This window comes from Aulostomus chinensis, chromosome 15, assembly GCF_037954235.1.
Source record: "Aulostomus chinensis isolate RoL2024-O1b breed Wild chromosome 15, RoL_Achi_v1.0, whole genome shotgun sequence".
Classification (NCBI taxonomy): Eukaryota; Metazoa; Chordata; class Actinopteri; order Syngnathiformes; family Aulostomidae; genus Aulostomus; species Aulostomus chinensis.
The window spans coordinates 17,794,270-17,865,076 of NC_141334.1; the positions used below are offsets into that span (position 1 = coordinate 17,794,270).

Sequence of the window (70,807 nt, forward strand, 5' to 3'; positions counted from 1 at the left end):
CCCATATTAAATAAAGAAAACCACGTCTGAACGTGTGAGAGGAAGGCATTCTCCCTGTTGCATGTAAATTCACTCAGGGGAATATGTACGTTCAAAACTGTTAGCATGGACAAAGACAAAGAGTGAGTAAATTAGTAGTGTATGGAACATGTAATGGGCTGCACGGTGGTGCAGTGGTCAGCACTGTCGCCTCACAGCAAGAGGGTTCCAGGTTCGAGTCCTGGCTCCATCAGGGATCTTCCTGTGTGAGTCTGCATGTTCCCCCTGTTCCTGTGTGGGTTCTCTCTGGTACTCCAGCTTCCTCCCACAGTCCAAAGACATCAAGAGAGGACGAGGCTGATTGATACTCTAAATTGACCGTAGGTGTGACTGTGAGAGTGAATGGTTGTCTGTCTCTATGTGCTGGCCCTGTGATGGACTGGTGACCTGTCCAGGGGGAACCCTGCCTCTCATCTGAAGGCTGCTGGTATAGGCTCCACCCCCCCACGACCCTTACTATAGTAAGGGATAAGCGGAAGACGATGAATGAATGAATGAATGCCAAAAAGGCGCATTTCAGAACAGGTCCAGGTCGAGAACCGGATTTTTCTATCACCCGTCTCTCCATCTTGTTTGGGAGAAACATGTATAGTTCTTCCTTCTCACTTCAAAACAAAAGTAGAAATGTATGTTTCTCTCTTGAGAAACATTCAACACATCTTCACACAGTGGTCATTTGGAGATGTACCTCCCAACATTAGGATGCGCCCTCACCTTTGCTCCATCGGCCCACGTTCCACCGCTCCCACAGCTTCCGACACTGTCATTTTTCTCACCTCTTGTGGAGCCTTGACTGTTGCCTGTGTTACAACCCCTTTAGCTGTGAGTGTGCTTGGTTTTCATTGGAACAATATGAGGACATGTACAGGGAACCTTTTCTGTCAGTACTCATCAAACTCATGAATCTTTGATGAGTGATCAGTTTGTTGGTTTTCCTAACATCTGCCGTTATTTCAGACCCTGCTCTCCTTTTCCGAGCCACCAGTTGTCCTGTGTTCCCTCCTTTGCTCGCCACCTGACCTCCTGCCTTCCTGCAGACATGATCTTGATTCTACCCCACGATCAAGAGTTTACAATGTAGACCTGCAAGTCATGAGTAACACACTGCACTGTGTCACCTAGACATACTTTACAAAAAGGAAATTAATTCAGATGTTTGATAGCTTTACTCTTCATTTAGAAAGGTGTGTTACAAGTACATCAATAGCATAACAGCATAATGTTATGTATTATAATGTGAGGCTGCTGCCCCTTGGTTCTGCCCCTCTGTCACAAAGATTGTTCAATAGTTTTTTGAAGAGCTTCCTGCCTGCTTGGACCTTTTAGCCGTTCCGTTTGTTGGTGTCTTGTACAATTCCTTCGAACAAAGTCAACTAAGTTCCTAATACTTAATTTTCATGAGTCTGTGATTCTGCTTTTATGTTGAAGGCAACATTTATAGATAGATAGAAAAATGTTGTTTTTTTACAAGAACTCACATCTTGTGGGTTTTTGGGGGCGTAACTTGTCAAGTGTACTGTTCCCTGGACGTTGACATTTACAGGTATATCACCTTCTGTATCGTCAGGGTCTTCTTCTATGGACAGGAAGTAAGTTGTACAACCAGAAAACTTGCAGACAGCCTTACCCCTCCAACAGACACTTTCAGTTTTTGGACTTGGACTGCATTTTATTTATTAGTCTTGAAGGACAGGACACCAAACTTGTTTACAGAGCCTATTTTGTGGCTCATAACATCAGCCTGCCTTCCTTCAAGGTTCTGTGTCCTCCTCTGTCAGCTGGCTGAATTGCTGCCCACTCCGTTCTTGTCAGGCTTACACTGAACTCTTGGGGGCAAGAGGGCAATTCTTTTCCAAAAGATAACCGTCTCTTCACCTGGTCCTTATCTCCAAACTCTGAGGTTTGGGTATCTGTGGTACATGAAGGACAGTGCCATGGGGATATGGCAGCAATGTCTTGAATACTTTGGAAGCCAACACAAACAGGGTGACACCAGTCTTTGCAGGCTCCATTGGGCAGACGGCTCATTAGGATCATTTGGCCGTCACTTTCTGTTCATACCAACTGCTTGTGCTCCCTTGTATCACACTGATCATTTTCATAGTATTGAGAAGTACATGTATTCCTTTCTTTCTGCCTCAACAACACCCTTGTTCTAATGAACCTTCCGTCACTGTGCCATACAGTGTACAGCCATTTCTTTTTTTTTAAATGATTGTCCTTGAATATTTTTCCTGCCCACATTTCCCACTTGGGGTGATTCCAATGTATCTTTTGAGTAAGATTTTCAAAAGCTGACAGTTCAGTGAGGATTTGGTCCTGTCCTCCTGACTCTGTCCATAAATCTGGAAGGCCGTGTCTCTGACCTCTTCTTAATTTCTTCATTTTGAAGCCTTAGTAATGAAAGAAACATGTATTTATAATGGTAACTTGGAGTAGAAAACAGTGCTCACATGCAAACTTTTTTTTGCAGGGAGGGGCTGATCAGTATTTATCTGAGTGCTGTCAGTATTTATCAAATATTGAATTTTTCTGTGCCCCCCCCCTTCATTACCATATATATGCCATGTATATGTGTGAATGCACACACATATATATACATATATACTGTGTATATATATATATATATATATATATATATATATATAGTAAAAAAGCAGCTTTAAGACAAGGCACTTCCTGAACTCCTGTGCAAACATGAATCAGTAATTACACTTACACTACCGTAACAACAGGCACCCAGCAATAAAAATATTCAGTTAAACACAGTAACCACTTATTACTTTGAAACTTTATTTCAAGTAGTAAAGTCAAGTGCAACATTTCTTAACAAAACAGAAGCTTAGCAGCTTTATGAAAATGGAAATTATATACCTGAGATGAGAATCCTATCTGGCAATCACATCAGTTGCATACAACAAAATATCAAGATGTGAAATGCCTTGTAAAGTAAACCAAAAATTGATTGAGTAGGCTTAGCCTACTAACAAATTTGTTCAAATAACTTCTTCTAAGTACATCATCAACAATCTGTTTCAGAGTGAGAAAATCTATAGTTTGACCTGAGCCTGCATCCAAACTTCTCAGAGTTCAGCATTTGGGAATTTCAAGGTTCTTGTGTAAGAACACAAGCTGATCAACATGGTCCGGTTTGAGAGTGCTTCTTTTTGCAGTGATAACATCTCCTGCAGTGGAGAACACTCTCTCTGCTGACACACTTGTCCCTGGGACGCACAAGTATATCTTTGCCAACCTAGAGAGGAGAGGAAATGTGCCCATATGGCGATGCCACCACTCCAAGGGATCCTCAGAGAGAGGCACAGATGGGGATCTACAGTACAAGTCCATTTCCTCCTCAGCACTGGCATCGACAGTCTTACTTTGTACTGCAGGTTCACCGATGTCATTGAATGCAGGTTCACCGATGTCATTGAAAGCAGGTCCCAGCAAACTCAAAAGCAGCGATGAGGCCCTTCTTCTGGGAGCAGAGGGGCCTGCTGAGTCGGACACATCATCCACAGACAGCAACTCTTCCTTGATTCCTGAACTTTCTGTTTCACGAGCCGCTTCATCTACTTCTGTCTTATGTCTCTTCTCATACTGTGTTTGAACAAATAAATAAGAGCAAAAAACAGCAGTTAGCAGCACTTTCTCAGCCAATGCTAACATCACAACAGATAACTATTTTTCTCAGTCTTAACATTTTGCTGACTATGTAGCTTCTTATTGAACATTTATTATTACAATTGAATTGAAATTTATTATGTGAGTTTTACAAGAAGAATATAAATTACCTCCAGGGATGCAGCTTCTGAAGTCACTCCTGCGTAGACATCCAACCTCTCCTCCTCTGTCAGGAAAGGTAACCCCTTAAAGCGAGGATCAAGGGCAGAGGATGTGTGAAGAATTTTCTTCTCTGCCCCACTGTTGTACCTCTTAAGGAGATCTGTTTTGATGGCATTCTTCACATCGCGGATCAGTGGTTGGTCTCCAATAGTGTCTGACATGCTCTGGAGGAGTTGGGCATACACTGGTGCAATGAGGCTGACTGTAGGACTGCTCTCCTCTGACATAAAAACAGTGGCATCCTTCAATGTTTTAATGTCTTCACTGCTTCCTCCACGTTAGCCAGATCTGCTCTGCTGAGAGTCACGATGTCACTTTCTTCTACACTGAGGGCAGGTGACAGCAGGGTGGCATGCACTGCAGCTTGCAGTTGCAAAAACCTCTCCATCATATCATGAGCACTATTCCACCTTGTGGTGACATCGGTTATCAGTTTAAGAGGTCGTGTCAGTTTAAGAACGATTCGCTGGTTTACTTCAAATAGGTGCTTTGCCTTTGTGCTGCGGTGGAAGTATGCCGAGATACGTTGGACTCTCCCCAGAAGCCTGGAGACCGTCGGCAATTTAAGCGCCCGCTGTGCAGCGAGGTTCAACGTGTGCGCGAAGCACTTAACATGAGGGAACTTCCCAATTTCAGCAGCACTTATCATATTAGCGGCGTTGTCCGTCACCAGCACAACACTTTTATCTGTTAGCTGCCATTCCTCCACAACATCCAAGAGTAGACTCGCCATATGAGCACTAGTGTGGCTCTCGTAAACTGCTCTTGTCTGGAACACGTGTGATACAATCTGCCAATCTTCGCTAACATAATGTGCAGTAATGGTTCCATGGGAATCTGTTGCTACTGAAGTCCAGGCATCAGTTGTAACTGCTACACGACTGGCTTTAGACATGGATTCCATTACCTTTTCTTTGGTTTCTTTGTACAATGCGGGAAGCACAGAATCGGTGAAGGTAGCTCTTGTCGGTAGCTTATACCGGGGCTCAATTGTTTTAAGCATGTGGCGAAAACCCGCATTTTCCACAACAGAATAGGGTCGTAGATCCTTCGCTATGAAGCGCGCCACCGATCGTGTGATCCTCTTGGCTCTCTCGGAGTTGTGTGGCAATGTTGACACCAGTGACTCGTCACTTCTTGGCTGGGATGTGTCGACTTTATGTGTTGTTGTTGAAGCCAACTCAGGATGCCAACCATCAACATGGTTCGTGAAGTTAGTTGTATTTCCAACGTGCTTAATCTTCATGTGGCAGGTTTTACACACCGCATAAGTCTTGTCTAGTTTCCCATCAACTTCATAGAATCCGAAGTGTGCCCATATGTCCGCTTTCCAAACTTTGGGTGCGTTTTTAATCACCTGCCTTTCGCGGTCATCTCTCCGCGCTTCAGCCATGCTTACAGTGCTGCTGTTGCGCTAGCTAGCGCCGCCGCTGAGCATGTGGCTACATCGCGACGTTGCTCCGGAAATGCCACCAGAAGTAATTGAAACTTGACAACTTTATTGTTCTCTCGAGGCCCGAAAACAAATAGCGACATAATCGATTCAGGCACATTGCCGCATCGATGCTGAATCGGCCATGCCCCGCATTACGATGCATCGCCGAATCGATTATTGTTGACACCACTAATATATATATATATATATATATATATATATATATATATATATATATATATATATATATATATATATATATATATATAGGCGACCATAGCATATACACGCATATATACGCGACCATAGCACCCAGGATTCTGCCGAGGGGCTGCACCCACACATATTTAATCCCCCCCCCCCCCCCCAATAATCCAAGTGCTAATTAAATTGTTTGTCCAAGTTATTTAATGTCTTAAAAAAGAAAAGAAAAAGAAGTACGGGTCATTATGGATCGCCCCAAAAAGTTTTATTCTTCAAAATGTTTAGTGCACTGTTAACTTAAAGAGGACACTTAGGAGTCTGGAAGCCTGTGATGTCATGCAGCCAAAACCAAGGTAACTGTAACTACGTATCAAATGAAGAAGCAGAAGCAAACAGAAAAAACACTGTAACAACCCTCAAATCAAAGGCTCGGGTCGTTGGCTCCTGCTGCGGGATGCTTCAACGTGTTCATATTATCAGAACATGATCTGTGGAGATGAGTCATTCTCTAAATTGTACGGGTAAGAGACGCAACCCTACCAGATGAAAGAAAAAGCAGTGAAATGTGATTTTGCATTTTCACAAATCAAATAAAGGTTTCACGAATCAGAGACTGTCTTTTTATGAGTCTGCCACCTCTGCAGGATAATCCAGTCCAAATTTGACAAGTCTAGGTGCAGTGGTTTTTCATCTGGACCTGGTCTAATGTGGACTAGATGAGGAAAAAAAGCAGTAAAATGTGGATTTATTGCATTTTCAAAAATCAAATACAGGTTTCACAAATCAGAAACTGTCTTTATATTTGTCTACCACCTCTGCAGGATAATCCAGTCCTGATTTGAAAAGTCTAGGTGCAGTGGTTTTTCATCTGGACCTGGTCTAACGGAGACTAGATGAGGAAAAAAAGCAGTGAAATGTGACTTTCTTGCATTTTCACAAATAAAGGTTTCACGAATCAGAGACTGTCTTTTTATGAGTCTGCCACCTCTGCAGGATAATCCAGTCCAGATTTGACAAGTCTAGGTGCAGTGGTTTTCATCTGGACGTGGTCTAATGTGGACCAGATGAGGAAAAAAGCAGTAAAATGTGGATTTATTGCAATCTCATAAATCAAATAAAGGTTTCACAAATCATAGACTTTCTTTTTATGAGTCTGCCACCTCTGCAGGATAATCCAGTCCAGATTTGACAAGTCTGGGTTCAGTGGTTTTTCATCTAGATCTGGTCTAATGTGGTCTATATGCCTAAAAAAAGCAGTGAAATGTGATTTTATTGCATTTTCACACATCAAATAAAGGTTTCACGAATCAGAGACTGTCTTTTAATGAGTCTGCCACCTCTGCAGGATAATCCAGTCCAGATTTGACAAGTCTAGGTGCAGTGGTTTTTCATCTGGACCTGGTTTTATGAGGTCTAGGAATACAACAGAAATGGAGGAATATCCCCTTTGGCATTTTCACAAATAGAATAAAAGTTTCACAAATACATTCGTGGGTGTCAGGCAAAGTTCATGTTTTACCCAAAAGGTCTAAAATGTTTTCACATCAAAAAGTGTCCAAAAAAAAAGACATCAGTGCAGAAACAGTCGCCGTCCACGTTCCGTTCACATCCCCTTGAAAGTGCTTGGTTTTCTTTGCATTGGTTTCACAAATATTAAAATGTTGGATGCATGGATTGGTTTTAATCCATGCAGGTCCCCTGTTCAAGAGTTTTCTATTCTTAAGAAACAACTGAACTGATATCAGTACTTCATGAGTACGATTGATGTCATGTATGTTTTGAGGCTCAGATCAAACAAGTGATTTCTACTAAATCACATTTCTTCAGTGGAAAAAAAAAATCTGAGGATCTTTTGGAGTGGAGAAGCTGATCTAATAAATACTGACTCTGGATCAGCACGAACCACTCAGAGCTGTGTTGAGAATATAGACCCCCATCAACAAACACAACCACTTCCATATGTTTGAAGGTAGAAAACAGGAATTACATCATGACTCCTTTATAATTAAACAATCCAATACAAAATGATGAATATCAGGGTTGTTTTTTTTTAATAAATAACAATTTACAAAATTTCACATACATTCACAAACACTGAACTATTAATGGACATCGGACACCAAATGAAAAGTTCCATGTTGTCCTTCTGGTCAAAGATGAAGAAAATGGGGCCCTGACTTTGTCCCCTCCCCTTCGTTCCCCTCATATGTGGCCACGTCAGGCCAGGTGTTGTCTGGCTCCATCTTTGGTATCCTGGGTTGGACTGTGAGCCCCAGGAAGAGGTGTCTGCTGGGCTCAGCTCCACAAAGGCCTGGTGAAAGTCCTCCATCACTGGTGCTTCCTTTTTTAGAAATGAAATACAATGGAAATTCATGAAGACAACCTTCTAATAATGATAATAGACTGGATCTGTTCTGGTTGTCACATACACATCTCAGCAGTCCAGTCCAAAAGGGGGAAATTAGGTAGATTATTCATTCAGACATATTCAAACTTTCACAGGTCCAGCCCTAAAATCTCTTACCTGGTCCTTTTAGTGAAGAGGTTTTCCATGTCCGTCTCTCTGAGCTGCCTCCCAGACCAGGACCCTTGAGCCTGCTGCAGGTGTTGATCCAAAGCTCTCACAGCTAAAACAGGGTCCTGGGTTTCCTGAGACTTGGGACATGGCTGGAACTTTTCAGAAGCTCGATCTCCTTCTTCAGGTCGAGCAACTGTTTCCTGTGAGCAGAGGGTTTCACCTTCATCCTCTCTTGCTCTTGTCGAGCCTGGATTTGTGCCAGCCTCAACGCAGATGCTGCCTCAGCACGTTCGGCTTCCTTCAGCCGCGCTTCTCCATGCTGATACATTTCAGCAGCCTCCTGGCTAAGTTTCTCCCCCTCCTTGGCTTTTGTCATGACTGCCAGGGCCATGTTTGTCACGCTCTCTTTCTGTCTGTCCAGCTCCTCTCTCTGTTGCTTCAGAGTCTCTCTCTCCTGTGCCACAACCATCTCCTTCTCTCTCAGCTCTTCAGCACGACGCCTCAGTCCCTCTTGTTCCTGTGCCACTCTGCTGGCCTCTTGTTCAGCCTTCTGACGTCTTTCCTTTTCCTTGGCATGGAAGTTCTTCCAGTCTTCTGCCAGCTTCCTCTTCTCCTCTGCCCAGTCTTGCATCACTGTCCTGTACTCTGCTGTCACTTCTCCAAGCTGCTGCTCACTTTCACACAGCTGAGCTTTCACTTTTTCCAACTGGGCGGAGACATCGTTGCAGGTCTCACGCAGTTGTGTGTTGCTCTGGGCTGCCGACTCCTCAAGACACTTCACATTAGCCTTGTGTGTCATTTCCAAGACTTCTACGTCCTTTCTATGCTGCTGCTGGACACTCTGGAGCAACGTCTGGCTCTGGTCTCGCTCCAGTTGCAGAGCTTTTACCAGTTCCTCCAGCTGGAGGATACGAGCCTGATCCACTTGTCGCTGTTCAGTCAGTTCCGTGAGCTTTGACTGCATCAGCTGCTGTTGTTCTAACAGCTGCTGCAGATTTAAACAGCTTTGTCCTGGAACTGCTCCCTGGGTGTTCTTTCCTGTGGCAGGAGAGGCGTGATTGGTTGGGCTGTGTTGTTGGTGGTTGTTGAGGAACGGAAGAGTGTTGTCCTCTCTCTTGGACGGCGTATTTTTCGGTCCAAATATTCTTGCTGTCTATTTGTCCTCTCTCTCCTCATGACCCTTGAGGCCTGGTCTGTCAGCTCCAAACAGCTTGTCTTCTCCGTCCTCTGTCACTTGTCCTCTGGAGACCTCTGGCTTTGATTGTTTGGCCGTGTGTGTGGAGGTCTCCTGGAGGAACTGTCTGGCATCGCTGGCAAGGAATTCCTCCAGCCGGTCTCTTGTATTGCGGGATCGAGTAGGGGTGTTGGGTCTTGGTGTTTTCTCTTGGCCGAACACACTGTCATTATCCATCTTAAATCTGACAGTCTTCCTGCGGGGAACGATCCCCGCAGGGGTAGCAGGGGACTGACCAGGTCCATTTGTGGGGTTGTCGTTTGACAGAGTCTTCTCTGAGCCACCCTGACTCCATTTTCCTGGCAGTTTTTCCATCATCCTTAAATAAACCATGAATGAACTCATCTGAAGCTGACAGACTTTCAGATCCTTTCTGGTCGTTCATAGCAGGCTTGTTGTGGAATTCTCATTCTCAGGTCGAGTGGAAGATTTGGATTTTGAACCTGAAACACGAAACAGCCTATCTAGTAATTCTTTATTGGGACCTCCAGGTCCTCTCTTCTTGTCGCCTTTGGACATTTAAATTCAAATTTACCACACATTTATGTGTATATTCAACAGCTACTTAATAAAATTGGGTAAAAATTATCTCTTAATTGCTCGTAGGTAAGACCTGATAATTACCAATAAAAGTTAATATCAATAACTCGTACTGATTCAGATAAGGAAAGATTTACCCCCATCAACGTAGGCCAACAGGACCCCATGCGCATTTTTCCACTCTTTAAGCACTCTAGCCGAATACTCTTGTAAGTGAATATGCTTTTTTAACACTGGCCATTGTCTCTGAGAGCCCTGTGGCAAAAACTCAGGTAGAAAGAGGAAGTGGAGTCTTGCCTGAAGCATATGGAGTTTATTTATCTCCAAAACCACTCCATCGGTGTCGTATTTGAACGACATGTCGTGACTGTCATCCAGATAGGCAGGACGGACAGCCACATGGATGTCATCCATCCTAAAAAATGCCTCTGTGTCCCCATTGGCGTTCATCAAAGCCATCCAAGATTGCCAATGTGTTTTCTGGAGCAATAAACATCAATGACATGGTTGTGGAATGAGTGTGTATGAAATGTGTGAAGAGATGTTGTTAATGAATAAAATCGAATGAAATAAAGTTGTTTTTAAGTTTTTTTAGGGTTTGGGTTAGTTACAGTTAGTACGGGCAGTGGAGTATGGACTCAAGAACCCCCCTTCAATGAGGCCCTTCTGAGACATGCTGGATTTGTTGATGTCCAGCAGAGGAATGAGTGTGGGGAGGAAGATGCCTCTACTTTGTAGACAGGCAAGGGTCTCCACATTTTCCAGGATTTCACATATTTAATACGTTAAGTATTCAGTTCAATTTTTATCATGGTCACAAAAAAAATTCATTCATTCTTCACACATGGTGATTTATTTTTTTCTTTTAAATTTCTGGAACTACTTCCGTTCCATGGGCCACAGGAACAGGATAAAGTGAGCGAGGAGTTCCTGGACGACCAGCTCATGGACATCCCCATGCCCAAAGAACCTGCCACCATCAGTGTTGAGGAGTTGTGGGGGAGTACTTCCTCAACAAAGAGCAAGGGGAGAAATATTATGCAACACCATGTGTATAATCAATAAAACATAAGAAAAGCTAAGCATTGGAGCAATAGACACTCTTGGTTAGTTTTTTTTAAAGGTGAGCGGTTTGAGGCAGTATGGAAGGCTTTCAAAGATAGCCACATCTGTGCTTGTCCTCCCACATTAAAATGCTGATGCTGGGAGGGTGTTCTCCATGGTTGGTCTAAACAAGACCAAGAAATGGTTGGTTTAGAGCCAGTGTTACAAGCAGGAGCAACCAACCCCTGACCTAAAGGCCTCAAAGCAAGCCACAAACTCTTACAATTAACACACACACACACACACTGAATTAACACACATACACAAGCAGCAAAATGCTCATGTGAAATGTAACGCCGTTTTCACACCAAATGCGAATGTGAATTTCGCATCGCGTCATTCACGCAAATACGCTAATTTGCTCTCCTGCCCAAGTAACAAGTATTTCCTGCAACGTTTCTTTCCGTCATTTCACCATGAATATTCACAGAACTGTTGCGTTGTACCTGCCGTGGAAGGCAGAAATACGTCGGAAAACTAAACGCCGTGGTATCTGGGTTATCAACACCATGTAGAGGCGAGCTCAGCTCGGTGAACTTCACCGCTCAGTGAACCGAGCTCCTCCAGGGGCTCCGTGTGGATAACCGCCGCTTCAAGCGGTATTTTTGGATGACGACTGGCCAGTTTGACAACCTGCCAGCTAGGATCGGTGACAGAATTTCACGAATGGACACCAATTTATTCAACTGGTTCTTGTCATTTTGATACGTAGTGTCATATAGCACCTGGTTTTCCACACATTGCCACAATCAGCTTGTCCGCCATCTTGTCAGTCACAGTCAGCAGACATTGGGACATCCTCGAAGCTGATTGGCTGTCTTGACGCGAATTTTTCGCCAAAGTTCAATATTTTCAACTTGCGCAAATGGCTAATATTTCGCCTCGTGAATTCGCAACCTCATTCGCACCTGCTCGACTGAAAATTCGCATCATTCGCGCATTTGCATAGACTTTGAATGGAAACTGTTCGTGCGAATTCGCGTTAGGTGTGAACACACAGTAAAAAGTCAATAAATATTTTTGTTTGAATGAATTTATGCGTCGTTTGTCAGACATCCATCCCCACCTCAACAAAATCCCCGTCGTGGCCGGTAAAATCTCACAAAACTTGAGAGCCCTGAGTTATGTTTGTTTCTCCAAGCAGCGACTTGTCCGGGCAAACCATCCATGGTGCCGCCAGGGACGGATTCAAACGTTCGCTTCAAGTCATGGCACGTAACACAGACGCACGCCGAACACAAGTGAAGAGGCATATTTCATCATTTCATGATGTACCACTTGCATTCACGCTATCCACAGCAATAGCCGTATGGAAATAGCTACCTTCACTTCTGCAGCTCGACAGCAGCGGGAGCAACAGGAAGGTATCAGTCAGGTCTCTGTCCTGCTCGCTGAAAAAAACGCAGTCCGACATATGCGCAATTTGGAGCACAGCACTCGTGACTTTGGGGGATATTTTCCCCTATTTTTCCACGAACAATTGTTAATATTCGTGAAGAGGTCAAATTTACCCATAACTTTGTAATTCCTTGGCTGACTACAATAATCGAGTTAATTTTATACAGTTTGCATAGATTATATTTACCACTCTCATAAATCACTTCATTCACTGCAGGCACAGGGAAGATACACAGACTCCAGTTGTTAAAGGTGTTAAAGAAAATTATTGTCACATATTATTCACACATATAATTACACTGGGGACGGCTTGTTCAATGTCAGATTTATGTGTTCACATGTGGTCCAGCAACATTAAAGCTTGAGATAAACTGGGATGATGGTGTCACACAGTTGGGACAGGGAAAAATGAATGAGCCTGGATCTGCACTCCAGGGTCGAGGACGTCAGAGACCGAAGAGAAACTTTACTGGCGTTTATCAAAACCATCAGAGGACCAAGAGAGAGAAAAAGGGACAACCAAAAGTAAATCAGTTGCTGCTTAAACACCGTTATTTAAAACGCTGCATTACTTCACCAAAACGGTGAGACATCTGTGTCAGAATTTGCTGACTCATCACTGGCAGTGATTTGTCAGTGAAGAAAAATGACAGACAACATCACAGACTGACTTGGCAGGTGACAGCAAAACCTCTGATGTTGTGATGTCATGTATGAGACAACGGATCCAGAAATGCAGGATCAACAGTTCCTCACACAACTTTGAAGGCAACTGATTCAAAGTTTCAACATGTCCAAAGGCAGCAAGAAGAGAGGACCTGGAGGTCCCAATAAAGAATTACTTGATAGGCTGTTTCGTGTTTCAGGTTCAAAAGCCAACACTTCCACTCGACCTGAGAATGAGAATTCCACAAGGTCCACAAAACCTGAGAGCCACGTGAAACAGAAGGTCTTCAAAAGCCTTAAGAAACAGCCTCAGGAAGACAAGTCAGCCAGCGCTGACAGGCCAGGCCTCAAGGACAAGGCTCAAGGCCTGGGAGAACATGTGGGTCCATTAAGCCACACCCACCAGCAACCCACCCCTGACAGAGGGAAGAAAACCGAAGAGGTTTTTGCTGGACAACAGCAGACAATTAAGCCTCAGCTGAAGAATCTGACAGTGAAGCAGTGCCCGGTAATTACTGACCCACACACACACACACACACACACACACACACACACACACACACACACAAAGAATACAGTTCTTTTTATGTTATTACTGTTAACTTACATTATTTAATTCATTTCAGGATACTGTATTAAATGGCTTCCAGCTGAGCAGCAACAAGCCTGCTATGAAGGACAAGAACAAAGGATCTGAAAGTCTATCATCCTTAGATGAGTTTGTTCATAATTTGTTTAAGGATGATGAAAAAATAGCAGAACCAGGAAACGGAAAATGGAGTCAGGGTGGCTCAGAGAAGACCCTGACAAACGACAACCCCACAACTGGACCTGGTCAGTCCCCTGCAACCCCTGCAGGGACCCTTCCCCGCCGGAAGACTGTCAGATTTAAGATGGATGATGACAGTGTGTTCGGCCAAGACAAAGAACCAAGACCCAACACCTCCACTCGATCCCTCAACAAAAGAGACCGACTGGAAGAATTCCTTGCCAGCGATGCCAGAGAGTTCCTCCAGGAGACCTCCACACACACGGCCAAACAAACAAAGCCAGAGGTCTCCAGAGGACAAGTGAGAGAGGACGGAGAAGACAAGCTGAATCTGCCAGGGCAGCTGCGCCCGGTAATTCTGACCCATTTAAACCCCCATGTTAGCAGACAGACAAAGATACCTGGAGAAAAAGCAACATTCTATTTGTTCTCACTAACATCTCGTTTATTGAAGTGTACTTTAAGTGAAATATACTCGTTACAAATAATATTTATGCAGTCTGTTCAAGCAGTGAGTGTTTATTGTCCTTCTTTAACTTATTTTCAGAATACTGGACGAAGTGGCTTCCAGTTGAGCCCCAACAAGCCTGCTACGAACAACCAGAAGGGATCTGAAAGTCTGACAGCTTCAGATGAGTTCATTCATAGTTTATTTAAGGATGAAGAAAAACTGCCAGGAAAATGGAGTCAGGGTGGCTCAGAGAAGACTCTGTCAAATGACAACCCTACAAGTGGACCTGGTCAGTCCCCTGCAACACCTGCAGGGATCGTTCCCCGCCGGAAGACTGTCGGCCAAGACAAAGCACCAAGACACAACACCTCGACTCGATCTCGCAATACAAGACACCAGCTGGAAGAATTCCTTGCCAGCGATGCCGGAGAGTTCCTCCAGGAGACCTCCACACACACGGCCAAACAATCAAAGCCTCTTCCGTTCCTCAACAACCACCAACAACCCAGCCCAACCAATCACGCCTCTCCTGCCACAGGAAAGAACGCCCAGGGAGCAGTTCCAGGACAAAGCTGTTTAAATCTGCAGCAGCTGTTAGAACAACAGCAGCTGATGCAGTCAAAGCTCACGGAACTGACTGAACAGCGACAAGTGGATCAGGCTCGTATCCTCCAGCTGGAGGAACTGGTAAAAGCTCTGCAACTGGAGCGAGACCAGAGCCAGACGTTGCTCCAGAGTGTCCAGCAGCAGCATAGAAAGGACGTAGAAGTCTTGGAAATGACACACAAGGCTAATGTGAAGTGTCTTGAGGAGTCGGCAGCCCAGAGCAACACACAACTGCGTGAGACCTGCAACGATGTCTCCGCCCAGTTGGAAAAAGTGAAAGCTCAGCTGTGTGAAAGTGAGCAGCAGCTTGGAGAAGTGACAGCAGAGTACAGGACAGTGATGCAAGACTGGGCAGAGGAGAAGAGGAAGCTGGCAGAAGACTGGAAGAACTTCCATGCCAAAGAAAAGGAAAGACGTCAGAAGGCTGAACAAGAGGCCAGCAGAGTGGCACAGGAACAAGAGGGACTGAGGCGTCGTGCTGAAGAGCTGAGAGAGAAGGAGATGGTTGTGGCACAGGAGAGAGAGACTCTGAAGCAACAGAGAGAGGAGCTGGACAGAGAGAAAGAGAGCGTGACAAACATGGCCCTGGAGGTCATGAAAAAAGCCAAGGAGGGGGAGAAACTAAGCCAGGAGGCTGCTGAAATGTATCAGCACGGAGAAGCGCGGCTGAAGGAAGCCGAACGTGCTGAGGCAGCATCTGCGTTGAGGCTGGCACAAATCCAGGCTCGACAAGAGCAAGAGAGGATGAAGGTGAAACCTTCTGCTCACAGGAAACAGTTGCTCGACCTGAAGAAGGAGATCGAGCTTCTGAAAACTTCCAGCCATGTCCCAAGTCTCAGGAAACCCAGGACCCTGTTTTAGCTGTGAGAGCTTTGGCTCAACACCTGCAGCAGGCTCAAGGGTCCTGGTCTGGGAGGCAGCTCAGAGAGACGGACATGGAAAACCTCTTCACTAAAAGGACCAGGTAAGAGATTTTAGGGCTGGACCTGTGAAAGTTTGAATATGTCTGAATGAATAATCTACCTAATTTCCCCCTTTTGGACTGGACTGCTGAGATGTGTATGTGACAACCAGAACAGATCCGGTCTATTATCATTATTAGAAGGTTGTCTTCATGAATTTCCATTGTATTTCATTTCTAAAAAAGGAAGCACCAGTGATGGAGGACTTTCACCAGGCCTTTGTGGAGCTGAGCCCAGCAGACACCTCTTCCTGGGGCTCACAGTCCAACCCAGGATACCAAAGATGGAAGGAGACAACACCTGGCCTGACCTAGCCACATATGAGGGGAACGAAGGGGAGGGGACAAAGTCAGGGCCCCATTTTCTTCATCTTTGACCAGAAGGACAACATGGAACTTTTCATTTGGTGTCCGATGTCCATTAATAGTTCAGTGTTTGTGAATGTATGTGAATTTTGTAAATAGTTATTTATAAAAAAAAAACCTGATATTCATCATTTTGTATTGGATTGTTTAATTATAAAGGAGTCATGATGTAATTCCTGTTTTCTACCTTCAAACATATGGAAGTGGGTGGTGTTTGTTGCTCTGTGCCCCCCAACTGAGGACTCCATTGTCCTAGTGGGGGACTTCAATGCTGACGTGGCCAATGACGGAGTGACCTGGAGAGGCATAATTAAGAGGAACATCAGGCCTGACCTAAACCAAGTGGTGTTAAGTTGTTGTACTTCTGTGCGAGTCACAGTTTGTTCAACACCATGTTCGAACACAAGGATCTCCATTGGTGTGTCCACTCTGGCCCTGGGGTGATTAGTTCACACTGATGGGGTTGATTGGTTGGCAGGTACCACGGTGGAACACTCTGGAGCAACGACTCTGGAGGTTTAACTAGGCTTGCCTGTATGATGAGTCAGAAATTAAGGAGAATTTCATCGAATTTAGATACAGCAAAGCTGCATAAATGTCAGATGGAAAAAAATTCTATGACGAAATGAAATTAGAATTTTGTTAAATTGAAATGTTGTAATTCACACTGTTAATAGCTCTCTGTTTTCTAATCATGAACAGGTAAGTGGTTCGGTAGGTTGTTTTTTCCAGCGCAAAAATGGGAATCTACAAATACTCGCTTTGTCCCCAGATCTTAAAATCTAATAGCTGTCTCCCAGTGTTAATGGAAACAAAAAAATGGCCCTCATAAAAACTGTCTAATTTTGCTAAAATATTTCTCCAATTGACCGACAAAGAGCAAAACAAGGGTCAGGGTGTTGGTTCAGCATTTCTAAGGTGGTCCAAGCAGGTTGAGAAGCCATGTTGATCACCATTTTTCTACTGGACAGCTAAGCTAACGTTCTCTAACTTCGCTAGCTAAAGTTAGAATCTTTAGCCTCTGACAGGTTTCTGATGCTATTGTTAGTGTGAAAACATTATGGAATATTTTCCAATGAGTAGGACCACATGAATTATCTCTAATTACTGCTATTCCAACTCTGACCCTATGTGGTTTGTTGTGTTGTAGAGTAGCAAATGTCAGCAAAACACCGACTGACTAGAATGTATAGATGTTGTCATTTGAATCCTCAAAAAAAGGTCAAACTAGGCAACTGGACTCGTGAAGACGTTTTGCCCCTGGTGGGAAGTATCAGGTATAAAACCACCCCAGGAGGAGTGGTGGCAATTGAGCTTTTAATTTCTGTTTTTAAAGATTTATTATGATGTTCCCCCATTTCAAAAAATAATGTATTTGTGAGGACTTGAGGGTCTACACACTGGTCAGAGAACTATAAGATATGGCAAAAATATCATGGCGAAGACATGGGGGGCGGGACATTCAGCATAGTATCGCGATATTTTACGTGACAACGCTGTGTCGATACAGGTAAGTATGGATCTTTTATCATTATTGTTAAAAAAACGTTTCAATGCTGGACATAACATCAATTATTCAGTCAACTACATGCTGCTGCTGTCTTCATATGGGAAGGGGGGGGGGGTTGAAGTCGAAGGGCGGAAGGGGAGAAGAAAACATTCATGCCTTAAATTGTTGTGGAAAACGAAGGCTTCGGCTACATGCTAAAGACGCTAGAGCCCTGCTCTGTGACTCCGTCCCAGCGCGATGTCACCGTAGGCCGTGTGGCCATTTCCACAACACCAAAAAGGAGGACACTTTGCGGCATTTAGTGAGAAAAGAAAAATCGCAACATACAACTCTAGTGTACTACCCACTACAATATAATTTACAATACCACAGTGATTCTGAGGTACGCTGTTCATCACAAGACAATTTTATCTATCATATATCATGATGTATGTCTATGTGTAAGTGAAAGGTGAAAGGTCTTTGTTCACACTATTTGAATTTATTCAATACATTCATCATTCAAAGTGCAGTGCCAGAACAGCAGAACATGTATGGTCTGAAATGTGCAAATAATAAATTTACATAAAAATAAATAAATGTTAAAAAAATACATTCCAGTTCTTAAATAAGTAAAAATCCTCAAGTGCACATGTTTTGAAAGCATATTTGGCATTAAATTGACATAAGAAATAAATTAATTAATGCAAAAAATACACATCCCAGGTCTTAACAACCATAAAGAACATTTGTTTTATGTAAACAACAAAAGACTGAGAAAAAACACCATGTAACAGGTGAATATCGACCTGAAAAATGTGTAAAAAATGTAACATATTTGTGTTTATGTATGTGTGAGTGCAGCAGTCCACCTGTATTTTAACTGATTTGTCCTCAGTATCCTGTTCTCAGTTTCCTGTTCTTCATTATGGCCTCAGCCCTCAGCAAAATCCACCTTCAGCTGCTGCAGCAGCTCAGGAGACAACAGCACCTTCAGGTTCATCATAGCCAAGCCTGCACTGCAACTAAAACCATAGCAAAAATACTGTTATCAACCTTCAAAAATCTGTATTGTTTTAAATCTAGTACATATTCATTTCATAAAGCCCATGCAGAAGTTCCTTTCTTAACTATAAAGCCCATGCATAGAATCAAAATGTTGCATTACAAGTGTTAAGTGTATATTTGTTTAATTAAATATAGTACACAAGTAACAAACAAAAGATGATAATATTGTACTCACCAAATAATTGATCCTCTATCTGAAATACTTCTGGCCTTTTCTGGCAGCATCCAAGAGTTTTTTGTTTCCAAGGAACTTCTGGTACATGCTTGTGCAGGGAAAGGTGAAGTTGACACAAACTTGGAGCTCTGCTTTAACGCTGTCCACATCCAGACGATTCCTCTCGTTTCTCCATGCAGATGCCATCATTGAGAAGACTCGTTCTGTGTGTGCGTTGCTGCATGGGATGGAGAAAATGTAGGAGCTGACCTTCCTGAGATTCACAAGTGGTCCATCTGCTTTGGAAAACAGTTTCAGATACCGCTCCAGCACGTGTGCTGACGTCCACATCGCAGCGACACATCAGATCGTCTTTGCTACTTTTGCTTATGAATGTAAGCTCCTTTGACCATTCCGCGTTGAATGAGGTCCGTCTTTTCGGCATGCTAACATTTAGAAACAAGACGACATAGCGGCTAACACATGGGAACAGGGGGCGGCTTGTTTACATTTTCAACCAATGAGAAATCAGGGAATTGAGTGACACCGCTTTTAGCCAATCATATTTTAAACCAATCACTGAAAGTCTTACATCATTGGATGATTTGCAGCGTTTCCTTCAAGTGCAACTCCAAAAAGGAGGACAAATAAGCGTCCGGCTTGAGGCTGCACAGGACGCCGGACAAGGCATTTAAATTCCGGACTGTCCGGCCTAAATCCGGACGTATGGCCACCCTATGTCACCGACACACCGCTTCCCAAACTGCACAGAGAAGTTAAGATTGAGGTTCAGGAGACTTCACGAACAGCACAAAGAGTTGCATGAACGTGTGATGCGTGGACGTCGCGGGCAGTTGATTCACACGTGACTGTAACCGCACATCTTATCACGGAGGATTGCAGAAACGAGCCGCACATAAAAGTCACACTGGCGCAAACATCGTAAACCTGCTTCCAAAAGCGGCACACAAGTGGGGGATTGCGGAAAAAACTTTGTAGTTGAGGCAGACAACGGGTCCAACATGATCGTTGTCATGCAGTCAGCAGGATACCTGCATGTGAAGTTCTTCGCTCACTCCTTCACCTTGGCCTCTCAAGGGGCGTCAAACCTGTCAGCCGCAGCCGGGCTTCCAGGGAGACTGCGTCGCAGCACTGGCTCTTCTCGACAGACGCACGGTGGCAAACCACTCTGGAGAGAATCAGAAAAAGAAGTGGGAAGTGCCTGTAGATGAGCTCAAGACTGATGGCAGCACGCGATGGAACAGAGCTGATGAAAGGCTCCAGCGGTTCCTCGACCAACAGCCCGTCATACGTGCAGCAGCCATCCCCCAATGTGAGGAACAACAGCACGGATCAATTTGCCCTGAATGACACGGACATTGGGAATGCCGGGCCTTGAAGTCCATGGAAGTGGCCGACCGTTCCTGTCCACAGAGGAAATCTGGTTGCTGAGGCTGGAACCCTTCAGGCAAACAAACGTTTAAAAAAATCCTTGAATGTTTTCCATCCTGGAAAAAAAAAACACCTCTCCTCTGTAGTCTAATAGTAATGAAGATTTAAGGAAATAGAAATGAACTGTCAATGTATTACGATGAGATAAAAGTACCACTGTCTAGCTCATTTATGTCTTCAAACTTGTTTGCTGCATATATTAAGATATGTATTGTGTGATTTACAGGAACAAAAGAGGCAGCAGACCATCAGAAACAAGAAGCCCAGGAACATCAGGAGGAACCTGATGGTCCCAGACCCTCTGCCATACCAGCCAAGATGAGGAAGGCATCCTGTGGGCTGGTAGACTTGCTTGGTCAGACTTATGGAGCTGTTGGAGGAGCCACACTCAAAAATGATCTGCCATAGCTGTAGAGGAGGTGAAGAGACACCAGGGGGTCACACCGCTGGGGCGTGGAGGAGACCCACTGAACTGGTGGAAAGTAAAGGAGCACGTCTATCCTTTACTGGCCATGCTGGCAAAGGAAACCTCCATATCCGAGGTCCTAGCGTCCCGGCAGAAAGAGTCCTCTCAACTGCTGGAGACACTGGCACAGCACAAAGGAGCGCTCTGACATCAGGACATGTTGATCAGCTCCTCCTTCTGAGCAAGAATGCAGACGTTCGTTCAGTGGCCAAATGCCTTTGAACTTTGAGCTCCACGGCTGGCAGCAAACAGCAGCACAGTTTATTTACTGTATTTTAATGTAAAAGTGCATGTTTTATTTTATTTTTCAATTTAACAGTAATTTACAGCTGCTGAAGCAGCTTCTTCTTTTTTTTTTTTTGGTCAAGTTGCATTGTTGAGAGTACTTGTGATCCTACAGACGCGGTCCGGCTCAGTCCAGTTCATCATTTGTCACAGCACAGAGGACCACTCTGACATCAGGTTATGTTGAGCAGGAATTCTGACAATCAGACATTCAGTGTCCTTGAACCTGGTCGGCCCCAAGGCCAGCAGCAAACAGCCTCACATTGTACTTTGAGAGGATGCCAATGTTTGATTTTATTTTTTGTCAATTTAACAGTGATTCACTTCACAAAATTCCCCATCTGGTGAAGGAGCTGCATTTTGTTTGGTTCAAGTTGTATTGTTCAAAATGCTTGTGATAGCTGATAATACGGCCCAGGCCTCCCACATTTGTATTCATTGAAGTTGGACTGTAAAAACACTGTCAAGTCAGCTAAATAAAATGATGAAGTTCAATTTGTTCATCTCACTTCAATTTCTTTTACATTATAAAACAGATGAATTCAGATAGTTTTCCTTTAGATATAATTTCAAGTTGAAAAAGGGTAATAAATCACATCATGCTGCAAGATATCGTATCACAATACTCTCATCGCAAAATATTGAAAATGGCAGTAATGTAGTGGCTTGGGTATCGTGGTGTTGTATCAAGGACCTCTGGTGATTCCCACCTCTAACAAGTCAGTGTAGAAAGGTGCATAAACTAATTGGTACCTCAACCTGAATAAAACTTTGAAATAATGCTAGTTATGACATTTAGTTTTTAAAGTTTGATCATGATTGCCCCTCAATAATAAATGGGTTCTATTATAAATTAATTGGTAATTCATCTCAACCTGAACAAAAGTTTGAAATGTTTAAAATATGATTGTATATCCTAGGACCTGGTCGGTCATCGAATCGGTGTCAGTTCAGTCTGTCAGGTCGGTTGCCTGCAGGGATGTGTAAAGTCCAGCAGGTGTCAGTATTCAGTGACACAGTTTCAACACAGTGCGTCAATGTGTCGAACCGCTTCATGACGCCTCATCGACCCATCACTACGTGGAGGGAGACACCATGAGACTGAGACCGCTGACAGCAACAACGATCCAACACAGACAAACAGAAACAGAGGTTAAATAGGTTGGAGGAAAGGAGACACAGGTGGTGCAATCAACACAGGTGAGACAGGTGAGGTCATCACAGGGAGGAGCACAGGAGGACAGGACACGACCACGGAGTACAACAGGAACAGGAGACAGGGGTCGTGACAGCTGTGGTTGTTTCCTCTGTTACTGCTGTAAAAGGGAGGTGTCCTTTGTTCTTTGGCAGCCTTTCACTCACAAGTTAAAGAGCCAAGAAGTTCTGATGAAACTTTCCAACTTCTGTTTCCTCATTCAGTCGTGAATTTCATGTTTTAACCTGATAACTGTTAGATTGTCATGATGATGAAGAAAATGTCACATGGTGGAGGATGACATGGACACTCTGTATTCCATGATAAACAGTTGTGGTGAGCAGCTGATGGGTCGACTGTCCAAGGCGACTCAGGTTCACCAGCTGGACTTTAAAATATTAGATGTTATGTAGAGATTTAAAAGCTAAATCAGTTGGTGCTTCAACTGTGACGGTCCAGTAGAAGTGGTAGAGGAGTGTCAGGGAGCAGAAATGATGCTGGACATATGTTTGATAGAGGTTTTTATCATTTATTATTGTTATTATCTATTTTTACCAAGTGTGGAAATGATTGTGTGGAGAGTCCTCAGAAGAATGGGAGCGCCTCTGCTCTTTGAAAGACGAACATCTGGTTGTATTTCCACAGAACTCAGAACTTTTATCTGACCACCGAAATAATTGACCACATTTCACCAAGGAAAAATGTAGTTTCCAGATGTCTGATCACGCCGTCGCTTTAGGGAAGCGATTCTATTGGTGCTAAATTCATTGTCATGTTCCATCCTAACAGTGGACCGTGTTGTGGACCTTCGTCCCTCCCAAAGTGATCCTTTTATTGACAGAGCAACAGGCATCCTTGGAACAACTTTGGACTCTCCTTCCCCATTAAAAAAGAAGACTATGAATCCAAGGAAACAAGCACCTTGGAACAATTCTGAAACCACGCAGCTTAAAATAAAAAAACCTCAAAAACTAGAGAGGATATGGCGCTCCTCCGAACTCCGTAGACGCTGGGATAGGCTCCAGCCCCCCGCAACTCTGAACCCAAACAGACTCAGGGACAGCTTCTTCCCCAAAGCTGTCACCATGCTGACCTCCAGTTTGCTCTGATGTAAACTGCACTGACCACTGCACCACCTGACATCAGCTACCGCTATCATTTAATGCTCTCTCAGTCGCCCTTTTGGACTCAAATCTGTGCTCATAATGTTCTGTTTTTCTGTTTGTGTCTTTTACTGTGTTTTTATATTTATACTGTACAGTATTTTATATTGTGCCAATTATGTGTACACCTTAATGGAGATGCTCATCAAATCTCATTGTCCTGTTTATAATGACAATAAAGGGTTTCTACTCTGTTCTGTCTGCTCTACTTGTCAGAGTCTTGAGAGAACTTTTGCTGTGATTTGACGCGACACAGACAAAACTGACTTGACTGTTTAAAGATCCTGTGACACAATTTGCCCAATATCTTTGGCGTGCGTGTGAGATTTGAGAGACGAGTCAGCTTCCTTTCATACTGACGAGAGTTATCTAGTGGGTGTAAGGATGCGTCCCTCCTGCTATGATGGAGGTCAAAGAAAAAACTGGAAAACACTTGTGTAGTGATCTACAATTCCTTTTTTTTCAACCTTTTTTAGGTTAATTACAGTTAAACTGTACTTTGATAGAGTTGTAGTGTACAACGCAGCCCTCTTGTGGCTAAATAGGGCAATTACATTCCTAAAGTTGGGAGGGGGGTTTAAATATGATATCCAAAATCGGTAGAACCAGGGGTGAAAGTGAGCCGGAACGCAGTTCCGGTAAAATATTCACGGCCGGAACGGAGTTCCATTAAAAAAAGGAGGAGAAGGGAGCTGTAAAATCCCATATTAAATCAAGAAAACAACGTCTGAAGGCGGTTTCACTCTGTACGCGGCAGACGCGGCGCGCTGCCCGGGGTGGGGCGCAAGCACGCGCAGCGCTATCAAGTTGCTGGGCTTGGTTTGCGCTCATGTGACGTCACAGCGCGCCCACATTCACAGTGAATGGACTTCCCCCGCGCAGCCTGCGTCTTTCGCGTTCAGCTTGAAACCGCCTTGACACGGAGTCGTGCCCATGAGCGCATCTCCACATGCGAGGCGTTTCTGGTTGGCTGACAGACGACACGTGGGTCACGTTACCAGCATTGTTAGTTTTGATTGGTTAAAACCACACGCGTTCTGCTTTCACGGAACGAAAAAAAGAGAAAGAAAACAAAACAGAGGGCAAAATCAAAGACCTACTGTAGGCTGCTGGCGACCTGCTTTGGCACAATGCAACGTAGAATAAGTGACATGTTTAAGCGAAAATGTGACAGAGTTGAAGAAGCAAGAGAAAAAGTTAGCAAAATTGGACCCACGGACTGTGGCGGTGGGTCAGGGGTGACACAGGGTGGCACCCGCCCCCCCATAATATTATTGGCCACCCCGTGTGCTACCCTATTTCCATTGGCTCTGGTTGTCGTCAATCATCCTCTGTAGCGCTCCAAGTGGTGTTGCCAAATCTACTTTATTTAAGCGGCTCTGCGCTCATGTTGTCGATTGGGCAGGTTTCCGTACCTGGTTGCAGGTTTCTCTCTCTTAATCTGGCAACACCGTTTCATTTTCTCAGAGCAGAACCATCAAGTAGAAGCGATGTTGAGGGGGAAGAAAACAGCTGTGGTTGTCACGGAGAGTTGTCCCCATTCTCAATACAAGTCCATGTAGAAGAGCCGCCATAAGCGACCCCATGAAATGAACGGAGTTGTCATACACTACAACTCCGTTCATTTCACTCTCTCAACAGAGAAGAAGGTACAGTAAGGTCACTACGTTAGTTTTCAAAATCAAAACCTTGTTAACTCATGACTCAATGAGTTAACAAGGTTTTGATTGTCAACTTATGACTCATTGAGTTATAAGTTAACAAGGTTTTGATTCTGAAAACTAACGTAGTGACCTTACTGTACCAATTCATTCAGTGTCTGTTTTTACCAGTAGCAGTAGCCTAGCCAAGTAGCCACTATTAGTATTTTCTTGGCCAGGTGACTGGTCCCTCTGACACTCTGTCTTGGGGCCACGATGAAAAGAAAACAAGGAGACATTATAAGTTTTTTCAAGAGGAGGGGGACTGAGACGCCACAGCTTGAAAACGGGGACAGCACCGATGGACCTCCAGGTGAAAATGACGTGAAATCTTGTCATACTTACCCCATATTACTCTTTGTTATTCTGAATTATTTTACTGTTAAATTACTTACTTTTAATTACTAAATAAAACTGATGTGTGCACTGTATTCTTTTTAATTGCATGCCTTTGTTTAACATCTGCACTTTATACTATAGTGCAAGTGTAGAAAATACAACTTAAATATCAATTTAATAAAATAGTAGGACTGTTTGTCAATCAATACTTCCAGATGCACCAAGGGAGAGACCATCCGGATCAGGTGTGGAAGAAAACACCAATAAGGAGTCGGACCAACCTCGCTCAGGTGAACTTACAGGCATGGAAAAAATGTTTTAAAATGTAGTTTGTTTTGCGAATTTTCTGACTTTTAATTACAAAATTAAATTAAACTGATGGCATTGTAGTATATTTCATAGTATGCCTTTGATAATCTACATGTTATGCTGTAAGAAGTATAAATGAAATAAAAATCTAGCTAATTAATTTAATAAAATAGTCGTACTGTATGTCAATCAATACGTCCAGGTGCACCAAGGGAGAGACCATCCGGATCAGTATAACTGTGCCAAAATGTAGTTTACTGTGCATTTCAGGGGTACTGAGGGGTTTAAACCCCCCCAAAAATTTTTGGCAGCACCGCGTCCGGAAAGGTGACGCTGGCCACCCCAGAGTAAGTGTTGGTACCCCCTGCCCCGCCCCCCCCGAAAAACTCTGGATCCGCCCCTGCCCATGGAAGATTCAGACTCAGAGCCACTCATTGATGAGAGTGAGTTCCAGGGAGAGACTGTCTCTGAGGAGTCTGCCAGTGAGAGCCTGCAAGAAGAATGAATCATTGAGTGATACTGATGATCTGTTTTTGCATGTCTGCCTGTTCCCTGTTGTTAGCACTGCAGTGGGCAGTTACTGTAAAAAGCAGTTGTCAGAGCATTTCCAGGGGTCGCGCGGGAAGGGTGGGGCTATGGGGGCCCAAGAGGCCCCTAGGGGACGTAACAATATATAAAGAGAGAGAGAGTGTGAAAGACAGAGAAAGAGATTTTTTAGCAATTTGGAGTTCATTATTCTATTCAAGATTATTTATTTCTTATTGCACTGCTTTTTTTAGAATAAGCAAGCACCGTAATTGGATGAATGAGAGCCATCGCAGAGGCAGAGAGTTTAGAATCAATAAATTCAATATTTTGAATTCATTTTAAAAACCTAGACACTAGGACATGTATTTCAAAATCCTTTTAATACCACTGTTAGTGACGTAGAGTTCATTCTCCAAAACATTTGTTTACACATAAGAATAACTTATAAGTGAACGTAAAATTATAGTGAAATTTTATGCTTTATTGGAAGATTATTGGGAAGACTATTTTCCTCAACTTTTCCAGGACTGGAGATTCTCATTCTCAACTTTCCACTTGAGAAAAGATCATTAAGAAAATATAAAACCATCTCAAATCCCAAGCCTACGGTCTGAAATTAAATGTGGCTTTGAGAAAAATTCTTTTGGATTATTAATAATTTACTGTAATATCCATTTATTGACTACTGACCAACAAGGCTTCAGATAAATTTAAGTAAAAATTAATGTTCACTTTGATGTGAAACGGATGTTGCAGTGAATGACCCAGTCACTGGCAAAGGTATCAAAAAGACTTTTTCATAAATCATTTTCTGTTACCTGGATTTTTTAAAATAAATTTTAATTTTTAATTTATTAATGCTATTATTAATTAATGGTCCTCCTTCATTAATTAACTTTACTAAGTTATTCTATGACATGCAGTGTGATAAGGAATAGAAAATATTGAATAATTAACTCTAAATCACTAAAAAATATACTTAAAAATTCACCTACAAAACTTATAAATTTTAACTTTGATTTCATGTTCACGTATAAGTTATTTTTATGTGTGAACAGATGTTTTGGAGAATGAACTCTACGTCACTGACAGAGGTATTAAAAGGATTTTGAAAGACATGTCCTAGTGTCTAGATATTAAAATTAATGCAGAATATTTAATTTATTAAATCTACACTCTTTGCTTCTGCAATGGCTCTCATTCATCCATTTACTGTGCTTTGTTATTCTATAAAAAGCAGTGCAATGAGGAATAAATGATATTGAATAATTAACTAGAAATTCCTTTAAAAAAACTCTATAAAATATTTATTTATATATTTTTTGTTTGTGTAAACTTCTGACTTGGGGAAAAACAGAATTTTCATTTAATTTCCAGATTCATATTTGTTCAAATGTATACTTCCTGCCATATTTCTGGCCCCGCCCCCTGGAGGTAAGCCCCGCCCAAACCACCGGATGCTGCCGGGGATTCTTGATACCTATTGGCTATGACATCAGTTGTTTGTTTATGAACTCAGCTGCTATATATAAGCTCGGGAAGTGTCCTACTTCTTTGCTACAACCTTGGTTGAACACGATTGAGAGAGACAGAGACATTCTTTGCTATTTCTTCCTCTCTTCAGCACCAAACCCTTTCTGAACAAGGTAAGTGGCTAACAAATTGAGAAGCTTGTGCAAATCTTGGATCTCATCCAGTGTGTAGAGCTCCCTAAATGTTTGTGTGAAGAATTATTAGCATAATGAAGCCATTCAAAGTATTTTTGGAGAGAAATATATATTTATTGTCTCTCCTACCAGCAAACAAGGAGACATATACCCAGAGACACCTGCTAAAGTCTATTAGCTGTCGGTTAGCTTAGCACTGTGAATGCCAGTAGTGAGTGTTGTCGCGCCTTCAACAACTGTCGAAAAACAGCCTCTTCTTCAACGATTTTTTCTTGCATTTATTAGGATTCCATTTTAGCGTCGTGTTCATGCAATTTTATAATCAGACACAATGAGAGCTATTTTACTGTGTGATTGACCGAGCACCTTCAAACTAAAACAGCGCCCAGTAAAGCAAAACTTTTATCCACTTCAAGAGGCTGAAAAGATTTAAGAAATGTAAGTATTCGAACTCTTATACAACAACAGAGGCACCGACTGGTTTTGGAACTTCACATCAACCATTGTGCTAACTCCAGCGCTAACGCTAACCTGCGCGAAGCTAACTAGCTAGCCTCTGCAGTTCCAGCTTCCTAAAGCGCGCATGGAGGGAGAAGCGCTTCTCTCTCGTTGGCTGGCAGCGGGAGGACAGATGTGAACTTCTGTAGAGTTAAATAATGGACAACACTGCTTGACTTCGTCTATCAACGGAGTCAATAACAGAGAGGAATGTATGTAGAACGCAAATACGAATGCAAGTTAATGCTGGTTGGGGTTTGTTCTGACTTTGGTGAGTGTGTTTGCTCTTCAGTGTACCCCAGTGTTTGAAGTTAATATTATTGAATGAATACAAAGTTAATTCACCAAAATGTACAAGCATGTTGTGCCAGCAGGATGTTGTTTTTAAACCCTTCTCAATGCTATAGAATCCTACTTGGTCTCAGTAGATTACCGGGCCTACATTGCGTTGCCTTTTCGATGATGAGCCTCTTTCTTGCCGTTGATTTGCTGATGTGTGGCTCCTGGTGAAACTCTGCAGATTTCTCTAAAACAACCATCTGTAATCAGGGATATTTTTTGCACAGACATGCAGGAGCGTGACTTGTTGATGGCATGTAGTAATTTGTGACTGAAGCAGCACTACAAGCGCGATCATGAAGAATTTCAGAAGGAATGATATTAAAATGCAGGTTCATGAATATTGATTTGATTGAGGTGATTGTCACGTAGCTTCTTGTGGCTCCTTGGTTTGGACCAAGTATGTAAACGCATCAACAAGTTTTTTGTGACTGCTTGAGTTATTTCATGTCAGGGCTTCTTCTTCTAGATGCCTCGTGGCCGTGGCCATCGCTCTCGGGCTACAACCTGGTCAACTGTGACCTGGGAGCCACAGGAGCCTCGCTTCCACCATGATGCACGTATGTACCAGCGACTCCATGGAACATTGCTTTTATTTAAGGTGCCTGTTATACTCCCTGTTTGTAGAAGGCCTGGTTTACCAAGAATGTCTCCTAGTTAAATCTGTGTGTTTCCACTGGTTCCTGACAGGCTACGGTACTGGCTACCGGCACGCTGTCCAGAAATGGCCAGTTTCAGAGCTGACGGGAAAAAGCCACAAGCTGATCCTTCCAGTGGAGTCTCCACACCAGAAGGTAGAAGTGATGTGGAATTGAAATGAAATCAGTCCAAGTCAACATGATTTAGTGTTTATTTTTCCAAGCAACTGGTTGTTTTGTTTCAGTTTGGACTGATCGTTGGAGACTCCCACCTGCGAGGAGTCGTTGATGGTTTCGTTAGGATGCCTGAGGGAAGACTGGCCTTCGGTGTGATGTCAACACCAGGGGCCAGCGCCGCTGAGCTGAGGACTGAGGTCCTCCACGCTGTGGTGCCCCGTTCACCCGAGGTCGTCTGCCTCCTGGCTCCTAGCAACAATTTGACGAGGAGCAGGACCATCAGCCAGGCAGGAGCAGACTTCGGCTTGCTCCTGACCTCCGTCTGCAGGCGCTGGAGGAATGTACGTAGATGCTTTTAATGTTTGTTTGTTTGTTTTTAGTCATTTATCATAGGGTTAAATGTGGTAGGTTGTACACACTTTTAGACATGCATAGAGAATATTTAAATGTGTACGATGAGCAGTTTGATTTCATCTGCTGTTTTTTTAGGTCTTTGTTCTTGACTTCCCTCCACGTCTCAACATTGACGTGGCTCACCAGGAAGCTCTGCGCCGGGAGTTTCAGCACGTGGCTGCACGAATGGGTGAGTACGTTTGTAAATTGGGCTACTTTTTTATTTGTGATTTTTCTTGGTTGAGGGATTTGGGTTCTTTGTGTCTGATTTGTGGAACTGAATCATGTTACTTTTCTGGATCAATGGGAAGTCTTTGTTAATAGTTGCATGTGACAGTTGATGTGTTCATCCAAAAACACCTGCACGTATCTAGGAAATCAAACTTACTGGTATTTGATGATTTACTGCCTTTTGCTGGTTACAGTTTGTGGAAGTCACATTTCCATAGTTACATTGTTTTTTGAGCCATCTTTCAAAAACACATTATCAGCTTTTGCAGAACCAAAAGTGTCTCTACGATCTGTGCAGGCATTCTAATGATTAGTGATTGTGATGTTTATTTCAGGTGTGAAGTACGTGCCTGTTGCTGAGCACTTCCCCCTGCAACGCCGTGAGCTGTGGTGCAGAGATGGCGTAAGTAAACCCGATGTGGTGATGGCAGCAGGAAATGTGTGACATGCATCTCTTTGTAGTTGACAGTAAAAGTTCATGTCTTCAAAGTCCAGTGTTGATTTTTGTCCATTTACGTTGAGTGTGGTGTTTGTGAAGGTTCACCTGAGTGACAGCGATGGGATGAAGATCCTGATGAAGCTGCTGGTCTCAGCTGCTCACCGGCAGCTGTAGACATCAACCCAGCAGGATCCAGTCCCTCACAGACCCAGAGGTGACGGGTACAGCCCACCTCTGGGTGGAGAGAGGAGCACAGGAGGAGGCAGACTGGGACGGGACACGGAGAGTCCACGACCTCAGAGACCCAGAGGTCACTGGTGTTGGTGGCTGATGACGGGGACAGAGGAAGTCGGGACAGAGGACCTCCAGGTAGGAACTCCTAACCAAAGTGTGGATTTGATTGATGGACGGAGTGTCGGTTGTTTGAATGATGTTTTTAATGAGATGAGGATGCTGGATGATGAGGGAATAAACTCAACCCTGCATTGTCTTTCTCCTCCCTCGTCAAGCGTGAGAGCCCCCCCACCTCCTCATCCCTCTCTTCTCCTCGGGTGGCAGCAAGATCTTGCGCGGGGGTGTGGTCAGGCAACGTCAGGGTCCTTCTGCCGATGCTTGACCCTGTTCACTCATGAGACCGATGCAAAGAGACCAAGGTAGACCAGCCTTTATATCTGGGTGTAGCCTTGGTGGAGCAGGTCTCTTCAGGTAAGTAACGTTTAGCATGTTACTATGGCAACAAGCTAAATACACACCTGCATGTAACATGGCAACATTTTAGAAAATACACTTTATGGCCCTTCATCAAAAGAGCAGGACAAGAAGACAGACACATTTGTGTCCTGCAGTAGAGACCAGCTCACTGCTAGTTAGCTTAGCACAATCAGTAGCAGAAGGGGATGAATAGAACCTTTGACTTCTATTTCATCTTTTTATATTAAACCAGAAATGTTTTAAACACATTAAACCTACAAGAACTTAGTCCTCCAAAATCTTCTCCTTTAGCACTCCAGGGGTTCTTTTTTCCTTCATTGCAACAGCATATTTCCATCCATTTTAATGACATTCAACAACAAAACACACACCTTTCTATGTAGCTTTAACACACTTGTGAGTTCCTCCTACACCAGAATAGACATTTGCATATTAACATCAAATGCTGTTGCTAATGAAGGTTTTCTTTCCCCAAATGTCATAAAAAAGCAAAAGACACTGGTAGAGGTACTTCCATACGACTGGAATGGGGTTCAACTCCCTGCGGTGTCCATGCTTCCAAATATGACATTATTTCCTCCATGCAGTAGTAAGATTTTTAATAAGCATTCATGTATTTTTATGTAACTTTAGAAATATGCCCATCTTATATCATTTGATGCTGCAAATACCTTCTGAAGCTTGGATTGCTTGGGTCTATTGGGTTCACACTTTTTATTTCTAGTCATCAACAAATGCTTTGTTTGGGATTTTTCTGGTACCAAATCACCGCCCAGTCAAGGAAGCAGTTTCAGCTCAGTGCCTGATTGGGAAGTTAAAATATTTCCTGGTTAGGACCCGAACACTGGGCAGTGTGGGGGCCCTGCTCAAATCCAGGAACGTATTCATTTTTTCTTCAAAACAAATCAACATAATAAAAAAACTCATGAAACGTTGCTCCTCCAGGTGGTCTGGCAGTTACTTTACTGACTTTACACTTGAACAATCTTTCCCAGGGGCTTCATCCGATTCTCCTTCACTTTTGTCACTGCATACAAGCGACCCCAGCGATGGAAAATTGCAGAGCTTTATGAGGGGCTGCTGCATGCTGATGTTTCGCCATGATTCACGAAACCGTCACATCTCACTTTATTGTTTCAAGTCATGTAGATATGAGAAGACTGGACCACGGAAACAAACCTGTGTATTGGAGTTTAATCTCCTCTTCTATATATTAATGTGATATTCCTTGAGACTGCAATTCAATTCTAGATAACATCGCTAAATAAGTCGACAACAAACCTCTTCTTTCATAATTTCATGATCCCTTTATTTTAAAGGAATTTTGAATGCTAAATAAATTGATTTTCCAAGTAGGTACCATGTCATGTGACCGACGGACTCTGAATCAACACATCCATACACACACACACACACACACACACACACACATATATATACAGGGGTGAAAGTGAGCCGTAACGCAGTTCTGGTAAAATATTCATGGCCGGAACGGAGTTCCGTTAAAAAAAGGAGAAGGGAGCTGTCAAAATCCCATATTAAATAAAGAAAACCACGTCTGAACGTGTGGGAGGAAGGCATTCTCCCTGTTGCATGTAAATTCACTCAGGGGAATATGTACGTTCAAAACTGTTAGCATGGACAAAGACAAAGAGTGAGTAAATTAGTAGTGTATGGAACATGTAATGGGCTGCACGGTGGTGCAGTGGTCAGCACTGTCGCCTCACAGCAAGAGGGTTCCAGGTTCGAGTCCCGGCTCCATCAGGGATCTTCCTGTGTGAGTCTGCATGTTCCCCCTGTTCTTGTGTAGGTTCTCTCTGGTACTCCAGCTGCCTCCCACAGTCCAAAGACATCAAGAGAGGACGAGGCTGATTGATACTCTAAATTGACCGTAGGTGTGACTGTGAGAGTGAATGGTTGTCTGTCTCTATGTGTTGGTCCTGTGATGGACTGGTGACCTGTCCAGGGTGAACCCTGCCTCTCATCTGAAGGCTGCTGGTATAGGCTCCACCCCCCCACGACCCTTACTATAGTAAGGAATAAGCAGAAGACGATGAATGAATGCCAAAAAGGTGCATTTCAGAACAGGTCCAGGTCGAGAACCGGATTTTTCTATCACCCGTCTCTCCATCTTGTTTGGGAGAAACATGTATAGTTCTTCCTTCTCACTTCAAAACAAAAGTAGAAATGTATGTTTCTCTCTTGAGAAACATTCAACACATCTCCACACAGTGGTCATTTGGAGATGTACCTCCCAACATTAGGATGCGCCCTCACCTTTGCTCCATCGGCCCACGTTCCACCGCTCCCACAGCTTCCGACACTGTCATTTTTCTCACCTCTTGTGGAGCCTTGACTGTTGCCTGTGTTACAACCCCTTTAGCTGTGAGTGTGCTTGGTTTTCATTGGAACAATATGAGGACATGTACAGGGAACCTTTTCTGTCAGTACTCATCAAACTCATGAATCTTTGATGAGTGATCAGTTTGTTGGTTTTCCTAACATCTGCCGTTATTTCAGACCCTGCTCTCCTTTTCCGAGCCACCAGTTGTCCTGTGTTCCCTCCTTTGCTCGCCACCTGACCTCCTGCCTTCCTGCAGACATGATCTTGATTCTACCCCACGATCAAGAGTTTACAATGTAGACCTGCAAGTCATGAGTAGCACACTGCACTGTGTCACCTAGACATACTTTACAAAAAGGAAATTAATTCAGATGTTTGATAGCTTTACTCTTCATTTAGAAAGGTGTGTTACAAGTACATCAATAGCATAACAGCATAATGTTATGTATTATAATGTGAGGCTGCTGCCCCTTGGTTCTGCCCCTCTGTCACAAAGATTGTTCAATAGTTTTTTTAAGAGCTTCTTCCTGCCTGCTTGGACCTTTCAGCCGTTCCGTTTGTTGGTGTCTTGTACAATTCCTTCGAACAAAGTCAACTAAGTTCCTAATACTTAATTTTCATGAGTCTGTGATTCTGCTTTTATGTTGAAGGCAACATTTATAGATAGATAGAAAAATGTTGTTTTTTTACGAGAACTCACATCTTGTGGGTTTTTGGGGGCGTAACTTGTCAAGTGTACTGCACTGAAAGATGGAAACTAACAGAAATATATGTGCTTCATAGAACAGGAAATGTAACATCTTCTGAGGTCAAATCTCAACTACCAACACTTCTCTTAATTGTAGTGCACAAGGAACAGGAATACTGTCATTCATGTGTTCATGTTCCTAAATGTAAGTCAAATAGCCACTGACCTTCCTCTGAAAGCCTTATGGTCCGGATATATTTGATCCTGTTGGAGGACACCATGGTGCAGACTTCAGGAGAGAGGGTGTCCCAGCTGTCAAGGAAGTCTGACAGGTCCTTCACAATGCTGTCCAGCTGCATATCATCATCAAAGATGTTTGGGACCCACCGGCCTTTCAAAGAAAAGTGGGGCTTCTGAAAAGAAGAAGGTTTTCCTCAAGGCAGTCAGCATCTCTAATTCTCTGATTCCATAATTGGTTCATGGGTGTTAAACACATCACATGACTTTACATCACAAGGTGATCCTTCACTTTTTAAACGGATCAGGTTAAGTGTTTCCCTGTAATTTGATCATTTTTTGTTGCAAAAATGTTCCATAGGAATGGTAAATTTATTACATGTCAAGTAGAGACTTCCCTTTAGTTTATCATCTCCACCAGGGGTCCCCAAACTTTTTTCTGTGAGGGCCACATAACTTTTCCCTTCTCTGATGGGGGGCCAGTTTGTAACAGAAAAAGATCGCAGGGGTGCCTAAACGTAAAAATGTATTGTTTTCCAGAAAGCCACACTACCAAATAAAATGGGTTCTTCACAGAAAAAAAGTCAGGAAATATATGATGACACTACCAAATCACCCTCTCTGGGTCTAGGATTCTTTTCTGGGGGTTGCCAGATAGGGGCACAGACTGCAGAAGGGTGGAAGAGAATGTCACGTTCTATGCGTGTATGAAATAGTGACTGACTGACTGTGTTCACACCAAACGGCAATGCGAATTGTCGTGTCGCTTTGTTGGCAAATGACGCGAATATAAACATATTGATCCAGCGATCAAATTCGTGCGAATAAAGCAACGTGAAAATTCACGTCACGTTTGGTGTGAACACATCTTAATAGTTAACAATGAAAATACTTCCTAGCTCGCTATCAATTTTATTATCAAATACAAATACACACATATGGAAAAAAAATCAAAATGCGTCGCTGGTATTGTTCAGGGGGCCGGGCCAAATGTGGAGGCGGGCCGTGTCCGGCCTGCGGGCCGTAGTTTGGGGACCACTGATCTACACCACTGTGGTCCACAATGAAGGTTACAAGCTCTTCCTTTTTTTGCCACCTGGCTTCAACTGCTTCTGCTGCTTTGTCCTGAAGCGAGAGAAATACCAATTATTTTTCTACTAAAACCAAATTTCTCCATCAGTGAATGTCACCAGAGTTTGAAGATGGTAGAAGCAATAAGCTGAGCAAATCTGATCAACAGTCGTTATAGTTAGAATTCTTCATTGTGAACCAATAGACATGAATGTTGTTATTTTATGTTGGAAAAAGGAGAGGAAATTAAAGGAAAAACAGTTTTAGAAGTCAAGACAGTCTGATGCCACAATTAGCGGTCCATGCTTACCCTGATCATGACAATGTGGCTGACATTACACTCAGCCTTAAGTTTCTTCCTCATAAATGTGTCAACATTGACAAGTTCTCCCTTGCCAGGCTTGACGAGTTCTTCAAGGGCATCAAAAAAATGCCAGCCTTTCTCAGGGCCTCGTTTGTGGAATGCCACAAAGGGATTTCTTGTTCCCAGACGGTACGTCACTGCAGCTGGCTCGTACCTTTGTGGATGGTGAGAGTAGAGTGGAAAAATGGGATGAACAGTCACAAATTAATTCAAACATAACAAAAATAAATACATAAATAAGTCAAACCAGTGACAATAAATTATTGTATATAATACTAATATAATCCTAAGTGTGACACAGTAAACTTTAAAGTCTTTCCAGTACTTACTTCCCACCAAGAATTGTCACCAGGAGTGACAAAGTTGTAGGATGCAGCTTGTGACTGAGCTTGTCTTTGTGTATCACTGAGACCAGTAGAAGACATGGCTGTCCATTCACAAAGACACGCTGCACTGTCCTTTCAGTGCACGGGACAGGACCTCTGTTGAGATGAAAGGTAGAACAGAATAAACACTAGTAAACTGATTAATAGGGAGTAGATCTGTGGAACTGCATTTGAGAAGGATTTGTAGGAATGAAACACCAGTTTGCAGACTGGAGAATGACCTTTTACTAGGAGCTGGAAGGGATGCAGTCATCCACCTGTCAATATCCACCTGTAGAGTAGGGAAGTCCTCACACCTTGAAACAAATAAACAAAACGCTTGTAAGCTATGTAGATGACATTAAATATGACCAGTCTCTATATTTGTTAACATATGAGGACTGTATTTGGTGTTTTAGAATAAATTAAGTCCAGTCATTTGATTTACAAAACACATGTATACATTTTAATTCTCCAGATTAAAAAAATCCTTACACCACGTCAACACAGTTGACTCTTCTTCTCACGGCAGGACAAGCTGCATTCTTGCACCGTTGCAGGATTTCTGCTGTCGTGAGGAATTCAAGAGGACGTGCAACCATGTCTTCCTCTGTCCATACGCATCCCATGAGGTCCCTTTGAAGCGCCCAATGGTGTTTAGCCACAAGAATTTACCCTTAATAGGAATAAGTGGAAGACAATGGATGGATGGATCTTTTGTAGCACTGGGACAGACTTCACATCATTTAGATTTCCTGCTAGAAGTTTGTCTTCATCCGTGGATACCAGTTGCTTTGTATGGACCAGCATGGGAGACCATTGACCAGGCAGTCCTTTGAGTGTGAGGCGTTCAGGTAGGCGACAGTGTCGGGTGTGTTGTTCATGGCAACTGTGTTTAATTGTTCCCTGGACGTTGACATTTACAGGTATATCACCTTCTGTATCATCAGGGTCTTCTTCTATGGACAGGAAGTAAGTTGTACAACCAGAAAACTTGCAGACAGCCTTACCCCTCCAACAGACACTTTCAGTTTTTGGACTTGGACTGCATTTTATTTATTAGTCTTGAAGGACAGGACACCAAACTTGTTTACAGAGCCTATTTTGTGGCTCATAACATCAGCCAGCCTTCCTTCAAGGTTCTGTGTCCTCCTCTGTCAGCTGGCTGAATTGCTGCCCACTCCGTTCTTGTCAGGCTTACACTGAACTCTTGGGGGCAAGAGGGCAATTCTTTTCCAAAAGATAACCGTCTCTTCACCTGGTCCTTATCTCCAAACTCTGAGGTTTGGGTATCTGTGGTACATGAAGGACAGTGCCATGGGGATATGGCAGCAATGTCTTGAATACTTTGGAAGCCAACACAAACAGGGTGACACCAGTCTTTGCAGGCTCCATTGGGCAGACGGCTCATTAGGATCATTTGGCCGTCAACAAATACAAAATAAGGTGTCATCCACAAACAAAATGCTGTCAGTTTGAATGCACTCAGACATTTCATCTCCACTGGTTTCAGTCACAACCATTGTTTCTTCGTGTGTTTTCTTTATGCCTTCCTCCATTTCCAGTGGTTTCACAACATCTCTACTAACAGGCACCGTCATTATTGATGCTTTTTACAACACTGGGATCCACATGGGTCTCCTCTTGAACTGCTTCAGTTTCATACTGTTCCTTTTCTTCAAGTCTGTCCTTCATCTCAGACTCTCTTTTTTCCTCATCTTCCTGTTAATTTTCTTCAAGTCTGTCCTTCATCTCAGACTCTGTCTTTTTTCCTCATCTTCTTGTTAATTTTCTTCAAGTCTGTCCTTCATCTCAGACTCTGTCTTTTTTCCTCATCTTCTTGTTAATTTTCTTCAAGTCTGTCCTTCATCTCAGACTCTGTCTTTTTTCCTCATCCATCGTCATCTTCTGCTTATTCCTACACATTAAGGGTCGCGGGGGGTGGAGCCTATCCCAGCATCAACGGGCGAGAGGCGGGGTTCACCCTGGACAGGTCACCAGTCCATCAAGGGACCAACACATAGAGACAGACAACCATTCACACTCACAGTCACACCTACAGTCAATTTAGAGTATCAATCAGCCTCGTCCCCTCTTGATGTCTTTGGACTGTGGGAGGAAGCTGGAGTACCAGAGAGAACCCACGCAGGAACAGGGAGAACAAGGAGACTCCACACAGGAAGATCCTTTGATGGAGCCGGGACTTGAACCCAGAACCTTCTTGCTGTGAGGCCACAGTGCTGACCACTGCACCACCGTGCAGCCCCCTTTTTCTTCATCTTCTTGTTAATTTTCTTCAAGTCTTTCCTTCATCTCAGAGTCTGTCACTTGTTTCCTCACCCTCTTTTTTTCCTCAGTTGCCTTTTCACCAGTCACTTTCTGTTCATACCAACTGCTTGTGCTCCCTTGTATCACACTGATCATTTTCATAGTATTGAGAAGTACATGTATTCCTTTCTTTCTGCCTCAACAACACCCTTGTTCTCATGAACCTTCCGTCACTGTGCCATACAGTGTACAGCCATTTCTTTTTTTTAAATTCTTGTCCTTGAATATTTTTCCTGCCCACATTTCCCACCTGGGGTGATTCCAACGTATCTTTTGAGTAAGATTTTCCAAAGCTGACAGTTCAGTGAGGATTTGGTCCTGTCCTCCTGACTCTGTCCATAAATCTGGAAGGCTGTGTCTCTGACCTCTTCTTAATTTCTTCATTTTGAAGCCTTAGTAATGAAAGAAACATGTATTTATAATGGTAACTTGGAGTAGAAAACAGTGCTCACATGCAAACTTTTTTTTGCAGGGAGGGGCTGATCAGTATTTATCTGAGTGCTGTCAGTATTTATCAAATATTATATATTATATGTATATATATATATGTATATATATATATATATATATATTAGGGGTGTGCATTGGCACTGCCCTCACGATTCGATTCTACGATGCATTGCAATGCATCAAAATTCTACTGACCATAAGTGCTTTTTCACACACAGTAAAAAAGCAGCTTTAAGACAAGGCACTTCCTGAACTCCTGTGCAAACATGAATCAGTAATTACACTTACACTACCGTAACAACAGGCACCCAGCAATAAAAACATTCAGTTAAACACAGTAACCACTTATTACTTTGAAACTTTATTTCAAGTAGTAAAGTCAAGTGCAACATTTCTTAACAAAACAGAAGCTTAGCAGCTTTATGAAAATGGAAATTATATACCTGAGATGAGAATCCTATCTGGCAATCACATCAGTTGCATACAACAAAATATCAAGATGTGAAATGCCTTGTAAAGTAAACCAAAAATTGATTGAGTAGGCTTAGCCTACTAACAAATTTGTTCAAATAACTTCTTCTAAGTACATCATCAACAATCTGTTTCAGAGTGAGAAAATCTATAGTTTGACCTGAGCCTGCATCAAAACTTCTCAGAGTTCAGCATTTGGGAATTTCAAGGTTCTTGTGTAAGAACACAAGCTGATCAACATGGTCCGGTTTGAGAGTGCTTCTTTTTGCAGTGATAACATCTCCTGCAGTGGAGAACACTCTCTCTGCTGACACACTTGTCCCTGGGACGCACAAGTATATCTTTGCCAACCTAGAGAGGAGAGGAAATGTGCCCATATGGCGATGCCACCACTCCAAGGGATCCTCAGAGAGAGGCACAGATGGGGATCTACAGTACAAGTCCATTTCCTCCTCAGCACTGGCATCGACAGTCTTACTTTGTACTGCAGGTTCACCGATGTCATTGAATGCAGGTTCACCGATGTCATTGAAAGCAGGTCCCAGCAAACTCAAAAGCAGCGATGAGGCCCTTCTTCTGGGAGCAGAGGGGCCTGCTGAGTCGGACACATCATCCACAGACAGCAACTCTTCCTTGATTCCTGAACTTTCTGTTTCACGAGCCGCTTCATCTACTTCTGTCTTATGTCTCTTCTCATACTGTGTTTGAACAAATAAATAAGAGCAAAAAACAGCAGTTAGCAGCACTTTCTCAGCCAATGCTAACATCACAACAGATAACTATTTTTCTCAGTCTTAACATTTTGCTGACTATGTAGCTTCTTATTGAACATTTATTATTACAATTGAATTGAAATTTATTATGTGAGTTTTACAAGAAGAATATAAATTACCTCCAGGGATGCAGCTTCTGAAGTCACTCCTGCATAGACATCCAACCTCTCCTCCTCTGTCAGGAAAGGTAACCCCTTAAAGCGAGGATCAAGGGCAGAGGATGTGTGAAGAATTTTCTTCTCTGCCCCACTGTTGTACCTCTTAAGGAGATCTGTTTTGATGGCATTCTTCACATCGCGGATCAGTGGTTGGTCTCCAATAGTGTCTGACATGCTCTGGAGGAGTTGGGCATATACTGGTGCAATGAGGCTGACTGTAGGACTGCTCTCCTCTGACATAAAAACAGTGGCATCCTTCAATGTTTTAATGTCTTCACTGCTTCCTCCACGTTAGCCAGATCTGCTCTGCTGAGAGTCACGATGTCACTTTCTTCTACACTGAGGGCAGGTGACAGCAGGGTGGCATGCACTGCAGCTTGCAGTTGCAAAAACCTCTCCATCATATCATGAGCACTATTCCACCTTGTGGTGACATCGGTTATCAGTTTAAGAGGACGTGTCAGTTTAAGAACGATTCGCTGGTTTTCTTCAAATAGGTGCTTTGCCTTTGTGCTGCGGTGGAAGTATGCCGAGATACGTTGGACTCTCCCCAGAAGCCTGGAGACCGTCGGCAATTGAAGCGCCCGCTGTGCAGCGAGGTTCAACGTGTGCGCGAAGCACTTAACATGAGGGAACTTCCCAATTTCAGCAGCACTTATCATATTAGCGGCGTTGTCCGTCACCAGCACAACACTTTTATCTGTTAGCTGCCATTCCTCCACAACATCCAAGAGTAGACTCGCCATATGAGCACTAGTGTGGCTCTCGTAAACTGCTCTTGTCTGGAACACGTGTGATACAATCTGCCAATCTTCGCTAACATAATGTGCAGTAATGGTTCCATGGGAATCTGTTGCTACTGAAGTCCAGGCATCAGTTGTAACTGCTACACGACTGGCTTTAGACATGGATTCCATTACCTTTTCTTTGGTTTCTTTGTACAATGCGGGAAGCACAGAATCGGTGAAGGTAGCTCTTGTCGGTAGCTTATACCGGGGCTCAATTGTTTTAAGCATGTGGCGAAAACCCGCATTTTCCACAACAGAATAGGGTCGTAGATCCTTCGCTATGAAGCGCGCCACCGATCGTGTGATCCTCTTGGCTCTCTCGGAGTTGTGTGGCAATGTTGACACCAGTGACTCGTCACTTCTTGGCTGGGATGTGTCGACTTTATGTGTTGTTGTTGAAGCCAACTCAGGATGCCAACCATCAACATGGTTCGTGAAGTTAGTTGTATTTCCAACGTGCTTAATCTTCATGTGGCAGGTTTTACACACCGCATAAGTCTTGTCTAGTTTCCCATCAACTTCATAGAATCCGAAGTGTGCCCATATGTCCGCTTTCCAAACTTTGGGTGCGTTTTTAATCACCTGCCTTTCGCGGTCATCTCTCCGCGCTTCAGCCATGCTTACAGTGCTGCTGTTGCGCTAGCTAGCGCCGCCGCTGAGCATGTGGCTACATCGCGACGTTGCTCCGGAAATGCCACCAGAAGTAATTGAAACTTGACAACTTTATTGTTCTCTCGAGGCCCGAAAACAAATAGCGACATAATCGATTCAGGCACATTGCCGCATCGATGCTGAATCGGCCATGCCCCGCATTACGATGCATCGCCGAATCGATTATTGTTGACACCACTAATATATATATATATATATATATATATATATATATATATATATATATACGCGACCATAGCATATACACGCATATATACGCGACCATAGCACCCAGGATTCTGCCGAGGGGCTGCACCCACACATATTTAATTTCCCCCCCCCCCCCCCAATAATCCAAGTGCTAATTAAATTGTTTGTCCAAGTTATTTAATGTCTTAAAAAAGAAAAGAAAAAGAAGTACGGGTCATTATGGATCGCCCCAAAAAGTTTTATTCTTCAAAATGTTTAGTGCACTGTTAACTTAAAGAGGACACTTAGGAGTCTGGAAGCCTGTGATGTCATGCAGCCAAAACCAAGGTAACTGTAACTACGTATCAAATGAAGAAGCAGAAGCAAACAGAAAAAACACTGTAACAACCCTCAAATCAAAGGCTCGGGTCGTTGGCTCCTGCTGCGGGATGCTTCAACGTGTTCATATTATCAGAACATGATCTGTGGAGATGAGTCATTCTCTAAATTGTACGGGTAAGAGACGCAACCCTACCAGATGAAAGAAAAAGCAGTGAAATGTGATTTTGCATTTTCACAAATCAAATAAAGGTTTCACGAATCAGAGACTGTCTTTTTATGAGTCTGCCACCTCTGCAGGATAATCCAGTCCAAATTTGACAAGTCTAGGTGCAGTGGTTTTTCATCTGGACCTGGTCTAATGTGGACTAGATGAGGAAAAAAAGCAGTAAAATGTGGATTTATTGCATTTTCAAAAATCAAATACAGGTTTCACAAATCAGAAACTGTCTTTATATTTGTCTACCACCTCTGCAGGATAATCCAGTCCTGATTTGAAAAGTCTAGGTGCAGTGGTTTTTCATCTGGACCTGGTCTAACGGAGACTAGATGAGGAAAAAAAGCAGTGAAATGTGACTTTCTTGCATTTTCACAAATAAAGGTTTCACGAATCAGAGACTGTCTTTTTATGAGTCTTCCACCTCTGCAGGATAATCCAGTCCAGATTTGACAAGTCTAGGTGCAGTGGTTTTCATCTGGACGTGGTCTAATGTGGACCAGATGAGGAAAAAAGCAGTAAAATGTGGATTTATTGCAATCTCATAAATCAAATAAAGGTTTCACAAATCATAGACTTTCTTTTTATGAGTCTGCCACCTCTGCAGGATAATCCAGTCCAGATTTGACAAGTCTGGGTTCAGTGGTTTTTCATCTAGATCTGGTCTAATGTGGTCTATATGCCTGAAAAAAGCAGTGAAATGTGATTTTATTGCATTTTCACACATCAAATAAAGGTTTCACGAATCAGAGACTGTCTTTTAATGAGTCTGCCACCTCTGCAGGATAATCCAGTCCAGATTTGACAAGTCTAGGTGCAGTGGTTTTTCATCTGGACCTGGTTTTATGAGGTCTAGGAATACAACAGAAATGGAGGAGTATCCCCTTTGGCATTTTCACAAATAGAATAAAAGTTTCACAAATACATTCGTGGGTGTCAGGCAAAGTTCATGTTTTACCCAAAAGGTCTAAAATGTTTTCACATCAAAAAGTGTCCAAAAAAAAAGACATCAGTGCAGAAACAGTCGCCGTCCACGTTACGTTCACATCCCCTTGAAAGTGCTTGGTTTTCTTTGCATTGGTTTCACAAATATTAAAATGTTGGATGCATGGATTGGTTTTAATCCATGCAGGTCCCCTGTTCAAGAGTTTTCTATTCTTAAGAAACAACTGAACTGATATCAGTACTTCATGAGTACGATTGATGTCATGTATGTTTTGAGGCTCAGATCAAACAAGTGATTTCTATTAAATCACATTTCTTCAGTGGAAAAAAAAAATCTGAGGATCTTTTGGAGTGGAGAAGCTGATCTAATAAATACTGACTCTGGATCAGCACGAACCACTCAGAGCTGTGTTGAGAATATAGACCCCCATCAACAAACACAACCACTTCCATATGTTTGAAGGTAGAAAACAGGAATTACATCATGACTCCTTTATAATTAAACAATCCAATACAAAATGATGAATATCAGGGTTGTTTTTTTTTAATAAATAACAATTTACAAAATTTCACATACATTCACAAACACTGAACTATTAATGGACATCGGACACCAAATGAAAAGTTCCATGTTGTCCTTCTGGTCAAAGATGAAGAAAATGGGGCCCTGACTTTGTCCCCTCCCCTTCGTTCCCCTCATATGTGGCCACGTCAGGCCAGGTGTTGTCTGGCTCCATCTTTGGTATCCTGGGTTGGACTGTGAGCCCCAGGAAGAGGTGTCTGCTGGGCTCAGCTCCACAAAGGCCTGGTGAAAGTCCTCCATCACTGGTGCTTCCTTTTTTAGAAATGAAATACAATGGAAATTCATGAAGACAACCTTCTAATAATGATAATAGACTGGATCTGTTCTGGTTGTCACATACACATCTCAGCAGTCCAGTCCAAAAGGGGGAAATTAGGTAGATTATTCATTCAGACATCTTCAAACTTTCACAGGTCCAGCCTTAAAATCTCTTACCTGGTCCTTTTAGTGAAGAGGTTTTCCATGTCCGTCTCTCTGAGCTGCCTCCCAGACCAGGACCCTTGAGCCTGCTGCAGGTGTTGAGCCAAAGCTCTCACAGCTAAAACAGGGTCCTGGGTTTCCTGAGACTTGGGACATGGCTGGAACTTTTCAGAAGCTCGATCTCCTTCTTCAGGTCGAGCAACTGTTTCCTGTGAGCAGAGGGTTTCACCTTCATCCTCTCTTGCTCTTGTCGAGCCTGGATTTGTGCCAGCCTCAACGCAGATGCTGCCTCAGCACGTTCGGCTTCCTTCAGCCGCGCTTCTCCGTGCTGATACATTTCAGCAGCCTCCTGGCTTAGTTTCTCCCCCTCCTTGGCTTTTTTCATGACCTCCAGGGCCATGTTTGTCACGCTCTCTTTCTCTCTGTCCAGCTCCTCTCTCTGTTGCTTCAGAGTCTCTCTCTCCTGTGCCACAACCATCTCCTTCTCTCTCAGCTCTTCAGCACGACGCCTCAGTCCCTCTTGTTCCTGTGCCACTCTGCTGGCCTCTTGTTCAGCCTTCTCACGTCTTTCCTTTTCCTTGGCATGGAAGTTCTTCCAGTCTTCTGCCAGCTTCCTCTTCTCCTCTGCCCAGTCTTGCATCACTGTCCTGTACTCTGCTGTCACTTCTCCAAGCTGCTGCTCACTTTCACACAGCTGAGCTTTCACTTTTTCCAACTGGGTGGAGACATCGTTGCAGGTCTCACGCAGTTGTGTGTTGCTCTGGGCTGCCGACTCCTCAAGACACTTCACATTAGCCTTGTGTGTCATTTCCAAGACTTCTACGTCCTTTCTATGCTGCTGCTGGACACTCTGGAGCAACGTCTGGCTCTGGTCTCGCTCCAGTTGCAGAGCTTTTACCAGTTCCTCCAGCTGGAGGATACGAGCCTGATCCACTTGTCGCTGTTCAGTCAGTTCCGTGAGCTTCGACTGCATCAGCTGCTGTTGTTCTAACAGCTGCTGCAGATTTAAACAGCTTTGTCCTGGAACTGCTCCCTGGGTGTTCTTTCCTGTGGCAGGAGAGGCGTGATTGGTTGGGCTGTGCTGTTGGTGGTTGTTGAGGAACGGAAGAGTGTTGTCCTCTCTCTTGGACGGCGTATTTTTCGGTCCAAATATTCTTGCTGTCTATTTGTCCTCTCTCTCCTCATGACCCTTGAGGCCTGGTCTGTCAGCTCCAAACAGCTTGTCTTCTCCGTCCTCTGTCACTTGTCCTCTGGAGACCTCTGGCTTTGATTGTTTGGCCGTGTGTGTGGAGGTCTCCTGGAGGAACTGTCTGGCATCGCTGGCAAGGAATTCTTCCAGCCGGTCTCTTGTATTGCGGGATCGAGTAGGGGTGTTGGGTCTTGGTGTTTTCTCTTGGCCGAACACACTGTCATTATCCATCTTAAATCTGACAGTCTTCCTGCGGGGAACGATCCCCGCAGGGGTAGCAGGGGACTGACCAGGTCCATTTGTGGGGTTGTCGTTTGACAGAGTCTTCTCTGAGCCACCCTGACTCCATTTTCCTGGCAGTTTTTCCATCATCCTTAAACAAACCATGAATGAACTCATCTGAAGCTGACAGACTTTCAGATCCTTTCTGGTCGTTCATAGCAGGCTTGTTGTGGAATTCTCATTCTCAGGTCGAGTGGAAGATTTGGATTTTGAACCTGAAACACGAAACAGCCTATCTAGTAATTCTTTATTGGGACCTCCAGGTCCTCTCTTCTTGTCGCCTTTGGACATTTAAATGGTCGGTTAAATTTTTATCATGGTCACAAAAAAAATTCATTCATTCTTCACACATGGTGATTTATTTATTTTTTTTTAAATTTCTGGAACTACTTCCGTTCCATGGGCCACAGGAACAGGATAAAGTGAGCGAGGAGTTCCTGGACGACCAGCTCATGGACATCCCCATGCCCAAAGAACCTGCCACCATCAGTGTTGAGGAGTTGTGGGGGAGTACTTCCTCAACAAAGAGCAAGGGGAGAAATATTATGCAACACCATGTGTATAATCAATAAAACATAAGAAAAGCTAAGCATTGGAGCAATAGACACTCTTGGTTAGTTTTTTTTAAAGGTGAGCGGTTTGAGGCAGTATGGAAGGCTTTCAAAGATCGCCACATCTGTGCTTGTCCTCCCACATTAAAATGCTGATGCTGGGAGGGTGTTCTCCATGGTTGGTCTAAACAAGACCAAGAAATGGTTGGTTTAGAGCCAGTGTTACAAGCAGGAGCCACCAACCCCTGACCTAAAGGCCTCAAAGCAAGCCACAAACTCTTACAATTAACACACACACACACACACTGAATTAACACACATACACAAGCAGCAAAATGCTCATGTGAAATGTAACGCCGTTTTCACACCAAATGCGAATGTGAATTTCGCATCGCGTCATTCACGCAAATACGCTAATTTGCTCTCCTGCCCAAGTAACAAGTATTTCCTGCAACGTTTCTTTCCGTCATTTCACCATGAATATTCACAGAACTGTTGCGTTGTACCTGCCGTGGAAGGCAGAAATACGTCGGAAAACTAAACGCTGTGGTATCTGGGTTATCAACACCATGTAGAGGCGAGCTCAGCTCGGTGAACTTCACCGCTCAGTGAACCGAGCTCCTCCAGGGGCTCCGTGTGGATAACCGCCGCTTCAAGCGGTATTTTTGGATGACGACTGGCCAGTTTGACAACCTGCCAGCTAGGATCGGTGACAGAATTTCACGAATGGACACCAATTTATTCAACTGGTTCTTGTCATTTTGATACGTAGTGTCATATAGCACCTGGTTTTCCACACATTGCCACAATCAGCTTGTCCGCCATCTTGTCAGTCACAGTCAGCAGACATTGGGACATCCTCGAAGCTGATTGGCTGTCTTGACGCGAATTTTTCGCCAAAGTTCAATATTTTCAACTTGCGCAAATGGCTAATATTTCGCCTCGTGAATTCGCAACCTCATTCGCACCTGCTCGACTGAAAATTCGCATCATTCGCGCATTTGCATAGACTTTGAATGGAAACTGTTCGTGCGAATTCGCGTTAGGTGTGAACACACAGTAAAAAGTCAATAAATATTTTTGTTTGAATGAATTTATGCGTCGTTTGTCAGACATCCATCCCCACCTCAACAAAATCCCCGTCGTGGCCGGTAAAATCTCACAAAACTTGAGAGCCCTGAGTTATGTTTGTTTCTCCAAGCAGCGACTTGTCCGGGCAAACCATCCATGGTGCCGCCAGGGACGGATTCAAACGTTTGCTTCAAGTCATGGCACGTAACACAGACGCACGCCGAACACAAGTAAAGAGGCATATTTCATCATTTCATGATGTACCACTTGCATTCACGCTATCCACAGCAACAGCCGTATGGAAATAGCTACCTTCACTTCTGCAGCTCGACAGCAGCGGGAGCAACAGGAAGGTATCAGTCAGGTCTCTGTCCTGCTCGCTGAAAAAAACGCAGTCTGACACATGCGCAATTTGGAGCACAGCACTCGTGACTTTGGGGGATATTTTCCCCTATTTTTCCACGAACAATTGTTAATATTCGTGAAGAGGTCAAATTTACCCATAACTTTGTAATTCCTTGGCTGACTACAATAATCGAGTTAATTTTATACAGTTTGCATAGATTATATTTACCACTCTCATAAATCACTTCATTCACTGCAGGCACAGGGAAGATACGCAGACTCCACTTGTTAAAGGTGTTAAAAAAAGTTATTGTCACATATTATTCACACATATAATTACACTGGGGACGGCTTGTTCAATGTCAGATTTATGTGTTCACATGTGGTCCAGCAACATTAAAGCTTGAGATAAACTGGTATGATGGTGTCACACAGTTGGGACAGGGAAAAATGAATGAGCCTGGATCTGCACTCCAGGGTCGAGGACGTCAGAGACCGAAGAGAAACTTTACTGGCGTTTATCAAAACCATCAGAGGACCAAGAGAGAGAAAAAGGGACAACCAAAAGTAAATCAGTTGCTGCTTAAACACCGTTATTTAAAACGCTGCATTACTTCACCAAAACGGTGAGACATCTGTGTCAGAATTTGCTGACTCATCACTGGCAGTGATTTGTCAGTGAAGACAAATGACAGACGACATCACAGACTGACTTGGCAGGTGACAGCAAAACCTCTGATGTTGTGATGTCATGTATGAGACAACGGATCCAGAAATGCAGGATCAACAGTTCCTCACACAACTTTGAAGGCAACTGATTCAAAGTTTCAACATGTCCAAAGGCAGCAAGAAGAGAGGACCTGGAGGTCCCAATAAAGAATTACTTGATAGGCTGTTTCGTGTTTCAGGTTCAAAAGCCAACACTTCCACTCGACCTGAGAATGAGAATTCCACAAGGTCCACAAAACCTGAAAGCCACGTGAAACAGAAGGTCTTCAAAAGCCTTAAGAAACAGCCTCAGGAAGACAAGTCAGCCAGCGCTGACAAGCCAGGCCTCAAGGACAAGGCTCAAGGCCTGGGAGAACATGTGGGTCCATTAAGCCACACCCACCAGCAACCCACCCCTGACAGAGGGAAGAAAACCGAAGAGGTTTTTGCTGGACAACAGCAGACAATCAAGCCTCAGCTGAAGAATCTGACAGTGAAGCAGTGCCCGGTAAATACTGACCCATACACACACACACACACACACACACACACACACACACACACAAAGAATACAGTTCTTTTTATGTTATTACTGTTAACTTACATTATTTAATTCATTTCAGGATACTGCATTAAATGGCTTCCAGCTGAGCAGCAACAAGCCTGCTATGAAGGACAAGAACAAAGGATCTGAAAGTCTATCATCCTTAGATGAGTTTGTTCATAATTTGTTTAAGGATGATGAAAAAATAGCAGAACCAGGAAACGGAAAATGGAGTCAGGGTGGCTCAGAGAAGACCCTGACAAACGACAACCCCACAACTGGACCTGGTCAGTCCCCTGCAACCCCTGCAGGGACCCTTCCCCGCCGGAAGACTGTCAGATTTAAGATGGATGATGACAGTGTGTTCGGCCAAGACAAAGAACCAAGACCCAACACCTCCACTCGATCCCTCAACAAAAGAGACCGACTGGAAGAATTCCTTGCCAGCGATGCCAGAGAGTTCCTCCAGGAGACCTCCACACACACGGCCAAACAAACAAAGCCAGAGGTCTCCAGAGGACAAGTGAGAGAGGACGGAGAAGACAAGCTGAATCTGCCAGGGCAGCTGCGCCCGGTAATTCTGACCCATTTAAACCCCCATGTTAGCAGACAGACAAAGATACCTGGAGAAAAAGCAACATCCTATTTGTTCTCACTAACATCTCGTTTATTGAAGTGTACTTTAAGTGAAATATACTCGTTACAAATAATATTTATGCAGTCTGTTCAAGCAGTGAGTGTTTATTGTCCTTCTTTAACTTATTTTCAGAATACTGGACGAAATGGCTTCCAGATGAGCCCCAACAAGCCTGCTACGAACAACCAGAAGGGATCTGAAAGTCTGACAGCTTCAGATGAGTTCATTCATAGTTTATTTAAGGATGAAGAAAAACTGCCAGGAAAATGGAGTCAGGGTGGCTCAGAGAAGACTCTGTCAAATGACAACCCTACAAGTGGACCTGGTCAGTCCCCTGCTACCCCTGCAGGGATCGTTCCCCGCCGGAAGACTGTCGGCCAAGACAAAGCACCAAGACACAACACCTCTACTCGATCTCGCAATACAAGACACCGGCTGGAAGAATTCCTTGCCAGCGATGCCGGAGAGTTCCTCCAGGAGACCTCCACACACACGGCCAAACAATCAAAGCCTCTTCCGTTCCTCAACAGCCACCAACAACCCAGCCCAACCAATCACGCCTCTCCTGCCACAGGAAAGAACGCCCAGGGAGCAGTTCCAGGACAAAGCTGTTTAAATCTGCAGCAGCTGTTAGAACAACAGCAGCTGATGCAGTCGAAGCTCACGGAACTGACTGAACAGCGACAAGTGGATCAGGCTCGTATCCTCCAGCTGGAGGAACTGGTAAAAGCTCTGCAACTGGAGCGAGACCAGAGCCAGACGTTGCTCCAGAGTGTCCAGCAGCAGCATAGAAAGGACGTAGAAGTCTTGGAAATGACACACAAGGCTAATGTGAAGTGTCTTGAGGAGTCGGCAGCCCAGAGCAACACACAACTGCGTGAGACCTGCAACGATGTCTCCGCCCAGTTGGAAAAAGTGAAAGCTCAGCTGTGTGAAAGTGAGCAGCAGCTTGGAGAAGTGACAGCAGAGTACAGGACAGTGATGCAAGACTGGGCAGAGGAGAAGAGGAAGCTGGCAGAAGACTGGAAGAACTTCCATGCCAAGGAAAAGGAAAGACGTGAGAAGGCTGAACAAGAGGCCAGCAGAGTGGCACAGGAACAAGAGGGACTGAGGCGTCGTGCTGAAGAGCTGAGAGAGAAGGAGATGGTTGTGGCACAGGAGAGAGAGACTCTGAAGCAACAGAGAGAGGAGCTGGACAGAGAGAAAGAGAGCGTGACAAACATGGCCCTGGAGGTCATGAAAAAAGCCAAGGAGGGGGAGAAACTAAGCCAGGAGGCTGCTGAAATGTATCAGCAGGGAGAAGCGCGGCTGAAGGAAGCCGAACGTGCTGAGGCAGCATCTGCGTTGAGGCTGGCACAAATCCAGGCTCGACAAGAGCAAGAGAGGATGAAGGTGAAACCCTCTGCTCACAGGAAACAGTTGCTCGACCTGAAGAAGGAGATCGAGCTTCTGAAAACTTCCAGCCATGTCCCAAGTCTCAGGAAACCCAGGACCCTGTTTTAGCTGTGAGAGCTTTGGCTCAACACCTGCAGCAGGCTCAAGGGTCCTGGTCTGGGAGGCAGCTCAGAGAGACGGACATGGAAAACCTCTTCACTAAAAGGACCAGGTAAGAGATTTTAGGGCTGGACCTGTGAAAGTTTGAATATGTCTGAATGAATAATCTACCTAATTTCCCCCTTTTGGACTGGACTGCTGAGATGTGTATGTGACAACCAGAACAGATCCAGTCTATTATCATTATTAGAAGGTTGTCTTCATGAATTTCCATTGTATTTCATTTCTAAAAAAGGAAGCACCAGTGATGGAGGACTTTCACCAGGCCTTTGTGGAGCTGAGCCCAGCAGACACCTCTTCCTGGGGCTCACAGTCCAACCCAGGATACCAAAGATGGAAGGAGACAACACCTGGCCTGACCTGGCCACATATGAGGGGAACGAAGGGGAGGGGACAAAGTCAGGGCCCCATTTTCTTCATCTTTGACCAGAAGGACAACATGGAACTTTTCATTTGGTGTCCGATGTCCATTAATAGTTCAGTGTTTGTGAATGTATGTGAATTTTGTAAATAGTTATTTATAAAAAAAAAAACCCTGATATTCATCATTTTGTATTGGATTGTTTAATTATAAAGGAGTCATGATGTAATTCCTGTTTTCTACCTTCAAACATATGGAAGTGGGTTGTGTTTGTTGATCTGTGCCCCCCAACTGAGGACTCCATTGTCCTAGTGGGGGACTTCAATACTGACGTGGCCAATGACGGAGTGACCTGGAGAGGCATAATTAAGAGGAACATCAGGCCTGACCTAAACCAAGTGGTGTTAAGTTGTTGTACTTCTGTGCGAGTCACAGTTTGTTCAACACCATGTTCGAACACAAGGATCTCCATTGGTGTGTCCACTCTGGCCCTGGGGTGATTAGTTCACACTGATGGGGTTGATTGGTTGGCAGGTACCACGGTGGAACACTCTGGAGCAACGACTCTGGAGGTTTAACTAGGCTTGCCTGTATGATGAGTCAGAAATTAAGGAGAATTTCATCGAATTTAGATACAGCAAAGCTGCATAAATGTCAGATGGAAAAAAATTCTATGACGAAATGAAATTAGAATTTTGTTAAATTGAAATGTTGTAATTCACACTGTTAATAGCTCTCTGTTTTCTAATCATGAACAGGTAAGTGGTTCGGTAGGTTGTTTTTTCCAGCGCAAAAATGGGAGTCTACAAATACTCGCTTTGTCCCCAGATCTTAAAATCTAATAGCTGTCTCCCAGTGTTAATGGAAACAAAAAAATGGCCCTCATAAAAACTGTCTAATTTTGCTAAAATATTTCTCCAATTGACCGACAAAGAGCAAAACAAGGGTCAGGGTGTTGGTTCAGCATTTCTAAGGTGGTCCAAGCAGGTTGAGAAGCCATGTTGATCACCATTTTTCTACTGGACAGCTAAGCTAACGTTCTCTAACTTCGCTAGCTAAAGTTAGAATCTTTAGCCTCTGACAGGTTTCTGATGCTATTGTTAGTGTGAAAACATTATGGAATATTTTCCAATGAGTAGGACCACATGAATTATCTCTAATTACTGCTATTCCAACTCTGACCCTATGTGGTTTGTTGTGTTGTAGAGTAGCAAATGTCAGCAAAACACCGACTGACTAGAATGTATAGATGTTGTCATTTGAATCCTCAAAAAAAGGTCAAACTAGGCAACTGGACTCGTGAAGACGTTTTGCCTCTCATCCAAGAAGCTTCTTCAGTTCTAAAATTCTGGTGGGAAGTATCAGGTATAAAACCACCCCAGGAGGAGTGGTGGCAATTGAGCCTTTAATTTCTGTTTTTAAAGATTTATTATGATGTTCCCCCATTTCAAAAAATAATGTATTTGTGAGGACTTGAGGGTCTACACACTGGTCAGAGAACTATAAGATATGGCAAAAATATCATGGCGAAGACATGGGGGGCGGGACATTCAGCATAGTATCGCGATATTTTACGTGACAACGCTGTGTCGATACAGGTAAGTATGGATCTTTTATCATTATTGTTAAAAAAACGTTTCAATGCTGGACATAACATCAATTATTCAGTCAACTACATGCTGCTGCTGTCTTCATATGGGAAGGGGGGGGGGTTGAAGTCGAAGGGCGGAAGGGGAGAAGAAAACATTCATGCCTTAAATTGTTGTGGAAAACGAAGGCTTCGGCTACATGCTAAAGACGCTAGAGCCCTGCTCTGTGACTCCGTCCCAGCGCGATGTCACCGTAGGCCGTGTGGCCATTTCCACAACACCAAAAAGGAGGACACTTTGCGGCATTTAGTGAGAAAAGAAAAATCGCAACATACAACTCTAGTGTACTACCCACTACAATATAATTTACAATACCACAGTGATTCTGAGGTACGCTGTTCATCACAAGACAATTTTATCTATCATATATCATGATGTATGTCTATGTGTAAGTGAAAGGTGAAAGGTCTTTGTTCACACTATTTGAATTTATTCAATACATTCATCATTCAAAGTGCAGTGCCAGAACAGCAGAACATGTATGGTCTGAAATGTGCAAATAATAAATTTACATAAAAATAAATAAATGTAAAAAAAATACATTCCAGTTCTTAAATAAGTAAAAATCCTCAAGTGCACATGTTTTGAAAGCATATTTGGCATTAAATTGACATAAAAAATAAATTAATTAATGCAAAAAATACACATCCCAGGTCTTAACAACCATAAAGAACATTTGTTTTATGTAAACAACAAAAGACTGAGAAAAAACACCATGTAACAGGTGAATATCGACCTGAAAAATGTGTAAAAAATGTAACATATTTGTGTTTATGTATGTGTGAGTGCAGCAGTCCACCTGTATTTTAACTGATTTGTCCTCAGTATCCTGTTCTCAGTTTCCTGTTCTTCATTATGGCCTCAGCCCTCAGCAAAATCCACCTTCAGCTGCTGCAGCAGCTCAGGAGACAACAGCACCTTCAGGTTCATCATAGCCAAGCCTGCACTGCAACTAAAACCATAGCAAAAATACTGTTATCAACCTTCAAAAATCTGTATTGTTTTAAACCTAGTACATATTCATTTCATAAAGCCCATGCAGAAGTTCCTTTCTTAACTATAAAGCCCATGCATAGAATCAAAATGTTGCATTACAAGTGTTAAGTGTATATTTGTTTAATTAAATATAGTACACAAGTAACAAACAAAAGATGATAATATTGTACTCACCAAATAATTGATCCTCTATCTGAAATACTTCTGGCCTTTTCTGGCAGCATCCAAGAGTTTTTTGTTTCCAAGGAACTTCTGGTACATGCTTGTGCAGGGAAAGGTGAAGTTGACACAGACTTGGAGCTCTGCTTTAACGCTGTCCACATCCAGACGATTCCTCTCGTTTCTCCATGCAGATGCCATCATTGAGAAGACTCGTTCTGTGTGTGCGTTGCTGCATGGGATGGAGAAAATGTAGGAGCTGACCTTCCTGAGATTCACAAGTGGTCCATCTGCTTTGGAAAACAGTTTCAGATACCGCTCCAGCACGTGTGCTGACGTCCACATCACAGCGACACATCAGATCGTCTTTGCTACTTTTGCTTATGAATGTAAGCTCCTTTGACCATTCCGCGTTGAATGAGGTCCGTCTTTTCGGCGTGCTAACATTTAGAAACAAGACGACATAGCGGCTAACACATGGGAACAGGGGGCGGCTTGTTTACATTTTCAACCAATGAGAAATCAGGGAATTGAGTGACACCGCTTTTAGCCAATCATATTTTAAACCAATCACTGAAAGTCTTACATCATTGGATGATTTGCAGCGTTTCCTTCAAGTGCAACTCCGAAAAGGAGGACAAATAAGCGTCCGGCTTGAGGCTGCACAGGACGCCGGACAAGGCATTTAAATTCCGGACTGTCCGGCCTAAATCCGGACGTATGGCCACCCTATGTCACCGACACACCGCTTCCCAAACTGCACAGAGAAGTTAAGATTGAGGTTCAGGAGACTTCACGAACAGCAGAAAGAGTTGCATGAACGTGTGATGCGTGGACGTCGCGGGCAGTTGATTCACACGTGACTGTAACCGCACATCTTATCACGGAGGATTGCAGAAACGAGCCGCACATAAAAGTCACACTGGCGCAAACATCGTAAACCTGCTTCCAAAAGCGGCACACAAGTGGGGGATTGCGGAAAAAACTTTGTAGTTGAGGCAGACAACGGGTCCAACATGATCGTTGTCATGCAGTCAGCAGGATACCTGCATGTGAAGTTCTTCGCTCACTCCTTCACCTTGGCCTCTCAAGGGGCGACAAACCTGTCAGCCGCAGCCGGGCTTCCAGGGAGACTGCGTCGCAGCACTGGCTCTTCTCGACAGACGCACGGTGGCAAACCACTCTGGAGAGAATCAGAAAAAGAAGTGGGAAGTGCCTGTAGATGAGCTCAAGACTGATGGCAGCACGCGATGGAACAGAGCTGATGAAAGGCTCCAGCGGTTCCTCGACCAACAGCCCGTCACACGTGCAGCAGCCATCCCCCAATGTGAGGAACAACAGCACGGATCAATTTGCCCTGAATGACACGGACATTGGGAATGCCGGGCCTTGAAGTCCATGGAAGTGGCCGACCGTTCCTGTCCACAGAGGAAATCTGGTTGCTGAGGCTGGAACCCTTCAGGCAAACAAACGTTTAAAAAAATCCTTGAATGTTTTCCATCCTGGAAAAAAAAAACACCTCTCCTCTGTAGTCTAATAGTAATGAAGATTTAAGGAAATAGAAATGAACTGTCAATGTATTACGATGAGATAAAAGTACCACTGTCTAGCTCATTTATGTCTTCAAACTTGTTTGCTGCATATATTAAGATATGTATTGTGTGATTTACAGGAACAAAAGAGGCAGCAGACCATCAGAAACAAGAAGCCCAGGAACATCAGGAGGAACCTGATGGTCCCAGACCCTCCGCCATACCAGCCAAGATGAGGAAGGCATCCTGTGGGCTGGTAGACTTTCTTGGTCAGACTTATGGAGCTGTTGGAGGAGCCACACTCAAAAATGATCTGCCATAGCTGTAGAGGAGGTGAAGAGACACCAGGGGGTCACACCGCTGGGGCGTGGAGGAGACCCACTGAACTGGTGGAAAGGAAAGGAGCACGTCTATTCTTTACTGGCCATGCTGGCAAAAAGAAACCTCCATATCCGAGGTCCTAGCGTCCCAGCAGAAAGAGTCCTCTCAACTGCTGGAGACACTGGCACAGCACAAAGGAGCGCTCTGACATCAGGACATGTTGATCAGCTCCTCCTTCTGAGCAAGAATGCAGACGTTCGTTCAGTGGCCAAATGCCTTTGAACTTTGAGCTCCACGGCTGGCAGCAAACAGCAGCACAGTTTATTTACTGTATTTTAATGTAAAAGTGCATGTTTTATTTTATTTTTCAATTTAACAGTAATTTACAGCTGCTGAAGCAGCTTCTTCTTTTTTTTTTTTTGGTCAAGTTGCATTGTTGACAGTACTTGTGATCCTACAGACGCGGTCCGGCTCAGTCCAGTTCATCATTTGTCACAGCACAGAGGACCACTCTGACATCAGGTTATGTTGAGCAGGAATTCTGACAATCAGACATTCAGTGTCCTTGAACCTGGTCGGCCCCAAGGCCAGCAGCAAACAGCCTCACATTGTACTTTGAGAGGATGCCAATGTTTGATTTTATTTTTTGTCAATTTAACAGTGATTCACTTCACAAAATTCCCCGTCTGGTGAAGGAGCTGCATTTTGTTTGGTTCAAGTTGTATTGTTCAAAATGCTTGTGATAGCTGATAATACGGCCCAGGCCTCCCACATTTGTATTCATTGAAGTTGGACTGTAAAAACACTGTCAAGTCAGCTAAATAAAATGATGAAGTTCAATTTGTTCATCTCACTTCAATTTCTTTTACATTATAAAACAGATGAATTCAGATAGTTTTCCTTTAGATATAATTTCAAGTTGAAAAAGGGTAATAAATCACATCATGCTGCAAGATATCGTATCACAATACTCTCATCGCAAAATATTGAAAATGGCAGTAATGTAGTGGCTTGGGTATCGTGGTGTTGTATCAAGGACCTCTGGTGATTCCCACCTCTAACAAGTCAGTGTAGAAAGGTGCATAAACTAATTGGTACCTCAACCTGAATAAAACTTTGAAATAATGCTAGTTATGACATTTAGTTTTTAAAGTTTGATCCTGATTGCCCCTCAATAATAAATGGGTTCTATTATAAATTAATTGGTAATTCATCTCAACCTGAACAAAAGTTTGAAATGTTTAAAATATGATTGTATATCCTAGGACCTGGTCGGTCATCGAATCGGTGTCAGTTCAGTCTGTCAGGTCGGTTGCCTGCAGGGATGTGTAAAGTCCAGCAGGTGTCAGTATTCAGTAACACAGTTTCAACACAGTGCGTCAATGTGTCGAACCGCTTCATGACGCCTCATCGACCCATCACTACGTGGAGGGAGACACCATGAGACTGAGACCGCTGACAGCAACAACGATCCAACACAGACAAACAGAAACAGAGGTTAAATAGGTTGGAGGAAAGGAGACACAGGTGGTGCAATCAACACAGGTGAGACAGGTGAGGTCATCACAGGGAGGAGCACAGGAGGACAGGACACGACCACGGAGTACAACAGGAACAGGAGACAGGGGTCATGACAGCTGTGGTTGTTTCCTCTGTTACTGCTGTAAAAGGGAGGTGTCCTTTGTTCTTTGGCAGCCTTTCACTCACAAGTTAAAGAGCCAAGAAGTTCTGATGAAACTTTCCAACTTCTGTTTCCTCATTCAGTCCTGAATTTCATGTTTTAACCTGATAACTGTTAGATTGTCATGATGATGAAGAAAATGTCACATGGTGGAGGATGACATGGACACTCTGTATTCCATGATAAACAGTTGTGGTGAGCAGCTGATGGGTCGACTGTCCAAGGCGACTCAGGTTCACCAGCTGGACTTTAAAATATTAGATGTTATGTAGAGATTTAAAAGCTAAATCAGTTGGTGCTTCAACTGTGACGGTCCAGTAGAAGTGGTAGAGGAGTGTCAGGGAGCAGAAATGATGCTGGACATATGTTTGATAGAGGTTTTTATCATTTATTATTGTTATTATCTATTTTTACCAAGTGTGGAAATGATTGTGTGGAGAGTCCTCAGAAGAATGGGAGCGCCTCTGCTCTTTGAAAGACGAACATCTGGTTGTATTTCCACAGAATTCAGAACTTTTATCTGACCACCGAAATAATTGACTACATTTCACCAAGGAAAAATGTAGTTGTGGTCGTGTTGTGTACCTTCGTCCCTCCCAAAGTGATCCTTTTATTGACAGAGCAACAGGCATCCTTGGAACAACTTTGGACTCTACTTCCCCATTAAAAAAGAAGACTATGAATCCAAGGAAACAAGCACCTTGGAACAATTCTGAAACCACGCAGCTTAAAATAAAAAAACCTCAAAAACTAGAGAGGATATGGCGCTCCTCCGAACTCCGTAGACGCTGGGATAGGCTCCAGCCCCCCGCAACTCTGAACCCAAACAGACTCAGGGACAGCTTCTTCCCCAAAGCTGTCACCATGCTGACCTCCAGTTTGCTCTGATGTAAACTGCACTGACCACTGCACCACCTGACATCAGCTACCGCTATCATTTAATGCTCTCTCAGTCGCCCTTTTGGACTCAAATCTGTGCTCATAATGTTCTGTTTTTCTGTTTGTGTCTTTTACTGTGTTTTTATATTTATACTGTACAGTATTTTATATTGTGCCAATTATGTGTACAGCTTAATGGAGATGCTCATCAAATCTCATTGTCCTGTTTATAATGACAATAAAGGGTTTCTACTCTGTTCTGTCTGCTCTACTTGTCAGAGTCTTGAGAGAACTTTTGCTGTGATTTGACGCGACACAGACAAAACTGACTTGACTGTTTAAAGATCCTGTGACACAATTTGCCCAATATCTTTGGCGTGCGTGTGAGATTTGAGAGACGAGTCAGCTTCCTTTCATACTGACGAGAGTTATCTAGTGGGTGTAAGGATGCGTCCCTCCTGCTATGATGGAGGTCAAAGAAAAAACTGGAAAACACTTGTGTAGTGATCTACAATTCCTTTTTTTTCAACCTTTTTTAGGTTAATTACAGTTAAACTGTACTTTGATAGAGTTGTAGTGTACAACGCAGCCCTCTTGTGGCTAAAAAGGGCAATTACATTTGTAAAGTTGGGAGGGGGGTTTAAATATGATATCCAAAATCGGTAGAACCAGGGGTGAAAGTGAGCCGGAACGCAGTTCCGGTAAAATATTCACGGCCGGAACGGAGTTCCATTAAAAAAAGGAGGAGAAGGGAGCTGTAAAATCCCATATTAAAAAAAGAAAACAACGTCTGAAGGCGGTTTCACTCTGTACGCGGCAGACGCGGCGCGCTGCCCGGGGTGGGGCGCAAGCACGCGCAGCGCTATCAAGTTGCTGGGCTTGGTTTGCGCTCATGTGACGTCACAGCGCGCCCACATTCACAGTGAATGGACTTCCCCCGCGCAGCCTGCGTCTTTCGCGTTCAGCTTGAAACCGCCTTGACACGGAGTCGTGCCCATGAGCGCATCTCCACATGCGAGGCGTTTCTGGTTGGCTGACAGACGGACACGTGGGTCACGTTACCAGCATTGTTAGTTTTGATTGGTTAAAACCACACGCGTTCTGCTTTCACGGAACGAAAAAAAGAGAAAGAAAACAAAACAGAGGGCAAAATCAAAGACCTACTGTAGGCTGCTGGCGACCTGCTTTGGCTCAATGCAACGTAGAATAAGTGACATGTTTAAGCGAAAATGTGACAGAGTTGAAGAAGCAAGAGAAAAAGTTAGCAAAATTAGACCCACGGACTGTGGCGGTGGGTCAGGGGTGACACAGGGTGGCACCCGCCCCCCCCTATAATATTATTGGCCACCCCGTGTGCTACCCCATTTCCATTGGCTCTCGTTGTCGTCAATCATCCTCTGTAGCGCTCCAAGTGGTGTTGCCAAATCTACTTTATTTAAGCGGCTCTGCGCTCATGTTGTCGATTGGGCAGGTTTTCGTACCTGGTTGCAGGTTTCTCTCTCTTAATCTGGCAACACCGTTTCATTTTCTCAGAGCAGAACCATCAAGTAGAAGCGATGTTGAGGGGGAAGAAAACAGCTGTGGTTGTCACGGAGAGTTGTCCCCATTCTCCATACAAGTCCATGTAGAAGAGCCGCCATAAGCGACCCCATGAAATGAACGGAGTTGTCATACACTACAACTCCGTTCATTTCACTCTCTCAACAGAGAAGAAGGTACAGTAAGGTCACTACGTTAGTTTTCAAAATCAAAACCTTGTTAACTCATGACTCAATGAGTTAACAAGGTTTTGATTGTCAACTTATGACTCATTGAGTTATAAGTTAACAAGGTTTTGATTCTGAAAACTAACGTAGTGACCTTACTGTACCAATTCATTCAGTGTCTGTTTTTACCAGTAGCAGTGGCCTAGCCAAGTAGCCACTATTAGTATTTTCTTGGCCAGGTGACTGGTCCCTCTGACACTCTGTCTTGGGGCCACAATGAAAAGAAAACAAGGAGACATTATAAGTTTTTTCAAGAGGAGGGGGACTGAGACGCCACAGCTTGAAAACGGGGACAGCACCGATGGACCTCCAGGTGAAAATGACGTGAAATCTTGTCATACTTACCCCATATTACTCTTTGTTATTCTGAATTATTTTACTGTTAAATTACTTACTTTTAATTACTAAATAAAACTGATGTGTGCACTGTATTCTTTTTAATTGCATGCCTTTGTTTAACATCTGCACTTTATACTATAGTGCAAGTGTAGAAAATACAACTTAAATATCAATTTAATAAAATAGTAGGACTGTTTGTCAATCAATACTTCCAGATGCACCAAGGGAGAGACCATCTGGATCAGGTGTGGAAGAAAACACCAATAAGGAGTCGGACCAACCTCGCTCAGGTGAACTTACAGGCATGGAAAAAATGTTTTAAAATGTAGTTTGTTTTGCGAATTTTCTGACTTTTAATTACAAAATTAAATTAAACTGATGGCATTGTAGTATATTTCATAGTATGCCTTTGATAATCTACATGTTATGCTGAAAGAAGTATAAATGAAATAAAAATCTAGCTAATTAATTTAATAAAATAGTCGTACTGTATGTCAATCAATACGTCCAGGTGCACCAAGGGAGAGACCATCCGGATCAGTATAACTGTGCCAAAATGTAGTTTACTGTGCATTTCAGGGGTACTGAGGGGTTTAAACCCCCCCAAACATTTTTGGCAGCACCGCGTCCGGAAAGGTGACGCTGGCCACCCCAGAGTAAGTGTTGGTACCCCCTGCCCCCCCCCCCCCCGAAAAACTCTGGATCCGCCCCTGCCCATGGAAGATTCAGACTCAGAGCCACTCATTGATGAGAGTGAGTTCCAGGGAGAGACTGTCTCTGAGGAGTCTGCCAGTGAGAGCCTGCAAGAAGAATGAATCATTGAGTGATACTGATGATCTGTTTTTGCATGTCTGCCTGTTCCCTGTTGTTAGCACTGCAGTGGGCAGTTACTGTAAAAAGCAGTTGTCAGAGCATTTCCAGGGGTCGCGCGGGAAGGGTGGGGCTATGGGGGCCCAAGAGGCCCCTCGGGGACGTAACAATATATAAAGAGAGAGAGAGTGTGAAAGACAGAGAAAGAGATTTTTTAGCAATTTGGAGTTCATTATTCTATTCAAGATTATTTATTTCTTATTGCACTGCTTTTTTTAGAATAAGCAAGCACCGTAATTGGATGAATGAGAGCCATCGCAGAGGCAGAGAGTTTAGAATCAATAAATTCAATATTTTGAATTCATTTTAAAAACCTAGACACTAGGACATGTATTTCAAAATCCTTTTAATACCACTGTTAGTGACGTAGAGTTCATTCTCCAAAACATTTGTTTACACATAAGAATAACTTATAAGTGAACGTAAAATTATAGTGAAATTTTATGCTTTATTGGAAGATTATTGGGAAGACTATTTTCCTCAACTTTTCCAGGACTGGAGATTCTCATTCTCAACTTTCCACTTGAGGAAAGATCATTAAGAAAATATAAAACCATCTCAAATCCCAAGCCTACGGTCTGAAATTAAATGTGGCTTTGAGAAAAATTCTTTTGGATTATTAATAATTTACTGTAATATCCATTTATTGACTACTGACCAACAAGGCTTCAGATAAATTTAAGTAAAAATTAATGTTCACTTTGATGTGAAACGGATGTTGCAGTGAATGACCCAGTCACTGGCAAAGGTATCAAAAAGACTTTTTCATAAATCATTTTCTGTTACCTGGATTTTTTAAAATAAATTTTAATTTTAAATTTATTAATGCTATTATTAATTAATGGTCCTCCTTCATTAATTTACTTTACTAAGTTATTCTATGACATGCAGTGTGATAAGGAATAGAAAATATTGAATAATTAACTCTAAATCACTAAAAAATATACTTAAAAATTCACCTACAAAACTTATAAATTTTAACTTTGATTTCATGTTCACGTATAAGTTATTTTTATGTGTGAACAGATGTTTTGGAGAATGAACTCTACGTCACTGACAGAGGTATTAAAAGGATTTTGAAAGACATGTCCTAGTGTCTAGATTTTAAAATGAATGCAGAATATTTAATTAATTAATTCTACACTCTTTGCTTCTGCAATGGCTCTCATTCATCCATTTACTGTGCTTTGTTATTCTATAAAAAGCAGTGCAATGAGGAATAAATGATATTGAATAATTAACTAGGAATTCCTTAAAAAAAACTCTATAAAATATTTATTTATATATGTTTTTGTTTGTGTAAACTTCTGACTTGGGGAAAAACAGAATTTTCATTTAATTTCCAGATTCATATTTGTTCAAATGTATACTTCCTGCCATGTTTCTGGCCCCGCCCCCTGGAGGTAAGCCCCGCCCAAACCACCGGATGCTGCCGGGGATTCTTGATACCTATTGGCTATGACATCAGTTGTTTGTTTATGAACTCAGCTGCTATATATAAGCTCGGGAAGTGTCCTACTTCTTTGCTTCAACCTTGGTTGAACACGATTGAGAGAGACAGAGACATTCTTTGCTATTTCTTCCTCTCTTCAGCACCAAACCCTTTCTGAACAAGGTAAGTGGCTAACAAATTGAGAAGCTTGTGCAAATCTTGGATCTCATCCAGTGTGTAGAGCTCCCTAAATGTTTGTGTGAAGAATTATTAGCATAATGAAGCCATTCAAAGTATTTTTGGAGAGAAATATATATTTATTGTCTCTCCTACCAGCAAACAAGGAGACATATACCCAGAGACACCTGCTAAAGTCTATTAGCTGTCGGTTAGCTTAGCACTGTGAATGCCAGTAGTGAGTGTTGTCGCGCCTTCAACAACTGTCGAAAAACAGCTTCTTCTTCAACGATTTTTTCTTGCATTTATTAGGATTCCATTTTAGCGTGGTGTTCATGCAATTTTATAATCAGACACAATGAGAGCTATTTTACTGTGTGATTGACCGAGCACCTTCAAACTAAAACAGCGCCCAGTAAAGCAAAACTTTTATCCACTTCAAGAGGCTGAAAAGATTTAAGAAATGTATGTATTCGAACTCTTATACAACAACAGAGGCACCGACTGGTTTTGGAACTTCACATCAACCATTGTGCTAACTCCAGCGCTAACGCTAACCTGCGCGAAGCTAACTAGCTAGCCTCTGCAGTTCCAGCTTCCTAAAGCGCGCATGGAGGGAGAAGCGCTTCTCTCTCGTTGGCTGGCAGCGGGAGGACAGATGTGAACTTCTGTAGAGTTAAATAATGGACAACACTGCTTGACTTCGTCTATCAACGGAGTCAATAACAGAGAGGAATGTATGTAGAACGCAAACATTAATGCAAGTTAATGCTGGTTGGGGTTTGTTCTGACTTTGGTGAGTGTGTTTGCTCTTCAGTGTACCCCTGTGTTTGAAGTTAATATTATTGAATGAATACAAAGTTAATTCACCAAAATGTACAAGCATGTTGTGCCAGCAGGATGTTGTTTTTAAACCCTTCTCAATGCTATAGAATCCTACTTGGTCTCAGTAGATTACCGGGCCTACATTGCGTTGCCTTTTCGATGATGAGCCTCTTTCTTGCCGTTGATTTGCTGATGTGTGGCTCCTGGTGAAACTCTGCAGATTTCTCTAAAACAACCATCTGTAATCAGGGATATTTTTTGCACAGACATGCAGGAGCGTGACTTGTTGATGGCATGTAGTAATTTGTGACTGAAGCAGCACTACAAGCGCGATCATGAAGAATTTCAGAAGGAATGATATTAAAATGCAGGTTCATGAATATTGATTTGATTGAGGTGATTGTCACGTAGCTTCTTGTGGCTCCTTGGTTTGGACCAAGTATGTAAACGCATCAACAAGTTTTTTGTGATTGCTTGAGTTATTTCATGTCAGGGCTTCTTCTTCTAGATGCCTCGTGGCCGTGGCCATCGCTCTCGGGCTACAACCTGGTCAACTGTGACCTGGGAGCCACAGGAGCCTCGCTTCCACCATGATGCACGTATGTACCAGCGACTCCATGGAACATTGCTTTTATTTAAGGTGCCTGTTATACTCCCTGTTTGTAGAAGGCCTGGTTTACCAAGAATGTCTCCTAGTTAAATCTGTGTGTTTCCACTGGTTCCTGACAGGCTACGGTACTGGCTACCGGCACGCTGTCCAGAAATGGCCAGTTTCAGAGCTGACGGGAAAAAGCCACAAGCTGATCCTTCCAGTGGAGTCTCCACACCAGAAGGTAGAAGTGATGTGGAATTGAAATGAAATCAGTCCAAGTCAACATGATTTAGTGTTTATTTTTCCAAGCAACTGGTTGTTTTGTTTCAGTTTGGACTGATCGTTGGAGACTCCCACCTGCGAGGAGTCGTTGATGGTTTCGTTAGGATGCCTGAGGGAAGACTGGCCTTCGGTGTGATGTCAACACCAGGGGCCAGCGCCGCTGAGCTGAGGACTGAGGTCCTCCACGCTGTGGTGCCCCGTTCACCCGAGGTCGTCTGCCTCCTGGCTCCTAGCAACAATTTGACGAGGAGCAGGACCATCAGCCAGGCAGGAGCAGACTTCGGCTTGCTCCTGACCTCCGTCTGCAGGCGCTGGAGGAATGTACGTAGATGCTTTTAATGTTTGTTTGTTTTTAGTCATTTATCATAGGGTTAAATGTGGTAGGTTGTACACACTTTTAGACATGCATAGAGAATATTTAAATGTGTACGATGAGCAGTTTGATTTCATCTGCTGTTTTTTTAGGTCTTTGTTCTTGACTTCCCTCCACGTCTCAACATTGACGTGGCTCACCAGGAAGCTCTGCGCCGGGAGTTTCAGCACGTGGCTGCACGAATGGGTGAGTGCGTTTGTAAATTGGGCTACTTTTTTATTTGTGATTTTTCTTGGTTGAGGGATTTGGGTTCTTTGTGTCTGATTAGTGGAACTGAATCATGTTACTTTTCTGGATCAATGGGAAGTCTTTGTTAATAGTTGCATGTGACAGTTGATGTGTTCATCCAAAAACACCTGCACGTATCTAGGAAATCAAACTTACTGGTATTTGATGATTTACTGCCTTTTGCTGGTTACAGTTTGTGGAAGTCACATTTCCATAGTTACATTGTTTTTTGAGCCATCTTTCAAAAACACATTATCAGCTTTTGCAGAACCAAAAGTGTCTCTACGATCTGTGCAGGCATTCTAATGATTAGTGATTGTGATGTTTATTTCAGGTGTGAAGTACGTGCCTGTTGCTGAGCACTTCCCCCTGCAACGCCGTGAGCTGTGGTGCAGAGATGGCGTAAGTAAACCCGATGTTGTGATGGCAGCAGGAAATGTGTGACATGCATCTCTTTGTAGTTGACAGTAAAAGTTCATGTCTTCAAAGTCCAGTGTTGATTTTTGTCCATTTACGTTGAGTGTGGTGTTTGTGAAGGTTCACCTGAGTGACAGCGATGGGATGAAGATCCTGATGAAGCTGCTGGTCTCAGCTGCTCACCGGCAGCTGTAGACATCAACCCAGCAGGATCCAGTCCCTCACAGACCCAGAGGTGATGAGTACAGCCCACCTCTGGGTGGAGAGAGGAGCACAGGAGGAGGCAGACTGGGACGGGACACGGAGAGTCCACGACCTCAGAGACCAAGAGGTCACTGGTGTTGGTGGCTGATGACGGGGACAGAGGAAGTCGGGACAGAGGACCTCCAGGTAGGAACTCCTAACCAAAGTGTGGATTTGATTGATGGACGGAGTGTCGGTTGTTTGAATGATGTTTTTAATGAGATGAGGATGCTGGATGATGAGGGAATAAACTCAACCCTGCATTGTCTTTCTCCTCCCTAGTCAAGCGTGAGAGCCCCCCCACCTCCTCATCCCTCTCTTCTCCTCGGGTGGCAGCAAGATCTTGCGCGGGGGTGTGGTCAGGCAACGTCAGGGTCCTTCTGCCGATGCTTGACCCTGTTCACTCATGAGACCGATGCAAAGAGACCAAGGTAGACCAGCCTTTATATCTGGGTGTAGCCTTGGTGGAGCAGGTCTCTTCAGGTAAGTAACGTTTAGCATGTTACTATGGCAACAAGCTAAATACACACCTGCATGTAACATGGCAACATTTTAGAAAATACACTTTATGGCCCTTCATCAAAAGAGCAGGACAAGAAGACAGACACATTTGTGTCCTGCAGTAGAGACCAGCTCACTGCTAGTTAGCTTAGCACAATCAGTAGCAGAAGGGGATGAATAGAACCTTTGACTTCTATTTCATCTTTTTATATTAAACCAGAAATGTTTTAAACACATTAAACCTACAAGAACTTAGTCCTCCAAAATCTTCTCCTTTAGCACTCCAGGGGTTCTTTTTTCCTTCATTGCAACAGCATATTTCCATCCATTTTAATGACATTCAACAACAAAACACACACCTTTCTATGTAGCTTTAACACACTTGTGAGTTCCTCCTACACCAGAATAGACATTTGCATATTCACATCAAATGCTGTTGCTAATGAAGGTTTTCTTTCCCCAAATGTCATAAAAAGCAAAAGACACTGGTAGAGGTACTTCCATACGACTGGAATGGGGTTCAACTCCCTGCGGTGTCCATGCTTCCAAATATGACATTATTTCCTCCATGCAGTAGTAAGATTTTTAATAAGCATTCATGTATTTTTCATGTAACTTTAGAAATATGCCCATCTTATATCATTTGATGCTGCAAATACCTTCTGAAGCTTGGATTGCTTGGGTCTATTGGGTTCACACTTTTTATTTCTAGTCATCAACAAATGCTTTGTTTGGGATTTTTCTGGTACCAAATCACCGCCCAGTCAAGGAAGCAGTTTCAGCTCAGTGCCTGATTGGGAAGTTAAAATATTTCCTGGTTAGGACCCGAGCACTGGGCAGTGTGGGGGCCCTGCTCAAATCCAGGAACGTATTCATTTTTTCTTCAAAACAAATCAACATAATAAAAAAACTCATGAAACGTTGCTCCTCCAGGTGGTCTGGCAGTTACTTTACTGACTTTACACTTGAACAATCTTTCCCAGGGGCTTCATCCGATTCTCCTTCACTTTTGTCACTGCATACAAGCGACCCCAGCGATGGAAAATTGCAGAGCTTTATGAGGGGCTGCTGCATGCTGATGTTTCGCCATGATTCACGAAACCGTCACATCTCACTTTATTGTTTCAAGTCATGTAGATATGAGAAGACTGGACCACGGAAACAAACCTGTGTATTGGAGTTTAATCTCCTCTTCTATATATTAATGTGATATTCCTTGAGACTGCAATTCAATTCTAGATAACATCGCTAAATAAGTCGACAACAAACCTCTTCTTTCATAATTTCATGATCCCTTTATTTTAAAGGAATTTTGAATGCTAAATAAATTGATTTTCCAAGTAGGTACCATGTCATGTGACCGACGGACTCTGAATCAACACATCCATACACACACACACACACACACACACACACACACACACACACACACACACACACACACACACACACACACACACATATATATATACAGGGGTGAAAGTGAGCCGTAACGCAGTTCTGGTAAAATATTCATGGCCGGAACGGAGTTCCGTTAAAAAAAGGAGAAGGGAGCTGTCAAAATCCCATATTAAATAAAGAAAACCACGTCTGAACGTGTGGGAGGAAGGCATTCTCCCTGTTGCATGTAAATTCACTCAGGGGAATATGTACGTTCAAAACTGTTAGCATGGACAAAGACAAAAAGTGAGTAAATTAGTAGTGTATGGAACATGTAATGGGCTGCACGGTGGTGCAGTGGTCAGCACTGTCGCCTCACAGCAAGAGGGTTCCAGGTTCGAGTCCCGGCTCCATCAGGGATCTTCCTGTGTGGAGTCTCCATGTTCTCCCTGTTCCTGTGTGGGTTCTCTCTGGTACTCCAGCTTCCTCCCACAGTCCAAAGACATCAAGAGAGGACGAGGCTGATTGATACTCTAAATTGACCGTAGGTGTGACTGTGAGTGTGAATGGTTGTCTGTCTCTATGTGCTGGCCCTGTGATGGACTGGTGACCTGTCCAGGGTGAACCCTGCCTCTCATCTGAAGGCTGCTAGTATAGGCTCCAGCCCCCCCCCCCCCCCCCCCCACGACCCTTACTATAGTAAGGGACAAGCGGAAGACGATGAATGAATGAATGAATGCCAAAAAGGTGCATTTCAGAACAGGTCCAGGTCGAGAACCGGATTTTTCTATCACCCGTCTCTCCATCTTGTTTGGGAGAAACATGTATAGTTCTTCCTTCTCACTTCAAAACAAAAGTAGAAATGTATGTTTCTCTCTTGAGAAACATTCAACACATCTCCACACAGTGGTCATTTGGAGATGTACCTCCCAACATTAGGATGCGCCCTCACCTTTGCTCCATCGGCCCACGTTCCACCGCTCCCACAGCTTCCGACACTGTCATTTTTCTCACCTCTTGTGGAGCCTTGACTGTTGCCTGTGTTACAACCCCTTTAGCTGTGAGTGTGCTTGGTTTTCATTGGAACAATATGAGGACATGTACAGGGAACCTTTTCTGTCAGTACTCATCAAACTCATGAATCTTTGATGAGTGATCAGTTTGTTGGTTTTCCTAACATCTGCCGTTATTTCAGACCCTGCTCTCCTTTTCCGAGCCACCAGTTGTCCTGTGTTTTCTCCTTTGCTCGCCACCTGACCTCCTGCCTTCCTGCAGACATGATCTTGATTCTACCCCACGATCAAGAGTTTACAATGTAGACCTGCAAGTCATGAGTAGCACACTGCACTGTGTCACCTAGACATACTTTACAAAAAGGAAATTAATTCAGATGTTTGATAGCTTTACTCTTCATTTAGAAAGGTGTGTTACAAGTACATCAATAGCATAACAGCATAATGTTATGTATTATAATGTGAGGCTGCTGCCCCTTGGTTCTGCCCCTCTGTCACAAAGATTGTTCAATAGTTTTTTTAAGAGCTTCTTCCTGCCTGCTTGGACCTTTTAGCCGTTCCGTTTGTTGGTGTCTTGTACAATTCCTTCGAACAAAGTCAACTAAGTTCCTAATACTTAATTTTCATGAGTCTGTGATTCTGCTTTTATGTTGAAGGCAACATTTATAGTTTTCCATCATCTTACTCTCTCCACCTTCTCTTTCTCCTCTGTTCCACATTCCTGCAGTTCTCTCACTTCAATCAATGGATTTGTTATTTCCTATTTTCCTTCGCTCTTTTTTCTGTTCCAATGTGATATCACTCCTCCTTTTATTTTATCATTTTTCTTCGACCACATGTAGTTACTATTTATTAAAGAAAAATGATAGAAAAATGTTTTTTTACGAGAACTCACATCTTGTGGGTTTTTGGGGGCGTAACTTGTCAAGTGTACTGCACTGAAAGATGGAAACTAACAGAAATATATGTGCTTCATAGAACAGGAAATGTAACATCTTCTGAGGTCAAATCTCAACGACCAACACTTCTCTTAATTGTACGATGCACAAGGAACAGGAATACTGTCATTCATGTGTTTATGTTCCTAAATGTAAGTCAAATAGCCACTGACCTTCCTCTGAAAGCCTTATGGTCCGGATATATTTGATCC

The 70,807-nt window shown here is 43.4% G+C and overlaps 5 protein-coding genes and 1 long non-coding RNA gene across 8 annotated transcripts; 3 read left to right on the forward strand and 3 right to left on the reverse strand.

The window, feature by feature from the left end:
• Nucleotides 1–2,854: 2,854 nt before the first annotated feature.
• On the reverse strand, nt 2,855–5,494 carry LOC147249011 (E3 SUMO-protein ligase ZBED1-like). The gene is made up of 2 exons (XM_086226807.1): nt 3,834–5,494; nt 2,855–3,639 (listed from the first exon to the last, which is right to left on the reverse strand). The coding sequence occupies exon 1, from the start codon at nt 5,276–5,278 to the stop codon at nt 4,130–4,132; it is 1,149 nt and encodes a 382-aa protein (XP_086082933.1). The 5' UTR covers nt 5,279–5,494; the 3' UTR covers nt 2,855–3,639; nt 3,834–4,129.
• A 7,558-nt stretch (nt 5,495–13,052) lies between these two features.
• Nucleotides 13,053–17,701, forward strand: LOC147249012 (uncharacterized). 2 transcript variants are annotated; one of them, XR_015119496.1, is made up of 4 exons: nt 13,053–13,492; nt 13,612–14,106; nt 14,302–15,775; nt 15,959–17,701. XR_015119496.1 is itself a non-coding variant. In XM_086226743.1 (3 exons), exons 1-3 carry the CDS (start codon nt 13,109–13,111, stop codon nt 15,670–15,672), a joined length of 2,250 nt encoding a protein of 749 aa, XP_086082869.1. In that variant the 5' UTR covers nt 13,053–13,108; the 3' UTR covers nt 15,673–17,701. The 2 variants fall into 2 exon arrangements, 1 of the variants encoding a protein (XP_086082869.1); XM_086226743.1 differs by having other exon boundaries at nt 14,302–17,701.
• A 21,909-nt stretch (nt 17,702–39,610) lies between these two features.
• LOC147249013 (E3 SUMO-protein ligase ZBED1-like) lies at nt 39,611–42,250 on the reverse strand. Its single transcript, XM_086227063.1, has 2 exons — nt 40,590–42,250; nt 39,611–40,395 (listed from the first exon to the last, which is right to left on the reverse strand). Exon 1 carries the CDS (start codon nt 42,032–42,034, stop codon nt 40,886–40,888), a length of 1,149 nt encoding a protein of 382 aa, XP_086083189.1. The 5' UTR covers nt 42,035–42,250; the 3' UTR covers nt 39,611–40,395; nt 40,590–40,885.
• Nucleotides 42,251–44,440: 2,190 nt separating this feature from the next.
• LOC147249014 (uncharacterized) lies at nt 44,441–45,733 on the reverse strand. Its single transcript, XM_086179117.1, has 2 exons — nt 44,776–45,733; nt 44,441–44,592 (listed from the first exon to the last, which is right to left on the reverse strand). Exon 1 carries the CDS (start codon nt 45,731–45,733, stop codon nt 44,879–44,881), a length of 855 nt encoding a protein of 284 aa, XP_086035243.1. The 3' UTR covers nt 44,441–44,592; nt 44,776–44,878.
• Nucleotides 45,734–48,996: 3,263 nt separating this feature from the next.
• LOC147249015 (uncharacterized) lies at nt 48,997–52,196 on the forward strand. 2 transcript variants are annotated; one of them, XR_015119541.1, is made up of 4 exons: nt 48,997–49,414; nt 49,530–50,024; nt 50,220–51,693; nt 51,877–52,196. XR_015119541.1 is itself a non-coding variant. In XM_086227062.1 (3 exons), the coding sequence occupies exons 1-3, from the start codon at nt 49,031–49,033 to the stop codon at nt 51,588–51,590; spliced, it is 2,250 nt and encodes a 749-aa protein (XP_086083188.1). In that variant the 5' UTR covers nt 48,997–49,030; the 3' UTR covers nt 51,591–52,196. The 2 variants fall into 2 exon arrangements, 1 of the variants encoding a protein (XP_086083188.1); XM_086227062.1 differs by having other exon boundaries at nt 50,220–52,196.
• Nucleotides 52,197–53,725: 1,529 nt separating this feature from the next.
• LOC147249016 (uncharacterized) lies at nt 53,726–57,447 on the forward strand. The gene is made up of 3 exons (XR_015119542.1): nt 53,726–54,924; nt 55,001–55,195; nt 56,479–57,447. It is a non-coding gene; the product is annotated as an uncharacterized LOC147249016 (long non-coding RNA).
• Nucleotides 57,448–70,807: the final 13,360 nt, after the last annotated feature.

What these genes read in the sequence shown, in the direction of transcription:
- LOC147249014 (XM_086179117.1), bottom strand. Translation starts at nt 45,733, where the DNA reads ATGCAGTCGAAGCTCACGGAACTGACTGAACAGCGACAAGTGGATCAG.
- LOC147249011 (XM_086226807.1), bottom strand. Translation starts at nt 5,278, where the DNA reads ATGGCTGAAGCGCGGAGAGATGACCGCGAAAGGCAGGTGATTAAAAAC.
- LOC147249015 (XM_086227062.1), top strand. Translation starts at nt 49,031, where the DNA reads ATGTCCAAAGGCAGCAAGAAGAGAGGACCTGGAGGTCCCAATAAAGAA. An exon ending in TGACAGTGAAGCAGTGCCCG is followed by an intron (nt 49,415 to 49,529) that starts GTAAATACTGAC and finishes AATTCATTTCAG; the next exon opens with GATACTGCATTAAATGGCTT. An exon ending in TGCCAGGGCAGCTGCGCCCG is followed by an intron (nt 50,025 to 50,219) that starts GTAATTCTGACC and finishes ACTTATTTTCAG; the next exon opens with AATACTGGACGAAATGGCTT.
- LOC147249012 (XM_086226743.1), top strand. Translation starts at nt 13,109, where the DNA reads ATGTCCAAAGGCAGCAAGAAGAGAGGACCTGGAGGTCCCAATAAAGAA. An exon ending in TGACAGTGAAGCAGTGCCCG is followed by an intron (nt 13,493 to 13,611) that starts GTAATTACTGAC and finishes AATTCATTTCAG; the next exon opens with GATACTGTATTAAATGGCTT. An exon ending in TGCCAGGGCAGCTGCGCCCG is followed by an intron (nt 14,107 to 14,301) that starts GTAATTCTGACC and finishes ACTTATTTTCAG; the next exon opens with AATACTGGACGAAGTGGCTT.
- LOC147249013 (XM_086227063.1), bottom strand. Translation starts at nt 42,034, where the DNA reads ATGGCTGAAGCGCGGAGAGATGACCGCGAAAGGCAGGTGATTAAAAAC.